The 70,512-nt window shown below is 33.7% G+C and overlaps 8 protein-coding genes across 10 annotated transcripts; 6 read left to right on the top strand and 2 right to left on the bottom strand.

Annotated features, from left to right (window-relative positions):
* The first annotated feature begins 17,261 nt into the window (after positions 1 to 17,261).
* On the top strand, positions 17,262 to 20,683 carry LOC118053399 (E3 ubiquitin-protein ligase RDUF2). Of its 2 annotated transcripts, none has more exons than XM_073410027.1 (2): positions 17,262 to 18,688; positions 19,348 to 20,683. In XM_073410027.1, the coding sequence occupies exon 1, from the start codon at positions 17,402 to 17,404 to the stop codon at positions 18,335 to 18,337; it is 936 nt and encodes a 311-aa protein (XP_073266128.1). In that variant the 5' UTR covers positions 17,262 to 17,401; the 3' UTR covers positions 18,338 to 18,688; positions 19,348 to 20,683. The 2 variants fall into 2 exon arrangements, with proteins under 2 accessions (XP_073266128.1, XP_034920541.1); XM_035064650.2 differs by lacking the exon at positions 19,348 to 20,683 and adding an exon at positions 18,909 to 18,963.
* A 2,263-nt stretch (positions 20,684 to 22,946) lies between these two features.
* Positions 22,947 to 23,922, top strand: LOC118053402 (uncharacterized). Its single transcript, XM_035064653.2, has 2 exons — positions 22,947 to 23,343; positions 23,612 to 23,922. The coding sequence occupies exons 1-2, from the start codon at positions 23,069 to 23,071 to the stop codon at positions 23,748 to 23,750; spliced, it is 414 nt and encodes a 137-aa protein (XP_034920544.1). The 5' UTR covers positions 22,947 to 23,068; the 3' UTR covers positions 23,751 to 23,922.
* Positions 23,923 to 29,416: 5,494 nt separating this feature from the next.
* Positions 29,417 to 31,699, top strand: LOC118053397 (aspartic proteinase PCS1). Its single transcript, XM_035064644.2, has one exon. It carries the CDS (start codon positions 30,135 to 30,137, stop codon positions 31,494 to 31,496), a length of 1,362 nt encoding a protein of 453 aa, XP_034920535.1. The 5' UTR covers positions 29,417 to 30,134; the 3' UTR covers positions 31,497 to 31,699.
* A 5,719-nt stretch (positions 31,700 to 37,418) lies between these two features.
* On the top strand, positions 37,419 to 40,278 carry LOC118053396 (laccase-17). Its single transcript, XM_035064643.2, has 6 exons — positions 37,419 to 37,617; positions 37,751 to 37,902; positions 38,011 to 38,255; positions 38,410 to 38,538; positions 38,652 to 39,623; positions 39,834 to 40,278. The coding sequence occupies exons 1-6, from the start codon at positions 37,507 to 37,509 to the stop codon at positions 39,962 to 39,964; spliced, it is 1,740 nt and encodes a 579-aa protein (XP_034920534.1). The 5' UTR covers positions 37,419 to 37,506; the 3' UTR covers positions 39,965 to 40,278.
* Positions 40,279 to 45,081: 4,803 nt separating this feature from the next.
* On the top strand, positions 45,082 to 49,061 carry LOC118053394 (probable protein S-acyltransferase 16). Of its 2 annotated transcripts, XM_035064642.2 has the most exons (8): positions 45,082 to 45,310; positions 45,402 to 45,553; positions 46,533 to 46,625; positions 46,708 to 46,809; positions 47,047 to 47,124; positions 47,296 to 47,394; positions 47,485 to 47,580; positions 48,474 to 49,061. In XM_035064642.2, the coding sequence occupies exons 2-8, from the start codon at positions 45,407 to 45,409 to the stop codon at positions 48,582 to 48,584; spliced, it is 726 nt and encodes a 241-aa protein (XP_034920533.1). In that variant the 5' UTR covers positions 45,082 to 45,310; positions 45,402 to 45,406; the 3' UTR covers positions 48,585 to 49,061. The 2 variants fall into 2 exon arrangements, with proteins under 2 accessions (XP_034920533.1, XP_034920532.1); XM_035064641.2 differs by having other exon boundaries at positions 45,082 to 45,553.
* A 3,190-nt stretch (positions 49,062 to 52,251) lies between these two features.
* On the top strand, positions 52,252 to 54,364 carry LOC118053393 (protein FAR-RED-ELONGATED HYPOCOTYL 1-LIKE). Its single transcript, XM_035064640.2, has 3 exons — positions 52,252 to 52,412; positions 53,201 to 53,874; positions 54,011 to 54,364. Exons 1-3 carry the CDS (start codon positions 52,375 to 52,377, stop codon positions 54,082 to 54,084), a joined length of 786 nt encoding a protein of 261 aa, XP_034920531.1. The 5' UTR covers positions 52,252 to 52,374; the 3' UTR covers positions 54,085 to 54,364.
* Positions 54,365 to 55,916: 1,552 nt separating this feature from the next.
* LOC118053392 (vestitone reductase) lies at positions 55,917 to 57,603 on the bottom strand. The gene is made up of 4 exons (XM_035064639.2): positions 57,392 to 57,603; positions 56,639 to 57,166; positions 56,369 to 56,564; positions 55,917 to 56,274 (listed from the first exon to the last, which is right to left on the bottom strand). The coding sequence occupies exons 1-4, from the start codon at positions 57,510 to 57,512 to the stop codon at positions 56,133 to 56,135; spliced, it is 987 nt and encodes a 328-aa protein (XP_034920530.1). The 5' UTR covers positions 57,513 to 57,603; the 3' UTR covers positions 55,917 to 56,132.
* Positions 57,604 to 65,279: 7,676 nt separating this feature from the next.
* On the bottom strand, positions 65,280 to 68,373 carry LOC118053390 (laccase-2). Its single transcript, XM_035064638.2, has 6 exons — positions 68,144 to 68,373; positions 67,890 to 68,041; positions 67,507 to 67,751; positions 67,274 to 67,402; positions 65,826 to 66,788; positions 65,280 to 65,699 (listed from the first exon to the last, which is right to left on the bottom strand). Exons 1-6 carry the CDS (start codon positions 68,264 to 68,266, stop codon positions 65,569 to 65,571), a joined length of 1,743 nt encoding a protein of 580 aa, XP_034920529.1. The 5' UTR covers positions 68,267 to 68,373; the 3' UTR covers positions 65,280 to 65,568.
* Between the last annotated feature and the right edge of the window lie 2,139 nt (positions 68,374 to 70,512).

Raw genomic sequence — 70,512 nt, 5'->3', positions numbered from 1 at the left:
TTTAAGAAGCCATTCTTTCATTTCTCTCCTTTTCAGTTTGGTGAAGGATTATGGGTTCAGAATGAATCTTGAAATATTGATCTTGCATTTTGAAAACAAAAATTATTTTGATGTGAGTCTAAAACAATTTGCTTTTGAAATCTTGCAACTCCTTGGTTATTTTCTTTCTTGGAAAAGAGATTATTTGCTCTTGTGTTTGGCAATGATATCTTCGGTGAAAATACATCATGAGATGACCTTTTTTCAAAGTGAAGGGCTCGAGAAAAAAAAGCTCAAGGTTTTGTTTGAGAAAAATTTGTCTCTTTTTGAACACTCATTTTTATCAGCATGAATAATAATGAATAGCTTATTCTTGAGGTCATGAATCTTATGAAAAATATATTCTTTGCATTTTGAGAGCATTGTTTATTGTTCTAGGTTGCTTGCTTGCTTGATTAGAAAGGATTTCTACAGGTACGTAACGTAGGCTGTGGTTTTTGGCTATGAAAGAAATGGATTCATAAGGCTCAAAGAGTGTTTCAGGGTTTCAAAGACTGAAGATCACGATCAATAGTTTGACTTTTGGCGTCATTCATATTTTCTTTTGCCGCTCTTCTTTGATTTGCCCCTCTTTTTTCTTTTTCATTGCTTTGCTAGAGCATACTCACTTTATCTTGGTTATCACTTTTTCTTGTGATTTGGGCATGCCCCCTAGCATTTGAGTTTCTTGGGCTCTTTCGCCTTTTGGCTTTCTCACGGCTTTATCATCTTTCTTGATCATTGAAATTTCACTTGCCCCCAATGTGGGGTGTGATCCTAGTCGGGATATATTTTATGAAAGAAAAATTATTCAGGCTCAAAAAGGGATCACAAGGGATATACTTATTTCAGAACGTGAAAGGAATAACAAAGATGGCCTTTCCTCATTTCAAGCGCAAGCAACTATGATCAATAAACTTTGACCTCATCTAGTGTGATGGTTTAGTCTTTGCAAAGATGCATTTCATGAGTTATGAGCAACAAGTTCACTACATACCATTATTCATACACTTAAAAACACATGTTTCAAAAGTCATGGGGTAAGGGTGTTTATTCATTTCTTTTTTCTTTCTTCTTTTTAGAGTTTGGTCACTTTTATGAAGGAGTTGCTTGATTCAATTGTCATTCTACAAGTAGAATGTCAAAAATATCATTTTTGAATAAACATCAAATTATTTTTTGAAATCAAAATGCCAGATCAATTTTTTTCAAAACTCCAATAGGGAAACTGATTTGTGTTAAAAGAGATGAATTGCGTCTATGAGATCGCACAAGGCTTCAAAGATGTGTTTGTGAATCTTTATAAGAAAACTCTCTCAGAAAAAAAATGAATAATGATAATCGTAAACATGATTGAATGACAAACTCATTATTTCATTGAAACTTTGGAAAATAAGTTCAACAAGAAAGAACTTATGACAACATCTCGGGCTATGAATACTGGCATGATAACATATAAAGGGGCTAAACATTTAGCAATCATTGATTGGAATTTCTGGAATATTTCAATCATTCATTCTCCTCGACAAGGGCATCTTTTCAACAGTCAATTGAAATCAAATGTAGATCATTCTCAACCTAATATCACCATAGCTTTATCTTCAAAATAATTGGTTGCTGGGAGTCGGTGTGAAGCAATTAGCTATAGGAACTGTCGATACACGACGTCGGGCGACGGCTACGCTCATTTTTGTTTATTTAACAAAAAAGATTTGTTTAATTGGGGGAAATGAAAATTTTATAGGAATCGCCATCTAGTAATTTGAGGGAACTAGAAATCCCAAATTAGACACTGGTCCCAGAGATTCGGGTACTGGGTTAGTTATGATTAAGGGAAGGTAGACACCACCCTTAAAACATCCTTTCAAAAGAAAGGTTACCCTTACTTGTGTGTTTTTTATTTGATTTAAATGCTATTATATTTTGAGCTTATTTGCAATTTTTTTTTTTTTTTAAAATAGTTAACGTCGGTCCCTAAAAATAGGAGACACGTTAAAAAATAACATCAGTCCCTAAAAATAGGAGACTTGTCTAAAATATTGACGTTTAACCCTAAAAAGGAGATTTACGTCTAAGTTACCAAAAAAAACAATGGACATAATCCATATTGGTATTTAAACTTTTGACATCGGTCCTTTTATGAAAAAGAGATGTGTCGACAAACAGTATTTATTTATAAAATTATTTTTATATCGTTGAGAAATGGGTATCCCATATTTGAGATTTGGGCTTTGGACCCACGAACGATAACATGATAGGATGGGTGTTGGACCCGCGTTGTTATTCCTTTCTTTTTTATTTTATTTTTTTGTTTGTTTTACAACATACAAGAAAATTTATACACAAAATAAAAAAAATGTTAGAAATCTAAAAAAAATAACCTAAGTGACACAGTATAGGTAAAATACTGAAATACCCTCGGATCTATCGAAAATTTATGAAAATGCCACTGGCGGCGCGTGTGGCTCACGCGCGGCTACTGTTGGTTGCGGCGAGCTTTTCAGGCGAGATTTCTGGCCAACCGATGGTCGGTTCTGGTAGATCTGAGGTTGAGGATTCTATTGGTGGTGGTCTCGACGTCCGTTGATGGCTTACGAGGGAGAATCGATGACTTGAAGGTTCGGTGGCCGACGAAGATCGCGGCCTTTTTCCGGCCAGATGAGGCGGCGAAAATTATGAAAACCATCGGGGTTTTGCTTTAAACGAGGGTAGCTACCTTTCTGTGGTGGTGCAGAGGCTTGAGATGGCCGGAAAGTGGAGATCGAATGAGAGAGGGAGTCGCCGGCGAGAGGAGAGAGATGTTCTGAGATTTCCTACGGTGTGAACGCGTATACGGTGTACCGGTGCCTCGGAACACTGTGCGCCGTTAGATCTCGGATGAAACGATCGGATGGCTGTGATTGGCTAGATCTGCTGTTGATCGGACGGTCTGGATGAACTGAGCTTTGATCTGATGTGTCGCGGTGCACCGAAAGCTCGGTGCACCGGATGACGTGGCGCAACGGGATTAAATCCTGGAATATTTTAACGGCTGAGATGTGTTGGGATATATTTGGTATTTTTCAAATTGTTTTTTTTAAAAGACAATATCCTACTCTCCCGAAGAAAAACTAAAAAAAAATGTTAATAGTATCAATCGATTCTTTCTTTTTTTTCTTTTCTTCCTCCCCCCTCTCCTTTGCCTTCTCCTCTCGTGGCTATTTATAGCCAGGGGACAACTCATTAAATTCTGAAGAAATAATGCACCGTCGGCAACTAACTTATCTACCATAATTTTGTCGGCAACTAACTTATCTACCATACTTTTGTTTTATTATATATAATAATAAATATTTACATGGGTAAAACTAAAAATTCAAATCAATATTAAAAAAATCCTGTTTCAACCGCAAAAAAAAAAATGGAATACCAAAAAAAAAACATTTGATGGGTATCGACCCGATGAACCGGGTTTTGGTCGAAAATGACGGTTTTGACCCGAGACAGCCCGAAACTTATTTTTTACCCTGGTCGACATGGTTTGACCCGTATTGACCCGGTGAACTTGGTTTTGGTCAGAAATGACGGTTTTGACCCGAAACAGCCCGAAACTCATTTTTTACCCTGGTCGACATGGTTTGACCTGCGATTGACTCGAGAAAAATATATCTTTGAATTTTAAACTTTTTTTTAATTTTTTTTTGGATTTTTATGAATAATAATAGAAATAAAATAATATTCAAGAAAATCTTTGTGAATCCAAAATTGGGTTACAACAGTTGCCCCCTCTTTACAATACTTACGGTGCAAAGGCATTGGAAAATTCATTTTCTTTTGACTTTGCATAGTAAGTTTTGTAAAGAAAAACAATGATGGTGGTATTGAAAAAATATACAGATTCTCAGTTGGTCTATTCTTCTAGGCGACCTGCCCAAGTGAAAAACATGAAAGTGTTTTCAACAATGGTTTAGTGAAATACATGAAAGTGATTTCAACAATGGTTTTGTGAACTGACCCGTCTGTGAAATACATGAAAGTGATTTCAATAATTTTTTTTTACTACCACGATGATAAAATGCGAGTAAACTCGCAAGTGGTCTAATTGTTCCAGGCGACCTGCCCGATGATAAAATGCGAAGAAACTCGCAAGTGGTCTAATTGTTCTAGGCGACCTGCCCGATGATAAAATGCGAAGAACTCGCAAGTGGTCTAATTGTTCCAGGCGACCTGCCCAATGATAAAATGCGAGGAACCTCGCAAGTGGTCTAATTTTTCCAGGTGACCTGCCCGATGATAAAATGCGAGGAAACTCGCAAGTGGTCTAATTGTTCCAGGCGACCTGCCCGATAAATGAAAAAAATGCGAGAAAACTCGCAAGTGGTCTAATTGTTCCAGGCGACCTGCCCGATAAATGAAAAAAAATGCGAGGAAACTCGCAAGTGGTCTAATTGTTCCAGGCGACCTGCCCGATAAATGAAAAAAATGCGAGAAAACTCGCAAGTGGTCTAATTGTTCCAGGCGACCTGCCCGATAAATGAAAAAAAATGCGAGAAAACTCGCAAGTGGTCTAATTGTTCCAGGCGACCTGCCCGATGATAAAATGCGATGAAAGTCGCAAGTGGTCTAATTGTTCCAGGCGACCTGCCCGATGATAAAATGCGAGGAAACTCGCAAGTGGTCAAATTGTTCCAGGCGACCTGCCCGATAAATGAAAAAAATGCGAGAAAACTCGCAAGTGGTCTAATTGTTCCAGGCGACCTGCCCGATAAATGAAAAAAATGCGAGAAAACTCGCAAGTGGTCTAATTGTTCCAGGCGACCTGCTCGATAAAAAAAAATGCGAGGAAACTCGCAAGTGGTCTAATTGTTCCAGGCGACCTGCCCGATGATAAAATGCGATGAAAGTCGCAAGTGGTCTAATTGTTCCAGGCGACCTGCCCGATGATAAAATGCGATGAAAGTCGCAAGTGGTCTAATTGTTCCAGGCGACCTGCCCGATGGTGAAATACTTGAAAGTGATTTCAGCAGTAAGCTTCAGAGTTGATGAAAATTTATAAAGGAAGTCATACCTGTACGACTGAGATCTGATTTGCAAATCAATCCCAAAAATGATGAAAGCTTCTTCAGAAAGTCTTATATGTACGGCTGAGACCTGATTTGCAAATCGATCCCAAAGATGATGAAAGCTTCTCAAGAAAGTCCTATATGTACGGTTGGGATTTGATTTGTAAATGGATTAGGAAAGCTTCTCAAGAAAGTCTTGTATGTACGGTTGGAATTTGATTTGTAAATGGATCCCAAAAGATGAGGAAAGCTTCCCAAGGAAGTCTTGTATCTACGGCTAAGATCTGATCTTCTATTGAAAATGATGGCAGGAGCAAATTCCCTATAAATCACGCAATATTGGGCAAAAGACATCATCCACTTCTCACATTTTCAATACTCTCAAAGTTCTTAACTTTTGAAGTTTTAACCATGTCTTCCTCTTCTTCCAATGCTAATCCAAACCTTGTTCCTGCGGCAGAGCCTGTAGTTTGTAGTACTACCTTTGAAGTGAATGGTCGTCCAGTTACAATAGTGGATACTATAATGGACGATGAAGATACCGCTGTAGCCGTGGCTAGAGACATGATCCTTCCTCGTGATGAAATAATGCTGGCAGCCAGGACCGATATTGAAGCAGTGAATCAGTCACTTGCTCTTAGTATCAGAGCTACTTCGTCTTTGGTGAACGTTGTAGAGCGTCTTCATGCCAGAAGACTTGAGTTGAATACTCAAATTCCTGAGCTCCATAATCAGATTGAGAATTTAAGGAAAAGGCTCCATGATGAGAGACGTCACAGAAACAACTTGGAGAGGAGAAACGAAGAGCTCAATGCACGTGTTGACTTTTGGAGGGACTATGTTAACACACGACACCTCGAGTTCGAGGAACAGATGGAACGCATAATTAACCAGTTTGAGGAATTTTGAGTAATGATGGATCATCAGCGAGCTGAAAATATCCCTAATCATCCTCGCAGTGTTTAACGTTTGTACTTGTAAACCATTATGCCCATGAATAAAAATCCATCTTCCTTGTCTTCATTCATGAATTTTGCTTTTATGGAATTGCCATAGTTGATGTGATTTAAAAGAACTTCATTTCTCGTTGGATCCCGTGAGGATTTTGTTTCGTGAGATATCTGCAAAACAAATATGCGATGCTTGTGAAGTGAGATGATATGCAATGCATCTTACCTGTTTTTGAAATATAGATCCCCGTTCATCTTGTTTGAGGGTTTTGACTTTGAGTGAGCTCTTTTGATTTACGCGTGCTTCAAGTCTACTCAAGCTGACCCATGTTGTCCATTTTCTAAGATAAGCATTGTTTGAGTTTCCCAACAGTCACTGCACGTTTCTCCATTGGTAACTTCACTGAGAGAATCAGCTTCTCTATGGCCCGACACTGTCCTGGGATTTCGTCTGCATTTCTCTTACTGAAGATGTATCAGTTATCTTGTTGTCTAACTGATCATATTGTGAGAGTCAACAATCTCCTTTCATGGACATTGCAAATCATACAATCTCAGTCCTCATGCTGGAAGAAGTCCACAGTTTTATCATGTGTATTTTCCACTAGGGAAGCAAATTTCTTTGCTGTTAAGGATCTGGTAACTGCTTCTCTGCCCCCTGGGAGAATTAACTGCCTCATTTTATTTCCTCCTTTGCTCTTGTTGTCATTAGAATCTCTGATTTTCTAATGGTGCCTCATAATGTGTTATATGCTCATTTTTCTTACAAAGAAAACCTTTTTCCAAAAATGATTTTTCAAAAGATCTGTTTTGTTCTCGAAAACTGAAACTCTCAATGTCTGTTTATAACAATGTTCAGGCAATTCTGGGGCTTTATGTCAAATCTCTTGGTAAAAGTAATCTAAGATGAAGGTAAGTGATGAGATGACCTTCTGCTTTGGTTTTCAAAGTGTTCAAGCAATTGCTTGAAGGTATTTTGAGAGAAAAGAAACAATTTGCATCTTTAGAAACACTCTTTTTAACAGCATGAATAATAATGAGTAATTATTTGCTATGCTATGACTCTTTGTGGAAAAGTCTCTTACATTTTGAGAACGCCGTTTATTGATCTAGGTCGCTTACTTGATTAGAAAGGACTTCAAAGGCACGTAATGTAGTTTATGGCTCAAGGTTATAAAAGAAAGAGTATTCCATAAGCTCAAAAAAGTGTTTAAGGGCTTATAAACTATAGATCACTATTATCTTGTCTTGGCATTTTCTTTTGCTACCTTGACAACAAAAATGATGATGAATATTCCAAATGAGGAACTTTTGTTTTTTTTTGTTATTCCTATATTTGTTAGGAATTCTCTCAATTGTTTGGAATTTAATTGAATTCTTTGTTGTCATACTTTCTTTATAAGCTCACATGCCTTCAAGACAATTTCCTTAATCATATTTCTCTTTTTGCCCCCTAGTGTAGGGTGTGATCTTAGTTAAGGTTCTCATGAAAGAAAAGGCTTTAAATAGACTCAGCTCAAATTGGGACTGCAAAGGATAATTTTAAAGAAAGTGAAAGGAATATCAAAGATGGCCTTTCCTCATTTCAAGTAAGATCAGTTAAAACCAATAAACTTTGTCCATATCCAACGTAATGCTTTGGATTTGTAAGATACCATGTTTTGCGAGTCCATGACAAACTAAGATACCATTATTCATGCTGATAAAATGTGGATCCAAGACATAATTTGGGTGATAGTTGTTCCAATTGCATGTTTTTTTGACTTGTTTGGTCATCTCTTTCAAGGGAATTGCTCTGAACATTATTCCAAACAAATCATTGATTTATTTCATTGAAATCACAAACAAAATCAGTTCTTTTAAAACCTCATTTAAGAAGAATGGATTCTCCTAGTAAAAAAAGTTTGAAAGATCAAATTGTTGAGCAATTGAGATCATGCATGAGCTTTTTGGTGAGGTATATGCAAAGGGAATTTCCTGGCCAAAACTTCATTGATTTGATTGGATGAAACACATCATACATAATACTTTTTCACAGAATCAGAGTTTGCAGGCCTAGATAAATCATCTCCATCCATCCTAGGCAACAACAGAGCCCCTCCGGAGAATGCTTTCTTCACTACATATGGGCCTTCACCCACTTTGTGAAGTAATCAATGGCTACTAAGATAAATTGATGCCTATTGCTGGCTTTTGGGTTGATTGACCCAATCACATCTATTCCCCACATTGCAAATGGCCATGATGATGTCATATTAAACAGAGGAGATGGAGGTGCATTTATCTTATCACTGTACACTTGACATTTATGGCATTTTTTGACATAATCGATGTAATCTTTCTCCATGGTCATCCAGAAATACCCAGATCATTGCATTTGTCTAGCCATCATATGCCCCCTTGCATGAGTTGCACAAATTCCTTCATGAATTTCTTGCAATGCTACCTTAGCTAGACATCTTAGTACAATGCCATTGAATGATCTTTTACATAGAATTTCTCCATCAAGGTAAAATTCCATGGCTAGCCTTCTCAAGGTCTTCGTATCTGCTTTAGATGCCCTCAAGGGAAATTCTCCCTGTTCTTATCGCTTGTTCTATTCTCTCAGCGATAGTTACAGCATCATAGAAATGCTGAGCTGAACTACCCACCAGGTGTTCAAAGTATGGAGATTTAAAAGTGTTAGAAAATAGAGTGACCATTTCTTTTTCTAACAAAGAGGGTTGCACATGAGATGCTTTTTCACGCCATCTCAAAGCATATTCTCTTACAGTCTCTTTGTTGCCCTTCTCCATGACTAACAAGCTTGACCTGTCCGGGGCTACCTCCATGTTGAATTTATACTGCTCCACAAAGGCTTTTACCAAATATTTCCACTTTCTGATCTTAGTATTATCCAGCCTTGTATACCAACTTAATATCGATCCAGAAAGACTGTCTTGAAAGAAATGGATGAGAAGTTTCTCATCATTCACTACTTCTGCCATCTTATTGCAGTAAGATTTAAGATGAGTGATTGGGCATTCAGTTCCAGTATACTTGATGAATTCTGGTACCCTAAATTCTTTGGGTACAACTACATTTGGAACTAAACACATTTCTGCAGCATAAACAAGATCATATAAGTCTGCCCCTTCGACTGCCTTCAATCTTGCTTCTAGAGCGGTCAATTTATCATAATCGACATTTTCGGAGAATTTCATCCTTTGTGGGTCATCAGTTGCCAGGTTTACAGTAACTGGCACTTGTGCTGGTGGAACATTGGCAGTGAACTGTTGTTCAAATGAAGAAGGATTTGCCCCTAAATTTTGAGGCGAGAATACAAAGGGAGCTGCTGGCATAGATACAGATGGAGTTGCAACTACCGGCTGAGTAGAGGTATCTTCACCAGACTTGGATACTAGGGCCTGCTCGAGTAGACTTGTAAGTCGTGCTATATCGTTTTTCATGCTCTCTAACTCTCTTTGATAATGAGCCTCTAGGTAGGTCCTTTCTTCGTTCTCCATTATCTTCCTTCGTAGTCGAGTGTAATGAATTTTACAGCCTTTTGGGGGACCTATATTTCACCCTAAATGAATGCAAGTAAACTAAATGAAATGCACAAATGGATGCAAAAAGTCATATGGTGTATGCATGATTGTTATTGGTTTCAAAATTGTTTTTTTAAATTATGACGAGGAACAGACCAGATTAGATTCTCTTAAAAAAAGTTCTCACTGAGGACTCCAAACCTACAGGGACTTGAACCGATTTAGGGGAGAAATTTGATGCCATGTTCTGATGGCAAACAATCCCCTTCATCATGTTGGTTCAAATCTGATCTGGTCAAAAATTCCTTAATAGTAATGTTTTTCTTTTATCTCACACTTCCTATGAGGATCCGTGGAGATTTAATAAGAATATGAAATGTATATGAACATGTATGTTAATGTATTGATATTTGTTTGTGTCCTAAAAGGTATATCCTAATTGATAGGATCTAGCTCATAAGGTTTGGCTTAGTTTATTCTATCCCTAAAGATATTTTTTGGTTCCTAGATTGCCCGAATTACCCATGGGGTAGTTGGCCTCTTAACCTTATACAACATGAGTATGGGAAGAAAATTCCACAATACCCGTTGCATAGGGTGAGTTACAATCCAAGCGAAAGTTCAAATGAGCATCAGTGGATATAAGTCACACTTGCCACCTGAATCTTTCTTTTCTAATCTTAAAAAGGACGAGCTCGGGTCCAGAGCTTTTATGGGTTCACTGTGAAGTGTGTGAATACACAAATAAATAACATGCATGCATGTGTAATTAAAAAATGAAATGATTTACAATTGATATTGCATAAAATAAATAGTGCAAATAAAATGAATACTCAAAAAATAAATAGCAATAAAAAAAAAAATGAAAAGCACACACAAGCAGTTGGTTCAACCCTAGTCCCCAGTGGAGTCGCCATTCTGTCGATACACGACGTCAGGCGACGGCTCCGCTCATTTTTGTTTATTTAACAAAAAAGATTTGTTTAATTGGGGGAAATGAAAATTTTATTGGAGTCGCCATCTAGTAATTTGAGGGAACTAGAAATCCCAAATTAGACACTGGTCCCAGAGATTCGGGTACTGGGTTAGTTATGATTAAGGGAAGGTAGACACCACCCTTAAAACATCCTTTCAAAAGAAAGGTTACCCTTACTTGTGTGTTTTTTATTTGATTTAAATGCTATTATATTTTGAGCTTATTTGCAATTTTGTTTTTTTTTTTTAATAGTTAACGTCGGTCCCTAAAAATAGGAGACACGTTAAAAAATAACATCAGTCCCTAAAAATAGGAGACTTGTCTAAAATATTGACGTTTAACCCTAAAAAGAAGATTTACGTCTAAGTTACCAAAAAAAACTATGGACATAATCCATATTGGTATTTAAACTTTTGACATCGGTCCTTTTATGAAAAAGAGACGTGTCAACGAACAGTATTTATTTATAAAATTATTTTTATATCGTTGAGAAATGGGTATCCCATATTTGAGATTTGGGCTTTGGACCCACGAACGATAACATGATAGGACGGGTGTTGGACCCGCGTTGTTATTCCTTTCTTTTTTATTTTATTTTTTTGTTTGTTTTACAACATACAAGAAAATTTATACACAAAATAAAAAAAAAATGTTAGAAATCTAAAAACAATTACCTAAGTGACACAGTATAGGTAAAATACTGAAATACCCTCGGATCTATCGAAAATTTACGAAAATGCCACTGGCAGCGCGTGTGGCTCACGCGCGGCTACTGTTGGTTGCGGCGAGCTTTTCAGGCGAGATTTCTGGCCAACCGATGGTCGGTTCTGGTAGATCTGAGGTCGAGGATTCTATTGGTGGTGGTCTCGACGTCCGTTGATGGCTTACGAGGGAGAATCGATGACTTGAAGGTTCGGTGGCCGACGAAGATCACGGCCTTTTTCCGGCCAGATGAGGCGGCGAAAATTATGAAAACCATCGGGGTTTTGCTTTAAACGAGGGTAGCTACCTTTCTGTGGTGGTGCAGAGGCTTGAGATGGCCGGAAAGTGGAGATCGAATGAGAGAGGGAGTCGCCGGCGAGAGGAGAGAGATGTTCTGAGATTTCCTACGGTGTGAACGCGTATACGGTGTACCGGTGCCTCGGAACACTGTGCGCCGTTAGATCTCGGATGAAACGATCGGATGGCTGTGATTGGCTAGATCTGCTGTTGATCGGACGGTCTGGATGAACTGAGCTTTGATCTGATGTGTCGCGGTGCACCGAAAGCTCGGTGCACCGGATGACGTGGCGCAACGGGATTAAATCCTGGAATATTTTAACGGCTGAGATGTGTTGGGATATATTTGGTATTTTTCAAATTGTTTTTTTTAAAAGACAATATCCTACTCTCCCGAAGAAAAACTAAAAAAAATGTTAATAGTATCAATCGATTCTTTCTTTTTTTTCTTTTCTTCCTCCCCCCTCTCCTTTGCCTTCTCCTCTCGTGGCTATTTATAGCCAGGGGACAACTCATTAAATTCTGAAGAAATAATGCACCGTCGGCAACTAACTTATCTACCATAATTTTTGTCGGCAACTAACTTATCTACCATACTTTTGTTTTATTATATATAATAATAAATATTTACATGGGTAAAACTAAAAATTCAAATCAATATTAGAAAAATCTTGTTTCAACCGCAAAAAAAAAAAATGGAATACCAAAAAAAAACATTTGATGGGTATCGACCCGATGAACCGGGTTTTGGTCGAAAATGACGGTTTTGACCCGAGACAGCCCGAAACTTATTTTTTACCCTGGTCGACATGGTTTGACCCGTATTGACCCGGTGAACTTGGTTTTGGTCAGAAATGACGGTTTTGACCCGAAACAGCCCGAAACTCATTTTTTACCCTGGTCGACATGGTTTGACCTGCGATTGACTCGAGAAAAATATATCTTTGAATTTTAAACTTTTTTTTAATTTTTTTTGGATTTTTATGAATAATAATAGAAATAAAATAATATTCAAGAAAATCTTTGTGGACCCAAAATTGGGTTACAACAGGAACGATAAGTGTCTTGGCAATCACCTTCAGTGAAATCGTTCTTCTTAGTCGGGTTAGCAATCTTACCTAACCTAATGGCTTGTTCAATCCTCTCAGCTATAATAACCAAGTCAGTGAAATGTCGTGCAGAGCTTCTAACCAAGTATTCAAAGTACGGAGCTTTAAATGTATTGGAAAATAAACTGATCATCTCTTTTTCCAACATGGGAGGATTAACTTGTGCAGCTACCTCGCTCCATCTCCGGGCATATTCTCTTATGGACTCCTTGTTGTTCTTCTCCATAGCTTGCAAGCTTAACCGATCAGGGCCCACGTCTATATTGAACTTATATTGCCTCATGAAGGCATCAACTAAGTCCTTTCATTTTTTAACCTTGGTATTAGTCAACCACATATACCAAGTGAGGGCAGCGTCACTCAAGCTGTCTTGAAAAAAATGAATAAGTAGTTTCTCATCATCAACCACCTCAGCCATTTTGTTGCAATATGCTTTGAGATGAGTTATAGGGCATTGAGTTCCCGTATATTTGACAAATTCTGGCACTCTAAACTTTTTGGGAATGACAACGTTGGGCACCAAACACATATTGACAGCTTTCACCAGGTCACACAAATGGTTTCCCTCAACTGCCCTTATCCTCTTCTCTAGGGTAGTCCATTTTTCTAAATCCTCTTCTTTCACCATCTTGCCCTTTTGAGATTCTTTCTCGGTGGAATCAGTGGTAGATGAAATTCTTGAAGAGTATGCTGGCTGGAAATGCATAGCTTGTTGAAATTCAGATGACTCCCTATTTGCCCCCAGATTATGTGGATCAAAATGAGTTACATGCATATCTCCAGGCTGAGCTATAAGTGTTGCTTTTCCGAATTTATCTCTCAAGGCCTGCTCGAGTAGACTAGTAAGCCTTGCGACTTCTTCCTTAAGATTGTCCACCTCTTTTTGATGTTGGGCTTCCAACTGGGCTCTTTCTTCGTTTTCCATTTGTCTTTTTCTCGAACGAGTGTTATAAATGAGTTTCAATGGGAGACCTATATTTCAACCTGCTAAATGTAAATCATGCAATTATGCAAAAATGCTGAAGCAATTAAAAAAAATACATATGAAATGCGGACTTGCCCTTCACGGGATGACAACCTAATAGAAAGATCCTAATTATTCAGTGCATCAAGGGGTTGGTCATTATCTAGTCTCAAAGGGTCTCTCGCATGCTCAGTGATCGTCCATGAAAGGTCGATATGAGGCTTACAAGTAGTGTGAAGATAGAGGCCCTAAGTAATATCAGTTTGGCATATCAACCACTTCCAAGTAAACAATCAAGCGAGAGTTGGATGGTTTCACGAGTCTTACCCAGGCTAAAGCCATTGGGGTACCGTTACTTCCCCACTTATCCTAGGTTGTAAAGTGTGTGCTCCCAAAGTGATGCATGACAACATAAACAAGGATGCATGCTAAAGCAATAAATGCAGGAAAAAATAAACAAATAAACACAACAACAACAAAAAATAATAATAAAAAATAGCAATAATAAGACAAAAGACAAAGCTTAATCCTAAGTTCCCAGTGGAGTCGGCATTCTGTCGCACCCGACATCGCGGCGGCCCTAAAAAATATTAATTCTCTTGAATTAATTATGGAAAAAGAACAGATTCTGGCATCCGGTTCTTTTAGGAAAAAATGTCTTGTTTGAGGAGTCGTCACCTAGTATTATGGTCACTAGGAACCCTAACTGGTCAACAGAGATTCTATGGCTCGGGATTGGTTACGTAAAAGGAAAGATATTATCACCCCTTAAACGTTCTGCCTAAGGCAGACTGCATTGTTGGTTTTGTCTTAGATTTGCTAAATTTTTTATTGGTTTATGTTCTGACGATTTATTCACAATATTCCTGACTCTGGCGTCAATGAATATTCAACTACGGAAAATTCCAACTCTGGTGTTGGTAATTATTACGTAGTAAAAAAAAGAAATTAAATCTAGATTTTTTTTGTTTTTTATGTAGTAAAAAAATAATAATTAAATCAGTATTTTTATTCCTGACTCTGGCGTCAGTGAATAAATAAATAAATAAATTCATTTTTCATACCTGCACATATAAAATTAAAAAAAAAATATAACGAATAAAAATAATATAAACTTAGACCTGTATTTATTCCCGACTCTAGCGTCGGTGAATAAACCGGTAAATTTATATTATTTTTTTTCTATGAATACACATATTTTTTTTCATTTTTTATTTCTACTATTTTTATTTATTTATTTATTTTATTATCTATATATTTTTGGGTCGGGCCCAGTTCAGCCCAAAAGAGGCTGGACTGGGCCCAGCCAACCCGGCCACTGGCCCAAGCCAGTGGCCCGACAGAACTTAATTAATTCTGCATCTAAACTGCACGCGTGAAGCAATTTCACGCGTGCAGCAACTGTGCGAAGGTAATTAAATTACCTTCGCACAGTTCTTTCATTATGTTCAAATTCAAACGAGAATGAAGAGAAGAATGGGAATGGCTTACCTGCTTCTGGAAATCGTGAAGTGGCTTGCAGCACAGTGATTTCGTGCTCGTCTACGTATGGCTGTCCCCTTCTGTTTCCTTTTGCTTTGGTGATGATGAAGATCACGACTGACTTCTTGGGTTCTTTCTGTGCAGGGGGCGATTGAGAAGACAGTGATGATAACGTTGGTTTTCTGGGCTTCTACACTTGCGTTTTCTCTGTTTTGTTTTTGGCTGTGGTGTTTTCTTTCTCTCGGTATTGCTGGGTTTCTTCCCTCTGTCTCACTCTGTCTCTGCTGGGTTTATTCCCTCTCTTTCGGTTCTGGGTTGTTCTTCACTGGTTTTTTGCTCTGTTTCTTTTCGGTTTTTTTCTTTCTCTCCGTTTTTTGCTCCCGGTTTCAGTCCAAAAATCCCCCCCTGTTGGCTGCGACTCCTTCTCCTTTTATAAGGCCAAAATCGGTGGTAACGGCCAGCCTCCTAAATGCCCTGTAACCGGCCCTTTAAGTGCCTTCAATGCTGGAACTTAAGCGTTGGCTGGAAACCGATGAAACGGAGGAAGAAGACGGTGAACAGTTTTGTCCAAGAAACGGCTCCGTTTTCCCATCAAATGCTATTTATGATCTGGTCCTTGAAGTTTTGAAATTTTTGTAAATAAGCCCCTGGATAAACTTTAATTGGATCCTTGCATTTCCGCGTCATTTTCAAGCTGGTCCTTGGATTTTAATGTTTGCAATTTAGATCACAATTAAACCCCAAACTTTGATATTTCTTCAATTAAGTCCCCGGGTTTCATTAATTAAATTAATTTCAAGCCAATTAAGTCCAAAAACTTATCAATTCTCCAATTAAACCCTTGATTGGATTAATTAAATTAATTTTCAAGCTTAATTAAGTCTCAAAACTTATCAATTCTCCAATTAAACCTTTAATTGGATTAATTAATTTAATTCCAAGCTCAATTAAGTCTCAAAACTTATCAATTCTTCCATTAAGCCCTTGATTGGATTAATTCTAAAGTTTGATTAAACCCCAAAACTTCTAACCATGATGCCCTTAACCCAAATATTAATTCATTCTTCATTTATTTCATTTTACTTGTTTTCTCATCATCATTATTATTTTTTCATCAATTTTTTATCCTTTTCAATAAATAAAATAATAAAAAATAAAATGGTCAAAAATTAGGTTATGACAGTTTCCAATAATTATGGTCCCCAAGATTGAATGCATTTAAGAAGAGTAACCTTTCTAGCTCTCTTTTTCTATATTTTAATCTTTCATTCCCCTTTAATGATTTTTTTTTCATACCTTTATTTTCGCTTATATTTTATAATTTATATTTGTATAGGATCCTTTTGTTTATTAAGTCCATAAATAAAACTCAAATTTGTTTTCCTACTTCCTTCATTTTATTAACAAGTTTATGTATATAATATCAATATTGAATCATACAATGGACCAAGGAATGTGAATTTTTTTAAAAAACCTTTTCCTTATTAACATTAATGCAAATACAATATCTATCTAATTATTTCTTATTAAAGATTCTTTATATGATTTTCTCTCTCTCTGATTTTATATTTTTTGATATTTTACATAGAAATTTAATTTTTTTTTGATATTTGATAAGCTTAAATTTTAATAATAATTTTTTAAAAAATATATATATATATTTTTTAAAAAACATATGAATAAAAAAATAGAGTTTTGATTAGAGAGACATTTTTCACTCCTTATATCAAATCAATAGAATTTTTTTTAATTTTAATTTTAATTGCTTTTTTTTGCAAAAAAATATGTTTTTTTAAATTATAAGAAAAGAAAATCTAAATAAAAATATATTTTTTTTATAATTCAAATTATTGTCTTCCTTACTAGTATATTTTTTTATTACACAATTAAATAAAAAACTTAAAAAATTATTCTTAATTAAATATTTATTTTTTTATTTATCTTTTTTGTTTTCTACGTTGAAGATTAACTTGTTCTCTTAATTTTTTATTTATATTAACTGATTTATTAATTTATATATTTTTTAATTAGTTTTGTAAAAACAAATATTATATTTTTAATTAAAAACATATATAACATAAGAAAAATATATTTTATAACGCCGGGTTTTTTTTTTTTTTTTTTCTTTTCCGATGTAAAATAGCTTGGAATCTCATTGGCATCACAGAGGTGGGACCTAGCTGGTATGTCCGAAAGCGGATATGCAAGAATGAGGCACCTTCCTTCTACATCCGTTAAAAGCTTAAGCCGTTGACTGGACTGACTTCCATCTTTAAACCCTATCTTATCGCTTGTATTTTAGTCTTTCATTTCTATCAAATTCATTTAACAATGGCTTCATCAATCGAGTCCTCATTCTGGTGCTACAGATGCAACCGATCCATCCGGCTCCCCACCCAAGATTCAATTCTCTGCCCCGACTGCGGCGGCGGATTCATCGAAGAAATCGGCACCACCCGTCCCCACCACCGACTCACCGCCGCCCATCGCACCCGTCGCCGTACCGGCGGAGACCGCTCTCCCTTCAATCCAGTCATCATCCTCCGCGGTGCCACTACCGACTTAGCATCCGGGAACTTCGAGCTTTACTACGACGACGGTGCAGCGTCGGGTCTCAGGCCTTTGCCCACTAGCATATCGGAGCTCTTGATGGATTCTGGGTTTGAACGCCTCCTTGATCAGTTGACTCAAATGGAAATCAACGGCGTAGGTCGATTCGATCATCCACAAGCCTCTAAAGCAGCCATCGAATCGATGCCAGTAATAAAAATACTGAATTCTCACGTTTCTATGGAATCTCAATGCGCTGTTTGCAAAGAAGCTTTTGAAATTAATACCGAGGCCCGCGAAATGCCATGTAATCACATTTATCATTCTGATTGTATTTTACCCTGGTTATCAATCCGTAATTCGTGTCCAGTTTGTCGTCATGAGTTACCCACTGAAACTGGAAGTGGGAGTGGGAGAAATTCGCCGGAATCAGATGAGGAGACCGTTGGTTTAACGATATGGAGATTGCCCGGAGGTGGTTTTGCAGTTGGGAGGTTTTCTGGAGGAAGGAGAGCAGCAGAGAGGGAGCTACCGCTTGTGTTTACGGAGATGGATGGTGGATTTAATAATGCGGGTTTGCCTAGGATTATCTCATGGGCTCCTGCTGGGAGGAGATCAAGAGAGAGTGGAGGAGTGGGGCGTGCTTTTCGGAATTTCTTCTCGTTTTTCAGGAGGATTGGAAGGCGTTCAAGTAACCATTCTGGTCTAAGAGCATGAAGTAGGTCTAGTATGGTGTTGGATAGGTTCTCCATGAGGCGTGGTGGGATGCTGTAGAATGAGTCACTGAATTGTTATGTTTTGTCTTGGGAGTCTTTGTGTTTCTTATCTGATTACCAAAACCATTAATTGTTTGTTGCAGTCCTCCTTCCTCTTAAGAAAGGGAAAACATCTATTTGTTGTATGATGATTCAGATTACTGTAAATAACAAAACTTGAGGTTGGTTTAAATTATGTTGAAGAGAAGAATTTTGAGTTGGAGATCAATTTTCATTCACAAGGAAGAGGGAGAATAAGAAGACGAGGAAGAAAGCTGTGCATTTGGAGTGGGTCTTTGTAGAAGTTACTGAGGTACAAATCCTTGCGAACAACTGTTCCTCTGTCAATTTTAGGCCTTAAGAAGTGTTTGACTAGTGATCCTCTTACATAGTTTAATGCATAACCTTTTTTTCCGGTAATGTAATTTATTGATTGTAGTTTTGCTATGTTAAGCCTCTTCTTTATGGAAGATTTTTGGAGTTCTTTTTCTTCCTTTGTGCATAACATGGTACCTGACTCACTGTCTTTGCAGTATTTTGTTCCAGTTGCTTATGCCAAACTGTCAAAAGAAGTGGGTTTACTTTGCTTGGTTATGTCCCTTCCGAGTGTCTTGGACCATGTGGTTGGCTGTGTGAATTTTAATTTCTTTCCAGTGATTCATTCTTCAACAGAAACTTTAAGTTTCCATTACTGATTACTACGTAGTGGAACTAGTTGACCACATGAATCATATTCCTCTTTTAGAACAAGTTTTCATTAATCATTATTTTTGTTTATGATATTAGTGATAGATTGACAATGGTAGGACTTGAACCCTCTCTTTTTTTTGCGAGACTACCACTAAGCTGCAAGCTAATTAGTAATTTATTTGTTTTTATCTTTTATTGTTTGGCATGAATAATTCTCTATTGTCACAAAAAGAATTATGTTGGTGATTCCCCCCCCCCCTCAAAACCTCATATGATATGCAGAACTCAATTTGCTCTTGAGAGTTCATGGCAAGAGGTCAGCTTAAAAAGAATAGAAGGAAGAAAACAATTGGTGCTGTCTTGTGCTTGAAGATCTCAAGAAAAACACCGGGTTAAAATTGTCGTTCATCAGCACGTAGTTTATTTCTTGTATGTTCCATCCTTTATATTATGTTCATATCGAGTTGGTTGTCTTCTTTACTGATTCTTGTTACGACATCACATCAAATAAAAAACCTTATAGTTTAATGCCAGTGGTTAGCACTGATCTACACATGTTAGGTATATCGTATACAGTGAAAAGAAGTTGACAGGTTCTAATATGTTCCCTAGAAGCTCATTTTGGCAAAGGAAGGAGAATTATGATCTTCTTACACTAACCATCTCGTGTCTGGAAGTTTATTGCTAGGATGATGAATTAAGGTACATATCTTAGTGAGTACTTCCATGATATTTATGCCTTTGAATTTGGATTACTGCTGTTGGAGCTGTCATGATCTTCTTAACTGATATGCAAAACATGTACAAACAATAACGACAAGTATCTCTATTCCTCTCTTATGTTGTCCTATTTCTCGAGAATTTGGTTCATATACAATCATGATAAAAAAAATTTGATTCGAATACATATATGGGAGATGTAATTTTAAACAGGACTCTGGAGGAAAATGACCTAGAGAATTGCAGCTAATTCGGGACCTGATTTGGTTGAGCTTATTTCTTTTCTACTCTGCATTAAATGTTTAATTCCTTGAGGGGTCAAATGGTTGGGAGTCGAGCTTCGCATAGCACTTTGCTGAGAAGCTAGTCATGAATGTTATGTTGGAGAACTCTTACTCCCAAGACAAACTAGTAGCATTTTTTGCTATCCTTTCGCATACTTTTAGCGAAGGAACGGTGTTGGAAAAATGGCAGAATCAGCGCCTCCTTTCGCACGCCCAGCGACACGTTGTCTTTCTAGGCCTTTTCTGGCTTACTGGTTGGTCAAGGAGGTGCGTGGCCTCTGCTGTGGTGTAGGAGACTTCTTCTTCCTGTTTCTGCCGGCGGTGTATGTCACCTTCACAAAGCTGAGAGATACGACGCCTGGAATTTTTAGGCAGCTTGCAAATTTCGGATTTTCTTTTGTGTTTTCTTGTCTCTTTTTGTTATTTGATTAGGATTTTCTTTGCAAAAATGTCTTTTCCTCGGTCTTGAGGTGTAGCCCCCCTCTTTTTATCCCAGATCCTTAAAAAAACTAAACTCGAAAAGTAATATTAATTAATTATATTGTTTTCTTCTCGACCATGTATTCTCAATTAATTAATTTTCTATTTTTAATGTGTATGATCTTTTTTATTAATTTTTTAATTTTGTTTGATCCTCCCAGTTATTCTTCTCTCTCTTTTGCATAATCTCCAATTATTATTATTTTAGTCCCTATTCATGATAAAAATTAAATTAAATATCAAAAACTAAATTAGACCAAAGATACAATTTTTGAAAACACAGAAAAATCAGGGTTAAAAAATGGATTATGATTGTCATCCTCTCTTTGCAATACTTATAATATAGTCATTAGAAGATTTATTTTTTTGACAACATGTCACCATATAACTATATAACATAATTATTTTTATTGTTGAATGTTTGTCCAACCTCCAAATCAAGGTTTCCTGAAAAATACCTATAACTAAATGTCCAATCACGAAAAACAACAATTGTAAAGCCAAAAGCATGTCCAAACTCAAGAACAATAAGTATTATTTCATCATCGACATCATCATCGACATCTACTATAACATTTGGGTTTCACATCTTATCATCTTTATTATCACTAAACTCAAATAGTTATATCTATATTGATTAGCGAATAAATTGTCAAATATAGTATCATCACTCCTTTATAGCAAATCATTCGACAATAAACTCATTTTCTCTTTCTAATTAACCTTGAAAGATCGATAAATTAAGATGCATTTATATCTATTTGACCAAAAACTTAAAACACACAAAGAATTTGGTCGATTACTAACATACACCACCATCATGTTTAATCCACTTTGAATAAAAGAATCCATCATTATCTTGAAATTGTCGTCACATATAATTGGTACAAGATAATACTATTGTTCTTCACATGACACCTTTATGTTATATAAATTTTAATATCATTATAATTTTACCCATATCCATGACATTTAGTTTTTTTTTCATTTTTATATATAATATGCCTAAATTACCATTTAACAACATATTGCTCTTGTCATTGTAGGTATCGTTACTACTTATATCAGGAACAATAATATCACAATATTGACATAACATAAAAATATTACAATAAATTCTATATATATAAAAAGAAACGAATATGATTTTGGTCAATTGGATATAATTTTAACTAAATTGAATTAAATTAACCCCGATTGTCAAAATTCATAGCAAATCAAAACAAATTTTCAAAATTTAATGCCACACATATTTCACCAAAATTCAACATGATTTATGATATCATACCTAATTGATATTTCCATGCTCAATTGCATGAAATCATCAAAATGGTTAAATGAAACATGTAATTCATCAAAATAAATGTAAATAATTTAAAGAAAATATTAAATTCAACAACTTATCCATAGTTAAATGGAACATGTAATTCATCAAAATTCTACCTCATTTATGCTCTATTGCATGAAATCCTCAAGTGTAATTGATAGCATTTGTAGTTGATTACAACCAATTCACACAAAATCCATTATTTAGCAACTTATACAAAAATTCATCGCAATATATGATTCATTGAAATGCTTAATTCTTAATTGATGTTATTTTCATGTTCAACTACATTAAATCAATCCTAATTGATGGCATTTATAGCCAATTTATCATTAATTAAAAAAAGACCCTAAATTCAACCTCAACCTCAAACAATAATTTTATTTAAACTAAACCAAACACAAATTAAATAAAAAACTCATATAATTAATAACATTGTAGTATGTTTACTTTACTTTTAGAACTAGAAAGTGCTAGAGTGGTGGCAACAACGATAGTTTTTGGTAGTTTTTGAAGAGAAAAACATTATAAAGGGCTTGGAGATTATGATGGTTCGAGTTATGGATGTTTTTAAGAAAGGAAAAACAAGTGATTTATGGGTTTTTTTAGAGAGAGAGGCTCTTGGCATTGTTTTTAAAGAGAAGTGGCTGCTGTTTGTTTGTGTTCTTTGATCTAAGCATGGATTTAAATTTCAGCGAAATGTTATGTTTTCAAAGCATGGCATATTAAGTTGTTTTTTTGAAACACGACATAATAGTTATTGTGTTTAAGAATAAAAACATTTACTAAATATCACTATTTTGCTCAAATTATACTACTACTTCACAAAAACTCTTATAAACTATATTATTCTGCCAAAATTTATATTTAACCATGCTATTTTTATTTTTATTTTTAAATCCAAAATCAGACGGCATAAACTCGGCTTACACAGGTAGCCTCTCAAGTTAAGTCGTTGGGCCAACCTTATCCATTTAACCTCAAGAATCTAGATTTCTGTCCGACGTAGCCTTATCCAAGTCGTCATAACCAAATCCATTCAAACTGGCCGATATAAACACACACAAAATCCACTTGCGTTCAAATTTTTACATCCAGCGATAGAAACACTGGTCCCTTTCTATAAATCTCCAGCCAGGAAAGCTAGCAATATTTCCTTCTGCGGTGGAAAATCAACTGCTGAAGTTTAACGATGGCAACTTCAACTCCTATTCAGACTTCTCTTTCAAGATTTTCACCACAAAGATGGCCAGTTTCAGGCCCAGGCTCTTCAGCTGCGATGCCTGCTGGTTCCAAGTTTCTGTCATGGAATATCAGCCAGAAGAAGAGCAAGAATAAAAGGTCATTGACTGTGGTTGCAGCGGTGGGAGACGTATCAGCTGATGGCAACACTTACCTAATTGCCGGTGCCGCTGCTGTAGCTCTACTCGGAACTGCTTTTCCCATACTCTTCTCTCGCAAGGACCTGTAATTACATCTCCCCCCCCTCCCTCTCTCTAAATATTGAACTTGCGTGCAATTCTTTTTTGTAATTCAGGCTCTGGATTCATTTTAGATGTTATTAAATAGTCGTCATTTCAAGGCTAAATTCAAAAGTTAACAGAAGTTAAGCCTAAACATGTTTCCCCCCTAAATTGCATTAAACTAGGAAACCTTGGATTTGTCTATAGGGTTTGTTGGCTTTGTTGGTCTTCGCACCACTTACTGATTTTTAACTACCTTAAGCCTATCGTAGGTGTCCTGAGTGCGACGGAGCAGGATTCATTCGGAAGTCAGGAGCAGCCTTGAGAGCTAATGCAGCACGGAAGGACCAGGCCCAGATTGTCTGCCCTCGTTGCAATGGTCTTGGCAAGCTCAACCAAATTGATAAATAAACCTCGTCTTGTACAATTATCGCTCTATAGTTTCCCTACTTTCATTTTTATTAATCCCATGCGATTATGCGAAGGTTGATGTTTATATATAGCCGAGAAACACTGCAACTATTGGTTCCATTTTGTCTGGTTTTCTTTCCCTTAATGAATAACATCTTGGTTACTATGGTCTTATGGGTGAATAATACTATATAGCATAAAGGAGACAATGTAACCCCCTCTCTGGAAGCCTGAATCTGAAGTAAGGCAGGACAGGTGATGAGATGTTGCTGGCCTTTCACAGGGGTCCATTTTCCCTCCTCACTGGTCGTAGGAGTGCTCTATCTGTCAGAAGAATGAGAGCAGTCGCTTCTGTTTTCTTGGATCAATTGGTCAATTGTATTGAAGCAGTAACTCATGTGACGATGCTGTCAATTAAGTGTCCCTGTTTTCAAATGGCTTTTTTTTTTTTATTTGCCAGAAGAGCTGATTTTTCCAATGAACATGTAACATGTATGGTGACCTAGTCTATCACTTGGAGCGAGAATAATTTTTTCCAGTGGGGATTTAGATGTTGGATTTCTTGAAATATATCGAGGCAAGGGAAACAATAAATTTAAAATATTTTAAGAGACTTAATGATCCTATTAAATAAGATTTAGAATTGTTTTAGGATTTTATACAAAAATTATCTGAAGTTCAGGTATTGTTTTTGGCTTTGAATATTTGCTTTAAATGTTAGGTTATTGCAAACCATAAATTATCTAATTATCCGATTTATAACAGTAATTTACACAAATTATTAGTTAAAAATCTCTTAAATTCTTTTAGAAAAGAGAGATTGCTATTCTTTATAATGTTAATTTTTTTTTTTGATGTTTATGTACTATACTCACCTTCACATCACATTCTCTCATAGAAAATAAAAGGCATGGCATTCATTTAAAGAAAAATCTAAAAACTCTATAAATAAATAATATCATTTTACTCCTTAAATAATATTATATATATTATTTTTGGTTAATTTTAAAAATTTATTCAATCAAGTTTTTTACTTGATTGTTTTTAGGTCTAGAATTATAATCTTCTATATAAATCATACTCTAGTCCTCAATTTCTAAAACTTATTTATAATAAAATCACACTTAATTTATTATCTCATTTTAATTTCTGACCAATAATTTTTATGTATGCGACGCATTAGGTTCTCTAATAAGTTGTTCCAAATATAAATCATAATCCTAAATAAAATAGAATTGAATAAATTAACTTATTATCTAGCAACTTGTCATAATCCTCCAAATATTAAAAAAGTCACAAGTTGTTTGATTTATCCATTTCTTGGTGTAATTTAGATATTATAGCATGTATTGTGTTTATTATGTCAAATCATGTTTGTTCTCAACACCATTGTTATTGATTATTTGAATAAGATTTGAAACTTTTTCAAATCTCATTCTACTTTACGTAAGGATTTACAATTAATATTATTTAAAAACAAATGAAACTTTTTTTTTCTAATTCATCTAGGGTGATGAATCCTCTCTTAATTATTCAAATAACTTTATATAATTCATGTTATACACAATATTTGCTCATTTGTTATCCCTGATTAGGACAACATGTAACAAGATCAAAACAAAATGCTCTCTCTATAAAATAATTTAGTGATCTCAAGTTTAAAGATTACTTATACAACTATCACGTGAGCATTTTCATAGACATATGATATTTTTATATGAAATCCTCATTGTTACTTCAATATACATGTCATGTGACAAACATCTACATATTAGTTATAAGTATCTCTCCTACCTTGAGAACAATTGCTTTAGGAAACAATATAAAATGTAGTAGCCTTAACAACTCTAATTAATGTTTATTCTTAATAGAGCACTATGAACATTTAGGAACAATGCTTTGATGCAATGAGAATCTCATAATTATAATAATTTTATAATTTTTTTTTTGCAAAACATTTTTGTCTCAAAAACACTATCTATCCTCTAGATTTATTAATTAAATTCTTGATGAATATTAAAAATAAATATATTTTATTAATATTAAAAATATCTACATAAATAAAATTAATAATACATATAAATTATAGAACATATACAGAGACATGCGCGGAGACACGTAGATATCATAGAGAAGGTAGATTGACACTTAAATATGTGCAGAAAGGCAATAGACATGGCTCCTGGCTTGACTCCTCTTTCCGTTTGGTTCTTGAGAGGGACCCATATGGCGGGCACAACCAGTCAACTTCAGTTTACATGAGACGTCAAGGTTCAAAAGTCAATTCTTCACTGAGTATCCCAATCATCTCCGATCAAAGTTTCGGCAATGAAGGGCCAAGCTCAATGCTGCCTGTGAAGTCATCTTCATCCTCACATTCGAAGTTATCTATCAATGAATTGGCATCATCACATCAAAGAAGTTCTTTAGCCCAATCAGTCATCAATGGTAGAAAAACTTATCATCTCTGAGCTTTCTTTTTTTCTCAATATTAATGTTATAAACAAAATCATTAGCCTTCTATAAAATGGTCATTTCTCCCAATCAATCCAGAAAAGTCCTCGAGGACTACATGCCATATAACATGAAAATATTAAAATAAACAAAAAATTCATTTTTTTTTTTAATGATGGAGGTTGATTTGATTTGCAGTTGAAGGTTTTAATGCTCTATAAACTACTGGATTAACCATTTAATTTTTGTTCGTAATCGTCTAAAACAAGGCCATAGAAGAGTTGTGGCACTATGAAACTAACACCGATATGTTCCGATCAAGAGATGACAGAGCTGGCTTGTTTCTTTTCCTTTAAAAGAAAAAATCAACCTGGAACTCATGCTAGCTGATGGTTATTTTCTAGATTCTTTTGTTCTCTAAAACTTGCTTTATTTTATATTTTTATTGTGTAGAAATAAATAAAAATTATTTTAAAAAATAATATAAATCATATCTTGAAGTCTCACTTAAAAATTTAAGGTTTTTGGTTGAAATGATTCTTTGATATGATATTAAAGCCTTATAAATCAATTAGTCATAAATTTCTAAATCTCACTATCTTTATTCTATTTGATAAAAACTAAGTACAATATAATATAGATATGTGCAAGTTTTCAAACCCAAAAAAATTTTGCTTGACGGAGTATATTAGAGAATAATATAAATCATATCTTGGAATCTTATCTAATCATTTAAGATTTTAAATAAGATATTTTTTTAACATGTTATTAAAATATTGATAACCAAACAGCAATAAGTTCAAACGCACTCATTTTGAAATGGATTTTTTTATTGCTTGGCCTTATGCCTTCAAAGAAGGAGGGAGGTTCAGACTTAGCCTCGTAATACTCTCACTACTTGGTGTCATCTGCTGCTACACAGTCTGGGATATTATTGAAAAATTGCTAAGAAAGCTCTCCTGGATTAAAAACTTGCCCTGATATTGGACAAATTGCTTTAGGAGTTACTGGGCGCTTAGTAATGTCAGCAAGTGAAATCATAATATATGTGATACGTCAACAATTAATAAATTTAAGCACGCACAGAAGTTAATTTAATGCATTTAGTTGTTGTATTTGCTACATTAAAACCAGATTTATCGTTGTTTCATAGAACAGACAGTTGGATTTGGGGCAATGCAGATGGTATTATACAACGAATTGTTGCTGTATTAAGTTCATCTCACTTCTCTATTACTATTAGTTTCAGTATCTTTTTTCCGAGAAGTAAATGGACAATAGCTTCAATCCGTATGCTTCGTGTGTGGAGTACGTGATCATGCATGATGAGTGATAGCTTGTCATCATCGTTCCCAAACACGCACATGAATTTTGCTGCAATACATCTGGATTGTCATCAAATCTTTTCCATCACGGCAACTCTCATTGTTCTTCCAACGGTCTGGATTCGAGACCTTACCTTGCGGTCATACCTTTCAGGCTCTCGTTTTTCCTTTCCCTCTTTGTTGCTATACTATTTTTGCTTTTTTTTTTTTTTATTATTAATTTTACCATTTAATATTTGGTTAATTTTGAATTGATTATTATAATTTATATTTGTTTTTGTTTGTTTTTAATACAATTATTATAGTCTCAAACAAACATTTAAATATTTGATTGATACTTGATTTTGAAAGTATATATTTTTATTATTATATCATTAAATTAAAAATAATTTATAAATTGTTAAACCTAGTGAAATTTATGGTCCAAATCACGAGTTTAATGAATTAAACTATAAAATCTGAGTTAATCTAATATATTATTATTTTAATTTTAAAAAAAACAAATATCATTGTGATATTTTTTTAATTAAATTAAATTTTTTATTAATTATTCGAGTTGTTTTTTAACTTTTTAAATTGATAAAGTCATCTCAAGTCAGTACACATACTTGAGTACACACCTAATTTAAATTTTAAGCTAGAAAAAAAATTAAGTTAGGAATTTTTAAAATTCATCTGATGAGTTCACTTTGATAACAACATCCTCACTTTAAAAATCTTTTTAGAAAAAAAAAGTACGGCCATTACCTAAAGACCCCGACAGCAAAATGCATGGGAAACATCACCTCCTAGTTAAGGACCCAAAAATGCACGATTAAATGTTTTGCTGTTAGACAATTCAGCATTTGCATGTGCTCCCACCTGGCTGTTATGTGCTAAACGAGGCTACCTGTTTCATCTTGTGAAAGCGGTTCTTGTTCCTGTGCAAGGTAGTGAACGCAGCTGCTAGTATAGTAACCCCACGTACCTGCAGACAAGTTTATTAATTTTGTTTAATGTTCTAATTAATGTTAAAAAAATTAATTTAACTAAATTAAAATAAATCAATATTAATTATATGAATATATATTTTGTACGTAGCATTTAATATCATACATTTTTTAAAAAATATACATATATGTCATGAATATGTTTCATTTTGATAAATTAAAAAAAAAACATGCATCACCTAAAAATCTAATTAAAAGAAAGCAAGAATCAATTGTGAAATTGTGCTCGAGCAATCTATGTTAATTGACAACTAATTTTAATCAATAAATCCATATCTATTAATTAAAAAATATCATTATTAATATATGTCAAAGAATGTTGAAGAATCACGATCATTTTCTTAAGGACGACATCTTTTGTTATATCATCTTAGAATGATTAATTATCAATTATCAAACCTTTATTATCTTAAGAAAGATAAATTAATAGTTATTATTTACAACAATAATTATATTTCATACTGATTTAAAAAGAAATAAAAATCATGGAAGATAATTATTTTTTCCATGCCCTTGAACACCTAACATCTAAACCATGCCCTCCCCTCAAACAGAGATTCCATTATTTTGGCGAATCTGGGAGCAACGTACGTTGTTGTTGTTGTTGTTGTTATCTACAGAAGTGATTGGAGCCATGCTTTGAGCACGAGGGTGCCATTGTTTTATCTTTTCTCAATAATTATTCAGGATGGTGAGGTGGAGAAAAAACAACTCTTTATTCATAATATACGGTGGCCGGTACAGTGTCGATATCAACTGGTCTTGAAAAACTAAAAAGTGCTACTAGAGTATTTAATTCACCACAGAACAGAAACCATTATTTAATGTATTTGTTTTTAAAAATATAAATATAAAGAATGAAGGGGGAGATGGTAAAACCGTGAGATGAATGGGATGAAGAGAGAAAAGATTTGAAGAAATAATCAATGAATGCTGCGGTCCAGTGGCCGGCAGTCATGAATAACGTGAAGTGCGAGAGAAGTTGTGATTGGAAGAAAAGAGCATTTACCAACTCACCATGCAGCAAGTCTTTTGAAGAGGAAAAAAGAAAAAGCTTAGGGCAAGAAGGGAACGTCGCCGTTTCCATTAACTGGGCTTGGTTTCACCATGCAGCCCAATTACTGGTTAAGTTCACCTTCATCAGTGAAAGAAAGACCTAATTGTGTAGGAGTCAAGTGGACTTGAAGCTGTAATTCTCTCAGAACGACAAAGAAATCCACAGGTGGACCGGGTCCCTTTCATTTCTCACAAAAAGGGATGTCTTCAGCCTTCAATCAATCAATAATAATAGATTGCTCTGAAAGCACATGCATTTGCTTCTGCTTGAAACAAATTGATATAAGCTAAGCTAATTTACTGGATTTGCAAGAAACCATAGCATTGCTCCACCCTCTCAGCTTGTCTCTACAGACATCAACCTCCCAAAAAATAAAAAAATCCAAAATAGAAAGAGAAGTTTCTTAAGTCAGAGTTGGGTAATCCAAGCACGCGCGGTTGCAGATTTTCTTCACCAGCAGTGTCTAGTACTAGATCTCTGTCCACAGAAACGCTTCTCTGCTCAGTCTCGTCTCTCATTTCTAACAAAGATCTTTAACTCTCACTTAACCTAACTTGTAATGTTTCATTCCATCATGGAAAGCATTTTCATTCCCTGCACTTCTTACACAAACCCAAATCTCAAATCCCTTTTTCTTCTCTCTCACACTGTCTTAACACTTCTCTTGATTGTGGAATCTCAACACTGCTTGTCTTCTTCACCAAAAATGCTGATCCTGCCACTCAAAACCCAAGTTATCCCTTCCGGGTCAGTACCCAGATCACCAAACAAGCTTCCTTTCCACCACAATGTGAGTCTTACCGTCTCTCTCACAGTTGGCACTCCACCACAAAATGTCTCCATGGTTATAGACACCGGAAGTGAACTCTCCTGGCTGCACTGCAACAAAACACTATCCTACCCAACTACATTCGACCCGACCCGATCCACATCTTACCAAACCATCCCTTGTTCTTCACCCACCTGCACCAACCGGACCCAGGACTTCCCTATACCAGCTTCATGTGACTCCAATAATCTCTGCCACGCCACCCTTTCTTATGCTGACGCTTCTTCCTCCGATGGAAATCTCGCGTCCGATGTTTTCCACGTTGGGAGCTCCGATATTTCCGGTTTGGTCTTCGGGTGCATGGATTCGGTTTTCAGTTCTAACTCTGATGAGGATTCTAAGAGTACCGGTTTAATGGGCATGAACCGTGGGTCGCTCTCTTTTGTTTCCCAATTGGGTTTCCCGAAATTCTCTTATTGCATTTCAGGAACCGATTTTTCGGGACTTTTACTTCTCGGCGAGTCCAATTTGACGTGGTCGGTGCCATTAAACTACACCCCCTTAATCCAAATATCAACACCATTGCCTTACTTTGATCGGGTTGCCTACACGGTACAGCTTGAAGGCATTAAAGTTTTAGATAAGTTGCTTCCTATACCGAAATCAACTTTCGAACCGGATCATACAGGTGCAGGTCAAACCATGGTTGACTCGGGAACCCAGTTCACGTTCTTACTCGGACCTGCTTACAATGCTTTGAGAACCGCGTTTCTGAACCAAACCAGCGGTGTTTTAAGGGTTTTAGAGGATCCAGATTTTGTATTTCAAGGGGCTATGGATTTATGCTACCTGGTCCCGCTAAGTCAACGTGTTTTACCACTGTTGCCAACGGTAACTTTAGTGTTTCGGGGAGCCGAAATGACAGTATCGGGTGATAGGGTATTATATCGGGTTCCGGGTGAATTGAGGGGAAATGACTCGGTGCATTGCTTGTCATTTGGGAACTCTGATTTGTTGGGTGTGGAGGCATATGTGATTGGTCATCATCACCAACAAAACGTGTGGATGGAATTTGATCTTGAGAAATCAAGGATTGGATTGGCTCAGGTACGGTGTGATTTGGCTGGCCAGAGATTTGGCTTGGCCCTGTAGGGTCCGCATAATTCATTTCCCCCATGAGAGATTTCTTCTTCTTTTTTTTTTATTTTTTTTATTTCTTTTAAAGATCATTAGGAGTACGTGTGTGAAGATTCTATTCTAAATGTTGGATCTTGGTAGGGAGGCATTAGTTTTCTGTGAAGGAGCAACTGTCCATTTTGTGGTCCATGCTCGGAATTTTTTTTAATTAATATGGATGAATGAGATAGTTGTATGTATTTTAATTAAATTTATAAATTTTAAAATTAATAATTATACAAGTTTTTAATATTTTTTAAAATTTATAAGATTTGAATTGATAATTTTTAAAGAACAAAAAAAAAAAAAAATAGAACTTAATCAATTAAACTACATCCTTTATGTTTGAATCTTATAATCAAGGGATAGCAAGTCACTTCCTTATATGACAATAATTGATCCAAATGGAATCATGAGAAGTATGGTTTAACTAGTCAGGTTTTAAATTTATTTTCTAAAGGTTACAAATTCAAGTTCCACAAATCTCATGACCATTAAAGATTTATATAGTCATTAATTTCAAGGATTGTGAGATTACTCAAAGTATACGCAAGCTGACCGTATATCCATATTAATAAAAAATATATATATTGATTAGAACGGTTTTTTTTATTATTATTTCTATATGAGGTCAAGGTCCTAGGAAGGAGAGATGGGAGCATATATATATATATATATATATGTATGTATGTATTAAATTCCCTTTTCTTCTTCTTCGTCGATCAAATATTTGAAGTTTGTCTATAATAAGAGATTTTCTTAAATTACATATTCATATAAATAGCAGCCCTCTTATATGTACCGGGGACAGAGAGGAGTGATTTTTTGCCATCTTCTACACAGCCAGTTGTGAAAAGCTGGAGTTGTGTACAATCAAATGCTCAGGCACATTCCATGTTCAACCAATATTGTTTTTTCTTTAAAATCTTTTTATATCCTTATTTAGTGTTACGAAATAAAAAGTGGAAGTACTTTTGATGCATGTATCTTGGATTCTAAGTTTCATTTTCTAGAAATTACTCTTCAATTTTTTTCATATTTATCTACTATTAAAAGAATTGATTAATAAAAAATATTTTCTAATTAAAAAAACATTTAACTTAATTTTTTAAAAGTATTTTTCTTTTATTTAAAAGCTAAGTTGAACATTAGTAATACAGTAAAATCACTGCCTTCTTTTAGTTTCTTTAGCAATTATAATTATGTTTAATTTTAGTTTCCAAAAATTAAAACTATGTTTAATTTATGCTTAATTTTAGTAGGGAGATATTTTTTCGTCATTATTCAATATAACGAGCTTTTTTAAGCTTCAAGATGAGAAATTCTCATTTGAACTGTTATTGTATTTTTTAATGCATTGACTCATCAATTTCCTTCTTCACAATCAAGAATTTTTGTTATTGTTAACTTTATCATGCATATGTGTTTTTAACTTCCTATTTTATAAGTGATTAAAATCCCTTATTTGTTGTCACAATTATAAGATGAATCAAGCTTCAAGTTGCTAATTTAAGGTACAAGAGTTGTACTTGAAACTTGACTTAAGGACACATGAAGTAGGAAAAAGAATGCCAAGTTTTATAGGTTTAAAAGAACCAAAATGTATTGCTGGAAGTGATTAGTGAAAACTTAAATTCACCATGGTGATGATATTTAAAGCTATTATTTCAGCATCGAGAACGATATTTACATTCTCATTTAGACTTATAATCTTATATTTTAGCATAAAATACTTTTCTACAGGATGGCTAATCAAACAATGATATTTGTAATAATTTAAATTGTCCACTTGGTTTGCTTTTTTAGGACGTTTCAACTCTGGTAACTCAATGAGATTTGCTTTGAGCAAATTATTTAGCATTCTAGATATGTTTGAGTCGAAGAACATATTCAATTCTTATCACTCTTTCAGGGATGACTTCTTTCTTTCACCTTTTAAAAAAGTGGTCGGTGTTGCCTAATCATTCATTTTAACTCTAGTTGGTACCTTTATGACAATAGAGTTAATTACTAAATACTATTTTCCCTCAACTTTTAAAGCTCTCTTTTTAAATCTACGATCTTTAGGTTTAGTTCTCTTAGGCGTAATGATGAGTTTTCAATTACAACAATGTTGAGTTACATATTGTGTACTTGAATAGCTAATTCTTTAAAAGACTTTGGTTTAATGCCTTATGAAATTTAGCATAGTCTCCAATGCATCCCTTAAACACACATATATAGCATAAAATTTTTGGTAAGTCGATCCTTATACTTAAGGCTAAAGTTTCTTCATCGATTATTGTTGTTGATGACAGGCTCCTTTGTCCATTGACGTGCTTGGTGAGTTCAATCATGCAAACCACGTGATGAGTGTTATAGAAACAGTTAAGAAACTCGCATTGTAATTGCTCCTAACTATCAGTTGAGATAGACTTCAAGTTAGTGTACCAGTCAAATGCATTACCTTTAAAGGATTAGACAAACTATTTTACCATGAGATCACCATCAGTTCCAGTATTGTTGCAAGTCTTCACAAAGTGAGCCATATGTTTCCTTAGATTCCCCTTTATCATTGAATTACTGAAACTTTAGTGGTTGATAGCTTAGAGGCATCTTTGACAGGTTGATCTTTTAGGTGTATTGCTTCGTATAAAAATATGAAGGTTAAACTAAACTTTCTACTTGGTTCATGATATCTTTATTGATAAGTTCTTTCAGTTGATTCGTGGTGAAGATGCCATCGATACTACTACAAATATTCCTTGTAGCATTGATTGTAAAATCCTCAATGACATCTAAAGTTTTAATAATTTAATGACAGCTTTGGTAGATGAAGTTTGGCTCTCATTTTGAGTTTATTTATCAACTTTCTTATCTTGTGGTCTTTTGCTATGAATGGAGTCGAAAGCCCCTCGATGAGTTTTTTCAAGTTATCCACTTGATCCTCTAAAGATATAGTCTTGGTCATCATCATTAATATGATGCCATAACCCTAAGCCTTATTTGGTGATTGATATAGAGAAGTCTTTATAGGTGAATTGCCAATGTAGCTACCTTGAGTGCTGAAGAAAAGTCTATATGTTCCATTTGACTCTTGTGGTGGAGTTACTTATAGTTTCAGTTTTAGAGTAACAAGATTTCTTTCTTTTTTTGCATTCGACATCAGCTTAAGAATTGTCTTAGTTTGCACATACAACTTAATGATGGATTTTGTTTTTGATGACAGGGTTAAAAAATATTTAATAGTATATTGGCGACTTAAATCAGCAACCTTGTTGCTTTTGAAAATGACAATAGTTATCATGTTTTTTTTAGTTGCCATTAATAGGAGCCTGTTTGTTTACACGGATACGGCTGCATTTTAATTACAACACAGTTTGCAGCCGTTTGATAATGAAAAAAAGTAATATATTGTTCATGGGTCCCACTTGTTTTTTGTGTTGGAAACGTAGTTAAAGAAAAGCAAGGATTCCTTGCTTTTCTTGCACTGTTCATGTTAATTGCACTGTTCAATGAACCATGCAATTAACATATTGAACAGTGTACATATATGAATAGTGCAAGAGAATTGCACTGTTCACTTAAAAAATAGTGAACAGTGTGCAATTCACTTGCACTACGTGAACTCTTTTTTTAAAAAAAAAAAACTAGTTTAGAGTGAATTTTATACCTGATAATATTTTATCTAATTTTATTACATGCTAAAAAAATTATAGAAACTGTAGTTTTTGTTCGGATGTACTTCATACGTAATGGAATTGTAGATAGTTTCATGGAATAATAAAAAATATTTTATATAAAGTATGTTTTATTTCATGATGTAATAGCAATAGTTATATCCACAATATTTAAATTAAAAATCATCAATATTAATATATATTTTTTAAAATTATTTTATAAAATCAATTTTAAAAGCATTCTTAACCGAACACATTAAACTACTTTTTCTTCAACCTCAATTCAATCACCGTTTTAACCAAACACCTATTTTTTCAAACCAACCTCAACTAAAAGTACTTTTTATAAAATAATTTTTTTTTAAACTACAACGGTTACCGTAATACCAAACACACTCTAAGTTGTTGACTCTTTCTTGAAGAGAAGAGATGAGAGATAGAGATACCCCCAGTAGAGTCACTAGAAAAATATTAACATAATTTTGAGCATCTAAAATTAAACAAGAACGCATGTATAAATATTTGATTTTATTAAATATATGACTTGGTACAATTTTTATTTAAAAATATATAAAACTTAATTTTTTTCCTAAGGTTTTTCTTTGGCTTTTGAAAATAAAATAAAAACTTAAAATATATGATTGATTAGGGTCTTCGATGGTGGGGAATTAAAAGAGGATTGAATGCTAATAAATTGCAACTCCACTTATAATTAATGTCCTCTTCCTTTTTTACAATAAGTAATTAGAGAAAGATATAATCAAACATGAAATGAGCTGTGTTGAAATATATGTGATGTGAAGCCTGCAGGCAACAACAAGCTAGCTGTGGGTCTTGAAGATCCACTTTCTAGGATGTGTGGAAGAATCGCATCCAGCAAGAGTAACATCAAAAGCTGTTAAGAATGGGAGAGCAATGTATCTACCACCGACAGCCAACAAGATGGTAAAGCACCTTCCTCCTTCCTCTTTCTTCCCTTGATTAGCAAGCATCAACGATAGGAGGTTGAGGCTACCTTCACCAATTAAGCAACGATGCACGGATAGCACACACACATATATATATATATATATATATATTATATATTGGAATTCTATTAAAAAAGAAAAGGCCCTTTCGAATGACAATTGTACCCTGTCGGTGCATTGAGCACGAAAAGAACTCCCTAGAGAAGTAATCTGTCTTTCATTGCTAGGAACCAAGGATGGCTCTTTTTATAGTAACTATATTAATTAATAATAATGATTCCATGTGAGTAATTAATATGCTTATATCTTGTATATATTGAAAGGACAAAAAGAACATGTTTACCGGTAGAACCAACACCTCAAATTATTAAAAATTAAACTTATCAACTATATACATTTCATGAACGGAATTTAGTGTCTGGATTATGAATGATTTAAATCAATAGATATTTATAGTGTCTTTTAATATTCTTACACACTATATAATAGTTATAGTTAATTTTTACTACAAAAAACAATAATAAAAAATCATTTTTATTTAAATAAACTACATTTGAGTGAAATTAAACCATTTCATTAGACACTCTAAATATCTTTTGACTATGATAATTAATAGTAGTGTCTTTTACGACAAGCGTTTGTAAATATATAATTTCTTAATTGTGTATTTAAATGTCTAATATAGCAGTGTTAGATTTTATAAGATATCTAACTATTTAGTTAAAAAAAAAAATCATAAATTTATAAATCCACAAGTTATTCCACTTTTTTTTCTTATAAAATTGTTATATTTTTCTTCGATTCAACAGTTGAATGAGCTTGGGATCATTATCATTATAAATGTAATAATTAATTACTTCAAGTTAATGTAGTAATCACAATTAAGATTAAGAATTGACGGGGGGGAAATGAGAAATGTGTCTATATGTTTTTGACGCACCACCTTAAGTTAACCCATCACGTCGGACCAAATCTTACCGGTTTATGCATTAGTCGCAGTCATTAGCATGTCCCAAGTGGCTGTTCAGGGATTTTCTACTAAGAAAAAACCGTTAAAGAATATTACTAGCACTTAACTATCTCGCTTAAATATCACTCTAAAGTTAAGCCTCACCAGCTGCCAGTCGGACCAGAACTGCAATTTGCAGCTGAAGGCAATGGCTTCCTGCAAGAAAAGCTTGATCTCAGCTAGCCACCTAATTAACAAACCTACCTTTTTCTTCACTGACTATATAAGCATCAGAACCAGCTCTTTCTCTGCATCGAATCATCAGCTTTCTCACACCAGTTTTTCTCCCTTCCTAGCTCTCCTATACCTCCATTAAAATCAAGAATCTCGCCAACTAGCTAGGGAACGCAATGGGTTCTGCCTTTTTGAGGATTTTAGTCACTGCGTTGTGTGCTCTTTGGGTTTTCTCAGAGCTGGTAGTTGCAAAGCATGCAGGCATCACTAGACATTACAAGTTTGACGTATGTATTGCGTACTCGATTGCTTTTACCATTTACTTGTTAATAATATTAGCATCTTAATTATATATCTGCCTTTCAATTGATGTTAGACTCAACATCCACGTTGTGTTTCTTTCTTTCTTTCTTTGTATAGATCAAGATGCAAAATGTGACGAGGTTGTGCCGGACAAAGAGCATCGTTACTGTCAATGGCCAGATCCCTGGGCCTCGAATCATAGCAAGGGAAGGGGACCGGCTCTTGATCAAGGTCGTTAACCATGTCCAGTACAATGTCACACTCCATTGGTAGGGAAGCCTAACCAAGCCTCCCATCACTGTTAGCTTTAGATATCTTGATTTTCTTTGATTGAAATATCTGATGATCGATGTTGTGTACATGAATTTGGAGAGCAGGCATGGAATCAGGCAACTAAGGAGCGGATGGGCAGATGGACCTGCCTACGTAACACAGTGCCCAATTCAAACGGGGCAGAGCTATGTATACAATTTCACAGTTACTGGACAGAGAGGGACATTGTTCTGGCATGCTCACATTTCATGGTTAAGAGCTACACTTTATGGGCCCATTGTCATCCTCCCTAAGAAAGGCGTTTCTTACCCTTTTCCGCAACCTCACAAAGAAGTCCCTATCATTTTTGGTAATTCATGACTGCATGTTTATGAGCACTACTAAATAAAGACGTACGGCCATATATATATATATATATATATATATATATATATATATATATTAGCCACATATTGTATTAATTAATTTATTTCTAATACTTGGTAAATTAACTGAAATTACAGGAGAATGGTGGAAAGCAGACACGGAGAAAATTATCAGCCAAGCCTCGCAAACAGGAGGAGCACCAAATATTTCTGATGCCTACACCATTAATGGTCATCCTGGACTTTTGTATAACTGTTCAGCCAAAGGTACTAATTTGTACCCATAATAGTAGCAGGATTGCAAGAGTATGGACGCCATAAATTAGTGCAGTAAATACTCTCGGGATTAGCTAAAAATCAAACCAATTTACTTCATGCAGATACATTCAAGCTCAAGGTGAAGCCAGGAAGAACCTATCTCCTTCGTTTAATCAACGCTGCACTTAACGACGAGCTCTTCTTCAGCATTGCAAACCACAGCCTCACTGTGGTTGAAGCTGACGCAGTTTACGTGAAACCCTTTAAAACCCACATTGTACTCATCACCCCGGGACAAACCACCAATGTTCTACTCATGGCCAAAGCTAAGGCCCCTAATTCCACCTTTCTTATGGCCGCTAGGCCATACGCCACCGGCCCAGGCTCCTTTGACAATACAACCACCGCCGGAATACTCGAATATGACCAGCACCCTTCTGCAACAAACTCCAAAAGCAAGAACAAGAAACTCCCTCTTCTTAAACCGTCACTTCCAGTGTTTAATGACACAACATTTGCCACAAAGTTTGTCACGAAAATCCGTAGCTTGGCCAATGCAAGATTCCCAGCGAAGGTCCCAAAGAAAGTTGACAGACGCTTCTTTTTCACAATAGGTCTAGGATTACTCCCTTGCTCACAAAACAAGACCTGCCAAGGACCTAATAACACCATGTTAGCAGCTTCTGTCAACAATGTGTCATTTGTGCAGCCAAATATAGCGCTCCTGCAGTCTCATTTCCTTAACCGATCAAAGGGTGTGTACACAACTGATTTCCCTACCAACCCACCTTTCAAATTCAACTATACAGGGACACCACCTAGCAATATCATGACTGCCAAAGGAACCAAGGTGGCGGTGCTTCCTTTCAATGCTAGCGTGGAGTTGGTGATGCAGGACACCAGCATTATTGGTGCAGAGAGTCACCCTCTTCACCTCCATGGCTTCAACTTCTTTGTGGTTGGTCAGGGTTTTGGCAACTTTGACACCAAGAAGGACCCTGTCAAGTTCAACCTTGTTGACCCTGCCGAGAGGAACACTGTTGGTGTGCCATCTGGCGGGTGGGTCGCCATACGGTTCCTTGCTGATAATCCAGGTGGGCTTTATAATTTATTATAAGATATATACTACACCTAATGCAAATCATAATATATATATAGCACAAAAGTTTCAAATCTGAAAGGATTATAATATAGAATATGAGTATTTACAAATTCTAAGTTATATGCAAAGTAGCGTCCATATCTCAATACTCAAATAATTTAAAAAAAATACATGTCTCACTTGTTGATTTTTGGATGAGCAGGAGTTTGGTTCATGCACTGCCATTTGGAAGTTCACACCAGCTGGGGCCTGAAGATGGCTTGGGTGGTCAATGACGGAAAACGGCCGGGCCAAAAGCTGCCACCTCCACCTTCTGATCTCCCCAAGTGTTAAAGTTCTTTTTTCTTTTCTCTTTCTTTTTGCCACCGTTTGTCCCGAGTACTTTTTTTTTCCCTTTTCTTTCGATTTTAGTAAGCTGTCTACCCATTCTTTTAATCTTTTTTTTTTTTCCTTCCTTGTTTAGTGTTCCTTCAGCTGGCCTTAAGGGTGGAATAGTACTCTTAGCTCATGATAATTTCTTTGAATTCCAATCTGTAACAACCCATAAAAAGAGATCGGTGGGTGGGATTTGGACTTTGTTTTTAGTAGCTAGCTAGGATTGTAAGACGGGCTATCGTTGTTGAATGAAAAAATTATAATTTCTTTTATTGGAAATTTCATTGCTAACTCGTTGCTTTACGTTGTACAACCTTAGCAGACAATGCGATGTCAGCTCATTTTCTTTCTTATACTCTGACCAACGTCTTTGCATGAAATATGTGGCAATGAAGACGTGGTTTAGCGGATGATCTAATTATAATATATTTATTATTAATAAATATTTATTTATATTAATTAATAAATCTTGAATAAATATAAACTCCATAAGATAAAAATATTTTATAAAAAAAAATAAAGTTATTATAAATAAAAATTATATTGTTTTAAAATATTATTTTCTAAATGTTTATGATCAGTATTCTATTAAGACTTGATATTAATTAAAGTTTTTGAAATTAATACATATTCTTTTTTTAATTAATATGTAGGTGATTGTCAGATAAAATATATGCTAAACTAACCCATATGAGAATTACATACAGATAGATCACCAACATGTTTATGGAAAGACTCGTGTGATAATTGTATAAGTGATTATTAAACTTAAGATTACTAAGTTATCTTTTATATAAAGAATGTTATACTTTAATTTTGACTACACATTGTCCTGATCAAGAGTGATATGTGAGCAAATATTGAATATAACACAAACTATATGAAAGTATTTGAGTAATAAATAGAGGGTTTCTTACCCTATGCAAATTAAAAAATATATATTCAATATGTTCTCAAATAATATTGATTGTGAAATATTTAGCTAAGATGGAATGAGATTTGAAAAGAATTTCAAATATCATTCAAAGAATGTTAATTATAGTGTTGAGAACAAAAATGACTCAATAAAATATACATGTTTCATGTTATAATATCTAAATTAGAACATTATCGATGAAGGGATATTAATTATATTAAAAAATTAGTCACCGAAATATTAATACAAACCACTTATGATTATTTTATTATTTAAGGGATCATGACAAGTTCCTAAATATTGTACTTGATCTTCAAATATAAATCAATTAATTATTGAATTGATAATAAATTTAATCATTTAATTTATTTATTCTATTTTATTCAGGATTATAATTTATATTTGAGTTCAATTTATTGTGGAACCTAATGGATCACATAGATAAGAACAATTAATTAGCAATTAAAATAGAATGATCAATTAAGTGTGACTTGATTGTAAATAAGTTTTAGAAATTAAGGACTAGACTTGATTGAATAAATTTTTAAAATTATCCTGAAATAATACATGTCATATTATTTAAGAAAAAATTGATATTTTATCATTTAAAGGGTTTTCAGATTTCTCTATAAATAAATGTTATGTCTTATTATTTTCTATGCACAAAAAAAAATTATGTTAGTTAAAGAAACACCAGAAATACAAAAAAAAAAAAAAAAAGAGTTAGAACTCGAAAGTAAAACAATTTATCTCTCTTAAAAGAGTTTGGAAGATTTATCACTAATAGTTTATATGTATTACTATTAAAGATCAAACACTTGGAAAATATGTAGTTTGCGACAACCTAACTTTAAAATAATTATTTAAAGCTAAAAAGAACATTCTAATTTTTAAGTAATTTCCGTATAAATTCTAAACAATTTTAGATTTGTTTTAATAAGATCCTTAAGACTCCCAAAAAAAAATTAAATTTATTATTTTCACTATCTATATATGTCTCTCAAAAAACCCAATAATATATGTCTATTTCTACCTTGTACACGAAATATTGAAACAGAAAAGAGGAAATCAAAATTTCCACAAGTTTTTATCTTTAATTTTAAGGTTCTTTTTATCCAAAACATGAAACTTCAAACAAATTTAGTACGTAACATAGATTTTCAAAACATACATTAAAACAAATATAACATGGTTGTTATTTTGTGTTATATGGTAAAAAAGTGTGCTGAAATTGAAAAATGGCATAAAGAAAAATCCTCATATTTAGTACTTTAAATTTTATTTTTATTTAATTCGATACTCCACCTTCACTTTTATCTATTTAGTTTAAATTTATGAAATCTATTTTTTATAAAAGTGATGATGAGACTACTTTCTTATCCCACACGAGTCATTATTAAAAAAAAATTGAAGAATACGGATTGAGAAAAAATAAAATAAATCAAGAAAATAAATTAGTATTTTGAAAAATTAAATTAAATTAAATTAAATACTATGAAAAAATACAATATTTTTAAAATAATTAAATATTATTTTTTAATATGAAGTTGTGATAAAAATAATATTTATTTAAATTTAAGATAATATTATTTTATTTATTTTAAAATTCAAAATTCAAAACAGTTTTTTTTTTAAATTAATAAAATTATCTTTACCATAATTTTTTTTAAGAAGTAACAGATGAGACATGAGTTTTGAAAGTTTTTTTAAATAAGTTTTTGATTTTGTTATTTTTTTTTCTATTTAAAATCTCTCACAATTACTTAAAAAACTCGAAATCCAAAATCACACGTACGGGATCATTATCACAGTCATCTTTGATTTCTTCACACAACCACCACTCTCCGCACTCAAGATGAGGTGTTTCAATCTACTAAAATTGAGGGGGCAATAAATTTGAAAAAAAAAAAAAAGAAAAAAAAAAGAAAAAGAAAAAAGATGATACTTGTAGAAACTCCATTGTCAGGTCGAAAGAGAGCGTAACAGATGCCATTAAAAAAAAAAAAAAAAAAAAAAAACTGTTCATATATATTTTTTAATATATTGAAATTGAATTATTCTTTTTATGATTTATTTCCTTAATAATCCAATATTTGATTTTCCATACTGCTATATTATCTTCCTCGTATACTTAAAAATTACCATTTAAATTGGTTTCTTTTGTAAATGTTTAAGATATCAAATAGTTGTTCAAACAGTATTACTTTAGTTTCTAACTAATAAGATTTTGATTAGAATGGAGTTTTCTTACGTTAGATAAGGGATTCAAAATCAAATTCACCAAAGTAATTTCTATCCTTTTCCTTACGATTAATTTATAAATTAACATCTATTTTTAACAAAATTAATTAATTCTTTTATAGCTCAGCCCCTCTCTCAATTCATATTCTTTTTTAATTTAAATTATCTTTTATTTTTTTAAAATAAAATAAATAAAAGAGAAGGAGTATGATGAGGAAATTTAATTAATTAAGAAGGATTTGTTTTTGAAGGAAATTAATTAATTAACAAAACATGAAAGGTAATGACTAAATCACTGCAGCTACATTTATAATGAAATAATATTTTTAATTTTTTTTAGTTTAACCCTTTAACAAACTAATATTTTTTTATTTAGTTTTTTTTTAATTTTTATGACTTAATATTAGATTATTATAAGAATTGTGCTTTGTATTTTTTTTTTAATTTTTTTTTCTATTAGGTTATATATTGGTTTCCTTGAATTTTTTTCTCGATTTTAATCTTCAATATTAAATTTGTTGCAAGTGGGATTTCATTTTGTTTTTAGATTTGGTTTCTATAAATTTATTTGATTTTATAACCTGGTAGATGAGTTTGACTTGAGTTTTTTTTTTTTTTTTTTTTTCTAATTGATTTGTTTTAATTCATCCTTCAATATTGTGGTGGTTAGAAATTGGGTTTTGAAAATTATTTTTTATTTATTTTTTTATGGGATTATCTCAATATCATGATTTGGGTTGCGAGTTTGGTAGGTTGACTTATATTTACTCTTTTTGTTTGTCATTTTTAAATGAATATATTATTTTCTCATTTCATCACAATCTTCTCTTTCTTTTTTATTTAGTTTTTTTTTTCAATATTAAGTTATTTGAAAATTGAGTTTTTTATTTTGTTTTTAATTTTTTTTTTGTGAAGTTATCCTGGTGTCGTGAATTTTTTTCTCAATTTTAACCATCAATATTGGATATATTAAAAATGAAGCTTCATAGTTTTTTTATTTGTTTTTTATGAAGTTATTCTAGTCTTATGACTTATGTCGAAAGTTTAACAGATTAGTTCAAGTTGAATAATTTTATTTTTTTTTATCTTTTTTTTAATAAAATTATTTTTTCTATTTTTATTATTTAATATTGAGCTGATTAGAAATTAAGTTTCATAAAATGTTTTTGACTTGTTTTCTATAAAATTATCCTGAACTCATAATCCAGGTTGCGGGTTTGGCATAGGTTGACTCAGGTAGTTTTTTTTTATTTTTTTATAAAAAATTTCTTTTAAATTTGTCTTTCATTATTGAGTTAATTAGTAGTTAGTCTTCAAAACTTATTTTTATTTGATTTCTATAGTATTATATAATGATTTCATGATTCCATATTGTAGATTTAATAGTCAACCTGAGTCAATTCAATATGTCACGGTTTTAATATTTTTTAAAAAATATAGTATTTAATATGTTGCCATATTAAAATTTTAAAATAAATATTATTCATATGTATTATATTTTAAGTTTATGATTAGATTTTTTATATTTAAAAAGTAATACTTGAACAATTTTTTTCACGTTAAAAAATAATAATTAAACTTATAGCACAACGCAGACCATTGATGTAGTAAAATCTAAACAGAAGGTGATCCATACAAATCAAGAGACTGGTAAATATGACATTATACAGATTAATTAATTAATTTAAATAAATCTTATGGTTTAAGTTATAATTAAGGAGATGTTTGAGAGTATGGATATAGTATTTTTTTTCAAAATATTTTTTATTTATAAAAATAATCTTTTTTTATAATAGTATAGAAATAATCTAACAATATATATAAAAAAATATTTTTAACAAAAAAAAATTAAAATTTTAACCCAAGAAAAAAACATGTTAACATACTTGCATAAGGTTTAAAAAGGAAAAGAAAGAAAAGGGCTTTGTGAACGCAAAACAGGCAGTGGCCATTTGAGTAGTAGAAGCAAAGAAACCAAACGGCAACATCTTAGAAATTAGAAGCAAGCTGTCACCAACCTCCTCAACTCTGTCCTATTTTAGTCATTCCCTTCCCTTCCCTTCCCAGAGACGCCGTCGTTTCAACGCCGGTGCCTTTGGTTTCCTTGCCTCCAAACGATGAAGCGACCCCTCAGCTTCTCCCTTCCGGTAACCGTCGTCGTTTTAGCCATACTTTACATTTACTTGTCCACGATCTTTGTTTTTATAGACCGTTGGTTCGGTCTCATGTCTTCCCCAGGCATCATGAACGCCGTCGTTTTCACAGCTCTTGCTCTCATGTCTGTTTTTAACTATGCCATCGCTATCTTGACGGATCCGGGACGGGTCCCTCCCTCTTTCATGCCCGATATCGAAGACTCTGATAACCCAGTCCACGAGATCAAACGCAAAGTAGAGTAACAAAGGACTTTCCCTTTTGGAATTTTCCATGCCATTGTTCTGTTTCTGTTAATTTCATTGATTTCTCTGTTAGTTAAGTTGTAAATGTAATAGTATATATATAAGGTGTGGACATTGCGTCAATGCTACAACTTTCTTTATTGCCAAACGGATTAGTAGCTTAAATGAATTTTGTCTGTTGCTATTCAACTGATTCTGATTGCTGCAATATTCCTACGTTGGACAAGTAAGTGTATATATGTCTAATTGAGTCCAGGTGTTAACACACACGTCTTGTTGACTATGTCTTGTTGTCTGGCTCCCAGAAGTTGATGTTTGGGAAGCTAATTGAGTTTGAAAATTTTGTGCGTTGAAATATTCGACTGTCCTTTTTTTCTTTTTGCGCTGCAAATTTACAATTTGCAATGTTGATTTTATGAGCTCAAAAGTTCGACTTCCTTTGTTTGAAGTCATTTACATTGTACCTGGATGCTTGATTTTGATACATCATCTGAGTTGATGGATGTTTCAGGGTCTGATTTCATTTTCTGGAAATAGAATGCCATCATGACTTTCCTAACTAGGGTTTTTGTCGCCTCATTCTCTTTGTGGTTGACTGATCTCTTCACATATCTAATTCAAATGCCTGTAAAAGAATAAGATACTTCTCTGTTCAAATGATTTTGAGGATGGATGAGTGGTGACCTAGTGGTTACGGCCTAACAACCTTCTGGGTTGCATGCCAGATGGCTTAAAGTTTAATAGTCACTGTTGCCGTGTGGTTAAATGCATGTTAAAATACATATAGAAACAAAAAGAATATTTTCAATTAGTTGTTTTCTTTATTTAGACGTGTGAACTGATCATTGTAACATACAAATGCACTTAAAACCTGAAATTGCAACATTTCTTGAAAGCAGGTGATTTTTTATATTAGTGAGAAGCTCGAGCCCTGGCTTCCCATATATGACACTTCGGTAGATGTTTGCAGGGAGGAGACTTGAGATTTTGCCAGAAGTGTTCTCACTTCAAGCCTCCACGTGCTCATCATTGCCGTGTTTGCAGAAGATGCGTGTTGCGAATGGTATGCATGATCTAAGTTTTCATTCATCACTTATCTCAAATGCCCTTGTTAATCTGTTAAAGTGCCACCTGTTGATTGTAAGGACCATCATTGCATTTGGATAAGTAATTGTGTGGGCCACGCAAACTATAAGGTCTTCTTCATCTTCATTGCGTATGCTGTAATAGCATGCATCTACTCCCTGGTATGTAACCGTTTATGTCCAACATCATTTGAGCATGTTCTCTTGAGAATTGTACTGTTTCTTTATCATTCTGTAACTTTAGCTTTTAATTGTTTGGTTGTCATTGTCCTTTTTTCATATGGCATTCCACCTTTCCCCTCTCAAGTTCTTACACTATTGAACTGCAGTTGGTGGATGACAACAGAGAAAGTCTACAAATTCATTTTCTTTATGATTCTCCTCATTTAAAATTTTCAGGTCTTGCTTGTTGGTAGTCTAACTGTTGACCCTCAAAAGGATGAGCTGCAAAGTGGTGACTCTTTCAGAACCATATATGTATGTCCACTTAAATTTCATTCTTTTCCTAACCATATATGAATGTATGTATGTCCCTGTAAATTTCATTATTTTCCAAATCATATATGTATGTATGTTTGTCCCTGTAAATCTCATTTTTTCTGCTAGTACATAATACATTAAACTCAGCGCATCTCTTTACTATTGCAGGTCATTTCTGGGCTGTTGCTAGTTCCGTTGAGTGCGGCACTTGGTGTTCTTTTGGGTTGGCATGTGTACCTCATTTTGCAAAACAAAACCACTATCGAGGTTATTGGAAATTAATAAATTATTGTTTCATAACCTTTCTAACACCCGATTTATTCCTAAATTTTTATGGTTTTTATGGTATCTTGACAGTACCATGAAGGGGTGAGAGCTATGTGGCTAGCAGAGAAAGGAGGGCATGTCTATAAGCACCCATATGATGTGGGCGCTTATGAAAATCTGACAACGGTGAGAACATTGTGCCCTTTTCTTTATTTTTTTTCTTGGCTCAAAATTTGTGATTGACATGAGGCATCCTAGGAAATTTTTACCATAGTTGGTTTTCATCTCCTCCATGCTGATACTTTCCCCCTATTGTCGTTTCTCCATAAATGACACTGATTTAATCTCTTGAGGAACATGAGAAGGCTTGAATGTATTTTATAGCTTTCAGGTTGCTGCTTCTGTGTAGATGCATCCTGCATCCCAACATGTTTACACAGTCATGATCATGTAGACAGCTAGCAGTGATCATTTGAGTTGATTTGGGTGTGATGTTTTAGTGTTCATCTTGGTTGAAGCACTCCACATTTATTCAAAGTGGATATAAATTCAAGTTGTTTCGTTTCTTGAGGAAAATTATTAGTTTCCACATACTCCACGTCCTTGAAACTTGGGACTTTCTATTGTGTTGAGTTGCGTACCACAGCACCTCTGTAGTCCATTCAACTTAAGCTAAATGGTTCAACCACATCAATTGCAAGACCTATTTGGTTCAACCACATCAGCTGCAAGTAGCTCATCGAATTGCAGAACCACTAAAGCTAGAAAAGTGACCCACTCTAGAGACAGGTTATGCTTAATTGCTCCATGTCCAGCTGTGGCAGCTGTCTGGACCAATTTGAGCTTCTTAGGTATGGTTTATGTTTGCACAACTTATGTTACCGTGTCAAGGCCCTGTGGCTTGGCTAAATTGGCCTGTTTAGACAATTCTGGTTAGCTACCGCCATGGGAGTGTGGTGGATGATTTGTTAAAGTAGTATAAATTTAGCTGACACGTAAGGATTAGGACAATTATATTCTGCGTGTCAATTCATGAACTGACTCAATTTTTTTTTTTTTTTTGGGGGGGGCTGCTTTAGGTCTTGGGTCCAAGTATCTTCTGCTGGGTGTGCCCAACATCAGGACATATTGGTTCAGGTCTCCGCTTCCGTACAGCCTATGATAGTATGACCGGTGCATCCGTGAGATAATCAAGTTACATTTTGTATCAGTGTAACTCCATTGGCAATTGCAGGGCTGGATGATTGACTGATTGTTGATATTGAGATGCTGTCGTTCAGCCCCCATTTATCTGCCCCAACTTGTAGACGTTTTATTTAGCGTGGCCCTTGAATTACCACCGCGCAACCATAGAACCAAGAGTCTAAGAAAGGCCGCTGTCTGCTATATTTGAGGAAGGCAATGTGATGTGAGTGGCCGGATCAAGATCGAATCAGTTTGGGAAGCAATTTGGTATAGCAAAGTGCAGTTCCTTGTCTTTTTTTTTGTCCTGTTCTTGTTTTGGGGAATTTCAGGATAATGTAGAGCTCACAGACGATTAATACATTATGTATAAACTAGGATTTCGAATCCTTGATCTCACCTACATGAACGCTTATAACTTAGAATTGTAAGATTTGTAACATCAAACAATAAATTAATGAAGCAATTTTGTGTTTTGGCCTTCATTATCATACCCGAATTGCATATCCTATTTCCCAGATATCTGTGATCAATGGCTGCATCAATTTATTATGAATTTTGCAAAAATATGAGACTAATCCAGTGTGCAAATGCGCTGTGTGTATATGTATAATAATAGGAGGGGGTTCTTTTCTAAATTTATAGATTCATCAATAATTTAGCACTTAAATGTTTCAATTATTTTGAATCAATATAATTAAATATTATTTTGTTAAATCAAGTATTAAATCAATATCAAAATTTATTGTTAATATCGTGAGGATCATATATCATGCCAACAAGTTTAATTTTAAATCAAGTTATAAAAAGATCAAATTAAAAAAAAAATGACTATAAAATTTAAAGGATTAACAAATAAAAAATAAAAATACATTGCCATTGCAATCAAGAGTTGATTGCATATTCCTCATATGTTGCATTTTTATTTTTTCCCCTAATATATCTTTACTTTCATATAGCCTCTCACATTCATGATTTCAAACAACATTTCCTGGTTCATCGAGCGTCGAATTATAATTGTTACTAAAAATAATAATCAAAATATCAGAAATTAAATTTAACACAAAAAAATTGACTTGTTAATTTGCTATTTTAGAGAGGACAAAAGCACAAAAACCAATGAGAGAGAGAAGAGAGAGGATAATAAATTAAAAAAGAATGGTCGCTGGATTGGAGCCTTGCCATCGTCATGTGCCACCTCGTAAGAAAGCTTCAATCGAGAAGATTTCAATGGTACCAAGGAATTCAACACTTATAACTTGGAGGAAGTCACACACGCCACCATAATACGATGACCTCCTTCACTTGTTATACATGATATCCACTTCTCCATTTCAGTCCGTGGTTTGACAAAGAAAGAGTTTGAGCATTTGTTTTAATTTCAAATTCAGTCCCTAAAGATTCAAATATTTCAAATCAATAAAATTGCATTTTATTTTATCAAATCTAGCATTAACCGAGTCTTGAAATTTTTTTCTTGGATCTCAAAATCAAGTCAAAAAAATAAATCATCAAGTTCAATCCCACTTAAACATTATGTGAAAGGCTCTAAATAAAAAAAAAAAAAGTTAAGTGATAAAAAACTGAAAAAGGGATTGAACATATAATTTCAGGACAACTAGAATAAATTATTAAGCCCAATCTCACATAAACTTAATATAGAAGATCAAATTAAAATATAAATCAAGTGATAAAAAAAATAAAAATAAAGAATTATTACAATCCTTGGTATTTTGTCTCTTGGTCTACAGTGAAACCAATAAAAATATATATATATATATATATTTTTTTTTTTTACTTTTGAGACCTTTATTTTTTTTGGAATATTGAGTGGGTAGATAATATTAATTTATAAAATTTTTTTGTGTATAGTGTTTTCATGTTTTTTTTTTTTTTAAAGGAGATTATAAGTAGGTTTTAGTAAACAAATATTAGGGCCTATGGTGAAACGAAGCTCGCGCCATCCTTCAATAGTCCTGTGTGATATGAAATGGTGTTGCGTCTGAGTCATTACCAAAAAAAGAAGAAGAAGAAGAAGAAGAAGAAAAAAGGGCCTATTAATTCACTACACATACTCACATTTCATTCTCGAAACAAAATTGTTTAACTAGTTAGGGAGGTAAAACTATTTTGTTCATAAGGTACACTTATTATTATCATATTAATTAGGTATAAATTAGATTTTTTTATATTTTATATGCACAATAAAATAACTTAAATAACCTTAAAGGCAAACAAAATTAAAATTAAAATTAAAGGACATTTAGTTTTTTAACGCTTTGGTTGCATAGTGAAAGGACTATATTACTTTTAAAAGCAAAAAAATAAAAATTGATACCCAGGAGCACTTTCATCGTTTTATTACAGTTTTTTTAGTTATAATCAATTTAAATAAGAAACAAGTGAGTCTTTTAATAAATATAAATATGATTAAAAAAATAAAAGTTACTAGCGCGTGCCATGTACTCGCCAATAAATGGGAGACGCCCACACTTTTTAGGTAATGTGTTTGGCTTTTTCTAATAGTCAAATGCCACCTTCTCTGATGGCATTGAAAGTGTCGTGCCATCCTCTTCTTTATGGTTAGGTGTGAGTGCACAATAGAGTAATAATTGAGCTACGATGAAACTTTTTTTTTTTCCTCCCTCTTTTTCTCTTTTCTCACCTTGAATTTCACGCCAGCCCTTCAAAAAATCAAATGTGTCCTATCAATTTGTATTAGTGTCAATTTTGATCTCTTTTTATTATTATTACTATTTGTTTTTATTTTAAGACTTTTTGAAGATTTGTTTCTTCAATTTTTTCCATCAAAATTTTATTTTACTTATTTATTTTATACAAATTGATCATTATTCTTCTAAGTTTTATTATTATTATTTTTTTAATCTTGGACGATTAGGAATTTTGCTTTGTGATTTTTATGTATATTTCTTCTATGAGATAATCTTGGTCTTATAATCTAAGTCACAGGTCTTGAAAATTACCCAGGTGTAACTTCGATCTTTTTTAAGGTTTTTTTTTAAATGATTTTTTTTAATCTTATCATTCAACATTAAGTTATCAGGCCCTAAGTTTCATAATTTTTTTTTTGTGTGGTTATTAAGTCATGAATGTAGGTTAACTTGAGGTTTTTTTATGATATATTTTTTTAAATTGATTTTTTTTTTTATTCTCACCTTTTATTATTCAGTTTGCTTGATAATAGATCTCTATTTTTTTTGATCAATTTTTTTTGTGTAGGATTATTCTAATTTCATGATCGAATCATGAATTTAACATGCTAACTTGAGTTATTTTTTTAATCTATTTTTTTAATTTTTTTTCAGTTCGTCCTTCAACGTTTTCTTTGCTTTTAATTAAGCTTCACATTTTTTTTAATGATATTATCTCATTTTTATTCAATTTTTACTTTGTTATTAAATAATATTGTTAAATTTTTTTAATAATATTTTAAAAGTATTTTTTAATAATATTGATAAGCGTTAATATTTTTTATTATTTATTATTTTATTTTTTATAATATTACATTAATTAAGTTTATTAAATTCACTCGAATTAACAAATTAATTAGTAATTTTGTTTTTTTAAAAAATTATATAATTAATTGAATATATTTTTATATTAAAAAAAATTTAACCCGTGTCACGAAGCAGAGCACGGTTACCTTTTTAGAGATGCCAGAGCTCCGGAACCTATTAGTTCGTGCAAGACACGCTCCATAGTGGCGCATCCAGTTGGATCACCACTATTAGTTATAATCTCATAGTCCCATCTCATTTCGTTGTCTCTCTGCCTGATATGGATGAAGATAGCGATGACCCATCTGAGATTAACAGGTTTGCTTCCTGAATTTTTGGTTCTCTTGCTTTTTAATCACTATTTCTCTTGGAAGAAAACTTGGATTTGGTAAAGGAAGCATGTTGAGACTTGGGGTTTGATTTTTATTGTTGCGTAAATCAGCTGAAATGTGCTAATTGTTTGAACATCAAAGGAATAGTTTTTAGTACTGTTTAAATTGAAGTAGTTAAGCTAGTATCTCAAACATTTCTTGCAGTTCTATACAAAATTACTAAAGATATAGAGTAAGGTGGCGCAATTGAATAGTATTTAATATTCCTTGCTATTTTTTTTTCCTGTTTTCTTCGGCTAAAAGAAATTCAGCGATTGTTTTGTATGATCCTGGACGAGAAAATGTATAAAACATGTAGATAACAAGGTTAGCGGCAGCTTGTTTTGGTTCAAGGCTAGGTTTCATTTTCTGTCTCCTTAGTTTGTAGCTTCTCTGTCAAAAATCCATTCATTTGCATTATTTGTTGGGACTTGAAAGCTTAAAGAATTTACATTATTGAACAGGATTGAAACTATGTCGATGTTTCTAATGAATAAATGAATCTAATGCTTTTACCTAGTCTCTGTAATAAGATGGAATTAGAGGAGAGAATTATGTTTTGAGCATCTTCTCGTATTTGTGGTTAGCAATAATGGAAACTTGTTCATCTCCTTAGTATGCATTTTTATCCAAATTGATGATCATGTACTTTTGCTTCTTGTCCATATTATCAGAAAAACAGCTTCTTACTTGTCGTATGGTGTTCGTTTTTTTTTTTTCCACTTTTGCTTTCAGCTTCCAGTTCAAAGAAGCACCCAACTCCAAATTGTTTTGCTTAAACAAGAAAAGGAAGTTGCAGGATGAGCAATTAGGCTTGCCCATTTCAAAGCATAAATGCTGGGATCATCGCTTACCTCTCAAAAATTCCACAATATGTGAAGAAAATCAAGAAGATAAAGACTTAATCACACACATAATCAAGGAAAATGCTGAAAGACGGGCTATTGATGAAGGATCAGATCCTGAATCACCTAAAGATAGCAATAGCTTTGTTGGAGATTCTGACTCTGCCATGTCTGTGTCTGGCGAAGCTAAATTGGAGATGGAGGTTTCAAAGATATGGTCATCCGACAGGCCCTCAACTTCATCATATAACTGGGGCAATAGTCTCAAGGATACGCAATATTCTCCAGACAATGCTGCAGCTCCAAGACATGCTGGAAAAGAGGAATTGGTGTTTGTGGAAGAAGAGGATGATCATTGCTGTCATTATGATGGACTGCAAGGATACCAGAATCTTGAAGAGCCCATCCTAGAAATTGAAAGCCCTTTAAATTACAGTTGCTCTGAGTTTGGGACCGACAACATTGAGCCATGTACAGATAAAGAAGTTGATGACATTCTCTATTCCAATGAGTTGAATCTAAATGGGCATGTCCTTTCATCTGAAGGATGGACCGTCAACCAAGGTAATTTAATTTGCCAGCATACCTGTGGTTTGCAAATTCATGGGTTCAAACCATGCCATCTTTTGAATGACAACATAATTTGAATAGTATTTACCTGCATTTGTATTTAACTTGATGTCATTTACTTTGATAGCAGAAGCTCAATCAGGCCCCAGAAAACCAACCATTGATCAAGAATTTGAGCAGTACTTTTCCATGCTTATGCTGTAACAGTGAACACTTGTATTTAGTACAACATATCTGTTGCTTGTGACTGATTAGAGTGCCAGTCAAAATGTGAAGTAGCTTTCCTTTTTCTGGCATGGGATAATTGTAAGTGGTTCAATTTAGATATAGCGATGCCCTTTTCCTTCCAATGTTTTGAGCCAGCTTAGTTTGCTTGCTGAACACAGCTGTTTACTGCTTCTCTATGGTTCTTGTATCATACAATTTGTAAACCTGTAATTATATTGACCGAGGTCAATCTTAACGGATCCTCATGTTGGTCGAATGGATTGAGAATTTGCGTGGAAACAACTCAACTTCTTAATGCAGTGCTTGATTCAGTTCAAAAAGAAGATCGTCGCACCAGCCGAGAATCGAGCCCCGGTCTGTTCTGTGGCAGGTTACTATTCTACCACTGGTGCTTAATGGGATCCCTTTCTGCGTAAATTACTTCTTGATATGGTGTGATTGAGGGATCCCAGGCTGCAGAAGCGTCATGGAAGGCTTTATGCAGTGCATGTCGAAATTAAAAATGTCATTTATACGTGCTTGCAAATGATGGTGGGCATTTGTTTATTTAAATTTTATTGAAGTATTCTTTAGATAACCAACGTTGCCTCACTAACAGGATCTTCCATAAAGCCTTCATTTTATTCCTTTTCAGTCTCTGGTTTCCACTATTTGACACTGAAAATTGTATTGGTGGTTTCACGGAGGCCGAAGAATCCACGTCAGTGATATTCTGTAAGTACGAATCCAGCTCTTGTTCAACTAGAACACACCGGAGAACATGTAGTTTTTTCATGGAGGCCTAGTATGAACCAGAGAGAACCTTTTTCCTTGCATCATTGAATTGCTCCATCAAACATGTCGTTAATCCCGTACTTAGTATTCGAAACCAGAATCCAGTAGTTGGGTCTAATGGCCAAGACTTTTAACTTCCTTCAGATATCTGCCAAGAAAACGAAATCAAACAACTTGTTTACATTTTCAAGACTAAAATTGGAATGTTGGGAGAAGGATAAGAATTACTCCCTCCAATGTTGGTATTGGGCGCTCAGGGTACTTGGCAGAAAGAAGATTATTCATCTCTTCGTTTGTTAGCTTGTCTGAAGAACAAATATACCTCCCTTTTGCTTAATTCAAGGTATTCAAAGAGGAAGATATATGATCTAACCGCATCATCAATGTTTAGATGTTTATCTTACAGAAAAAGTAGATTGGGATTAAGATAAATATTTTTTTTTTCAATTTAATTTTATGTTTTTTAACCAATTTAGAGATGTTTAAAGTTGGATCATTGATATTCTAAGAACACGAACGTTTTTCTTATGTATTCATGGGTCAAATGAGTTAAAATGTAATTTTGAATTCAAAAAAACTAGATGGATTATTAAATTACTTTTTTAGTGGCTGAAATCTATTTTGATAAACTACGCATCATCAACTTTTTTGTTTTGTAAAAGACCAAACACGTGAGCTCGGCCTAGCAGGCCTACTCACACTTTTTTTTTTTCAATTGGGACCAGACACTTGAATGTGGACCTTTTTTTTTATATTTTTTTTTGTTTTTTTTGTTTTTGAGTTTTAATGTAAATGCACTATAAAAATAACTCATGAATATTCCATTAAAATTAAATTTTTATTTTTTAAAATTCTTTTGACATGATTGTATCACATTGATTAGTTTTTTTTTTTCCAATCACATATAAAGTATTAAAATATTATTTTAATATTTTTTAAAACTTATTTTTAAGATCATGTTAGGTTTTTACCGTTGAAAAGCATGTTTTTGTTAAAACAATCAAGAAATACAATGCGATAACAAGGAGACTAAATTTAAATAGAAGATATACATTTTTCTTAAATATTTAGACCATTGAAACTCCTACAAATATTTATTTATGTTAGATAAAACTAATATTCCATAAGGTAGTTGAGATTCATTAAGATATTAAATCTTCATTATTACAACATTGAATAAAAACAGGTTTCGTACAATCGCCTCGCAGGAGCACATGGGCAAGTGGCTAGTTTGTCCTAGATTCATGGAACTAGAGAAGACCCTTTTCTTTGCAGCATTGAATGGCCCCGTCAAACATCTCTTCAAGCCCATACCTAAATTTGAAACCAGAATCCAGTAGTTTCTTCGAGGATAAACCAGGGTTTTTATGGCCTTCAACATCCTTCAAATATCTGCCGAAAAAGAAACATTAGCACGTACGTACTTTCGGATTTTAAGATCAAGTGAAGAAATTTGCAGGATTATTAATGGATAAGAATTACTCACTCTAATGTTGGTATTGAGTACTCAGGATACTTGGCAGAAAGAAATTCAGACATCTCTTCAATTGTTATAGTGTCTTTAGAACAAATATACCTCCCTTTTGCTTCAGGATATTCAAGGAGGAAAATATGTGCCCTAGCCACATCATCAATGTGTACCATGGGTGCGTTAATGAGTAACCCGTACTGTTCCCGATCACCTGAAACGATGTCTGTGAGGCCAACAGCTTTCAGAAGAACACCATAGAAGAAAAGCTCGGAAAAGAGAACCTACCGAGCACCATCGCCAAGGAAATGCGAACTGAAGAGGGCATGTTTGGACAGATGAAGGGGCCATGAATGTAGGCTGGGGTTAAAGTTACAAGGTCCAATCCATGTTCTTGTGCGAATTCAAGAGCTCTTTTCTCCGTTAAAGTTTTGGAAACAAAGTAAGGGCCTATGGGCAAGTTTGAGGCTCTGATATAATCAACATCGCTCCAGTAAGCTTCATCCATCGTCTCCACACCACTGCCATTAAAAGCTACCGCTGATGCACTAGAAGTCAACACAACTCGCTTCACTGTCTTTGAGTTCAAGCAAACCTTCAAGATTCCTAATGTTCCATCAGTTGCTCGCTGGATAACTACTTCCTCAGGTTCTCCATTTCCAAAATCTAGAGTCGGGGAAGCTACATGAAAGACACCAATACATCCTTTAATAGCCACTTCAAAGCCGCTGGGTTCACTTAAATCTGCATAGAAGATTTCTAGCCTCTCTGATCCTCCTGGTAGACTCGTCAGGAAGCCAACGTCCCTCTTGTGTTCTGGTCACATATACAACACGAAGTTAATATATTGAAAATCTTTAAATTATTATTTTATTTTATTACAAGCATGCAAAATCCTTCTATTTCTCATTGGATTAATTTTATGATATTGGGAATTTTTTCATAATGCTAATAGTTTTTTTTGCGTTAAGAAATTGCCGCGCGCTGTTCCCTATGTTTTTCATCAATCCTAACATAAGAGGAAATAAATAGAAAACTTACCTGGGTGAGGTCTAACAGTCGTGTTAACAGAGTAGCCTTGCTCCAGGAGCTTCATGATCAGCCACGAGGCTACGTACCCAGTCCCCCCTGTAACGCATACTCTGCCTTTCTCTCCTTCCATCTCTCTCTCTCTCTCTCTCTCTCTCTCTAAATTAAGATGAGTTCAGATAATCAAATAATATTATGGTGGTGGTGGTGAATCTGTTTTTTTTTTTTTTTTTTTTGGTGTGTGTGGTGAATCTTCTTCCATCTCTAGCTAGCTTATGTAGCCATTGAAAGAAACGTGTCAACCCTTCATTGTTATTTTCGAAAGCGGTGCAAGGAACCAAAAACTGTCATTTATTTGACTTTTCAAACAATCACTTGGATTTTTCTTTTCCGATCATTTTCCCTTCAAATTGCAGAAGCGGGGGCTCTGAGTCTCTGGTGCACGCCTCTGTTTGTTCGTTTTTATGTTTTAAAATGTTTTTAAAAAAATTAAATTTTTTTTATTTAATTTAAATTAATATATATTTAGTATTTTTAAATTATTTTTATATACTAATGTTAAAAATAATTTTTTAAAAATAAAAAAATATTATTAACATAAATTTTTAATACGCAAAAATTATTTAAAAAATAACAATAACTACACTACTAAATAATTAAATTTAGTTAATATTAACTCTATTTTTTTTCACGTGGATCCACTCCAAAATTAGGATGAACCTCAGTAAGTGAAAAGCAATTTAGAATTGCTTTTCATTGCTGTGTTCTGTATAAATTTAATTAACATTGCAAAACTTTCCTGGCCGCTCATCTTCCCCTCTGTTCCCAAATTACTGCCATTAACTTGAAGGTTTTCAGGAAAACTAGCTTCTTGACAAGTGGCGAGATTCAGCGTCACCAACAAAAACGATGGTTCCCCTTTCCTTGGATGATGGCCACACAATTGATGTCATGGCCGTGAATATGAGGGCGAACAATTTCATGCCAGGATTCCTCGTTTGTGAGAGAAGACTATTTGTCAAAAGTGACTGAATTTTTTTTTTTTAATAATAGTATTACTAAAATAACCTTTTAAAAAAAAACTTTTTGTGCAGGGGCTGTGTTGTAATTTTATTTTTACTTGAACATTAAAAATACTTGAATATTTTTAGGATCAAATTTTTTATTTTACCCCTCAAACTCGTTTGTTTTTTCATAATTTTTACATTTATTTGTATTACTTGGAATATCACTAACTTATGTTTTTATTCTAATTTTGGTTTTTACTTTAATTAATATCATTTTTATTATAATGTTTTTCAAATAATTAGATGGGACACTGAAATACTTTTTATTAATGTACAAAAATTATTCAATTCGTTATATAATCATAATTATAAAATAATAATGTTTTGTCATTATATGTGTGTGTATTTCCTTTTATATAATTTTACAATCAAATCTCATACAAAAAACATATTAATCAAATATAAAAAATTATTTTTTTTTCAATTATAATTTCAATTGTAGCTTTAACCAAACACATCAAATTTTAAAACGAACTTCACAAAAAATATTTTTTATTAAACTATATTTTTTAAATTATAACCACAAAAACAATCCCAATACTAAATAAACTCAAATAAACTCATAAATCACCCACACGATGCAGCGGGCCGGTTGATGAAATGGACAGGGAATTGTCTCAGTTTTTTATTAACAACAATTGAACTCTTTCGCCATCTTTTGCACATAGTTAACAACATAATTCTTCTAGAATTCTTCAAACCATTATACCTTGGACGAAGCCATCAAAGACGAAGCGTTCTGGTCAACTGAGTTGTTGCACTTGTCCAGCAATTCGGCTGTCATTATTCTGGATCAGGAATTTTATGGTGAGGAAAGAAGAATGAATTATTAGTCTTCTTAAATAATTTTAAATGTTTGGGTCTCTATCCACTATTTTAGTTACTAGAAATTATAATTGAGGTTCAAAGTAAACATAAAAGGAATAATTATATAGAGAGAGGATAATATCATTCTTAACGCATTATAATTAAAATAAGCTGTATTTTTAATTTGTCCGACTAAGTTATTATTATATTTTTCTAACTATTAGTTTATATATTGAATAAAGCAGGTGTGCCCAGGCAAGATGTACAATGGTTCCATGAATTAAGCCTAATTATTCTAAACCCAAGATATATTTTTTTGTATTTTTTTAATATTAAAAATACGTTATAAAATTATAATTCTTGATATTAAAAATAAATAAATAAATTTTTTTTGTATGTTTTTTAAAATTTAGATTAAACTCTAATAGATATTGTCGCACCCGACATCGAGACGACCATAAAAATTTATTAAATCTTTGAAAAGAACGGATTTTTGGCATCCTGTTTTTTAACGGGGATATTCTTTGTTTAAGGAGTCGCTACTTAGTATTACGGTTACTAGGAACCCTAACTGGTCAATAGATATTCTATGATTCGAGACTGGTTACGTAAAAGAAAAAATATTATCACCCCTTAAATGTCTTGCCTAAGGCGGGCTGCATTGCTGATCTTTGTCATTAATTGCTAACATTTTTGTTGGTTTATACTATGATTGTTTGCGTGTAATATTTCTGACTCTGACGCTAGTGAATATTCGACTACGGATATTTCTAACTCTGGCGTTGGTAAATATTACGTAGGTATCAAAATAAATAAATTTAAATCATCATTTTTTTTTATTCCTGACTCTGGCATTAGTGAATAAACAAATAAAAATCAATTTATTTTTTACGCATACACATTATTTTTATTTTTATGTAGCTATATAAAAATAAAATAAAATAAATTTACATTAGTATTTTTTATTCCTGACTCTGACGTCAGTGAATATATCAAATAAATTTATTTTATTTTATCTTATGTTATTTTTTTTTTGCACGCACATTTTTTAGTTTTTATATAACTAAATAAAATAAAATGAAATAAATTTGAATTGGTATTTTTATTCTGACTTTGGCTTCAATAAATAAATAAAAATAATAATAAATTCATATTTATATTTTTTTTACATACACAATTTTTTTTTTTTTTATTTTTTATTTTTGGGCTGGGCCCAGCTCAGCCCACATGGGCTGGGCTGGACCCAGCCAGCCCGGCCTGGGTCACTGGCCCAAGCCAGTGACCCGGATGTAAAAAAAAAAAACATGCACGCGTGAAACAATTTTACGCGTGCATCAATAGTGCGAAGGTAATTAAATTACCTTCGCACTGTTCAAATGTTATTTGAACACGAAAGAGCAAAATTTACGAAGAAGGCTGCAACGCTGGTGGAGTTCGATTACTTTCTGTTTCTGGAGATGGTGAAGAAGTTTGCAACACTGGTGTGGGTTCGACTGCCGATGGTTCGGTGATCAATTGTTTTCTTGCAAGGACGAAAACAGCGCTGATCCGTGACTCCCTTCTTCCTTTCTCTCCTTTTTTGTGTATATATTTTTCGGTTTATGCCCTGTTTTTCTCTGGTTTTTTACTCTGTCTTTTCTCTGTTTTGGGTTGATGTTTCTGTTCTTGACTCTGTATTTTTGGGTTGTGTTTTGTTTGCTTTGTTTTTCTGGTCTGATTTTTTCTGTTTTTCTGGGTTTTTTCTGCCTTTTGTAGACTTCCCAGCCACTTCCCTTAACCAGTCCTGTCTTTGCAGGACTGTTACCTTCCCCAACGAGATCGTGGGCGAGAGACGTGGTCCACGATGACTTCGTTGCAGATCTTCAGCCTGTGGAATCGGGATGGAGAAGACGAACACGACTGTTCCACCATCAACAGCGACGTCTCGGCAGCAATGGATTCCACCAGCAACGACGACGTTTCAAGTAGCAATGGATATTGTCATTTTGATCCCTGAACTTTGAAAATTCGGCAATTGAACCCCTAAGAAATTAAAATTTTCTTTTAATTTTGCCCCTTTTGGATTAAATTCAATTAAATCCCTAAATTGGTACACTGTTTACAAAACAGTCCTTATTCCTGGATTATTCAATTTGATCCTTAATTAATTCTTTTAATTTTGCCCTTTTGGATTAATTTCAATTAAGTCCCTAACTTATAACACCATTTACAAAACAATCCTTAATTTTTGGATTGTTCAATTTGACCTTTAACTTTTAATTCTTTCAAAATTGATCAATTAACTCTCAAATTACATCCATAAACTTTAAATTTTATTGTCTTAACTCTATTGTCAACTATATTTAATTTTTATTATTTGCTTAAAAATTGGGTTAGGATAGATATTTACAAACTTCCCATAAAATTTATACATGCAAAAATCATAAAAAAAAATTAGGTTATGATATAAGGAAGTAACAAAGGATTTGCAGTAATGGCTTGTGGCCTCGATTCCACAGTATTGACCAAAAAATCTATTACACTCCTGGTATTTTCATTTGAAAATGGCAAAATAGAAAATGATATATGCCTATGTTTGTGCATCTGCTTTTGGATTGAAATATAGCACAGCTAATTGTCATGGGTAGGGTCAAAAAGTGTGTGAACTACACAAAAACATGTTATTCTCTGCAAGTAATGTAAGTGAAATATCAATGGTAATCAAGTTATTCTTAACAGCACATGATGGGCTGTTTTACCTATTTAGCACAGTAGTTGTCATTCTCTTGAAGAATATATATATATATATATATATATATATATATATATATATATATATATATATATATATATATCCTAGGTTAGAGTAGTCAAAGGAAGAAAGGTCAAGTGAGCCTATCACATGTACTGCAAAACATTATAAAAATAATATTCATTGCCAGAAATATTCTCTGAAGACAGATGCATGAAAAAGCAAGCAAGAAATTTTCATAATGTATGCTGAAACAACCGAGGAATTAGTAAGCAAAACAGCAAAAGTAGGATGACATGACATGATCCACACAAAACAAGGTAAAGTCATAAAGTCCGAATCGAAAGTTTTAAACAAAACATTCGCAAATGAACACAGCAGAGCCATGTTTTATTAGAAAAAAGCGAAGACAGATGTCATTGGCGCTGTCATACAACAAAAGCATCTCATGGTTTGGAGTCAGGCATCATGCAACAAAGACAAGAAATAAGTTTCATGCGTTAAAGTGAAAAAGGAACTTGAAAGAGGATGTGAAAAAGGAGCTCGAGTCACTAATCTGTTCATGCCATGTTCATCATTCAATGTGTGGAAATTAAAAGGTGATCGCGATTTGCACAGGGTCTTATTTGGAAATAGCGTAAGGACCCCTGAAGAAGTTAATTTCAGGATTTAATGTCATCTACATCGCTCCAAAAACCCTCATCCATGATGTCCACACCACTCTCATGAAACTCTTTTGCTGACAGACTAGAAGTGTACACAAATCGCTTCACTGTCTTTGAATTCAAGCAAGCCCTCAAGATTCCTGATGCTCCATCAATTGTTCTCTTGGTTACTACTTCCTCAGGTTCTTTGTTTTCAAAGTCTACAGGGTTGCTAAATGAAAGCTATTTCTCTCTTGTGCTCTGTTCACATGACAAACTCTGTTCACATGACAAAATTCTGTCATGATCCTAAAAATTAATAAAATTTGAATGGCAGGATCTGGTGGTATAGAAAAGCTCAGAATTGAATCACTACGCCCCTTCTTAATTTTCACTCTAGAGAAATTCACTGAATAGCTAGGATTTAGACACTTTTTTTTTTTAACAGCTGCTGCTGGAGCTTCACATTTTGCAGGATCCACCAAGGGAGGGATGGGCAACGACTAACAAGTTTAGCAGCCGTGGTTTTGCTTAGACCCCGTTGATTTTTTTAAAGATTTCTGAAGTGGGCAGATCACAAATTTGCATGGATCAAATTGATGAAAGAAACCATGAAAATTAGCACAAAGCTCTGGTTTTGGGGCTGCTTCTTACGTTCGGATATTGATTGGTTTATATCTAAACTCTTCACCCCAAAATATGAATTCCTTGGCTCACGATGAGATGGGGAAATAATTACTCCATCAGACTTCAAACCCTAGGAGGCGGAGGGTTTTTGATCCGTAGACTATTTTTTCATGCGCATCAATTCCCCTCCGACGTGCATAACTCTTGCTTCTGGTACTGCATAAATGCTCTGTTGTTGCTTCCTTTTTTCTGCATATGAATGATCAACTAAACCTCTCCCGTCATCATCACCAGCCATAGTCCTCCTAGTACACAGTATCGGACAAGGAGCTTTATGCAGGTAACCAACCTTGCCTTCATGGAACAAGAAATTTTGTTTTCCTCTTATGCTGTACCATCTTATTTGCTTCTAGCACCATGTGGCCCATCCAAGCCTTCTCCAATTTCTTCCATTTTTTTACTTTCTTAATCAACTCAAATTAATGTCTCCCTAATTCTTTAAACAAAACACCAGGAGAAGGAGGTTATGTTTTATGGCTATCTGTATATCTTAATCTTGAACTTCAATTGTCAATAAAGCTAGGATGTGCATCTTCTCTCCTAGTGTATATGTCCTATTTAAGCCGTGCTTCAAGCTGATTGGTTGTGATAATGACTTTCTCAGATTAAAATGCAATAATAAAAAAAAACAGGCTGTTTCCAGATGTTTAATTTAAATCACCTTTTGATTTATTTATTTTTTAATTTTGTTTTTTAGAATTTGATTTTTTATATTAAATTTGATTTTTATTTTTTTATTATTATTTATTTTTTCTTGTTATTTTTTTTATAATTCAATTTTTTTTATTTATCAGATTTAGTTATTATTTTTTTATTGATATTTATTTTATTGGAAAGTATTTATGAAATTAATTTTTTTAATTTTTTAATTTTTTAATTTTTTTTATTTATCAAATTTTTCTCTCAATTTATTATTTTTTTATTTAAAATAATTTTATAAAATGAATTTTTTTTGCAATCTCATCTTTCTTCAACCTTTTCATTTATTAACTTTGATCTTTATTTAAAAAAAAAAAAAACTTGAAATAAATATTTAAATATTAATAATTTATTTTCTATCTTATTTTACATGATATAATTAAATATTAAAAAATATTTTTCAATTCAGTTTTATGACACTTCTAAGACTAAAAAAAATTATTTACTTTTCTAGAATTAATTTTTTATAAAAACCATAAAAAAAACTAATTGCATTTTTTTTAACTATAGCCTCTGTGTTTAATATTTTTATCGGTTAGTGTCACTATAAAAATTGACACATATCACATGCTCGCAACTTAGATTTTTAGTATTATTCCATCCCAGCTAAAACATGCTGGACATTAATTCTTCGTTTCCTGTTCATTAGGCTCATTTTAGTATTTCTAATGATTGCCTTTTTTTTCCCTCCATTTTGGTCCTCAGCATTTTTTTTTCTTCAATTGCATCATTTTATACATTGTTTTTGATGTTCCGGGGTTTGATTGTCTCTTATCTTCATGTGTTTTGTAGATCTAGAGATTTTTTGTCAAATTTTAAAACTTGAGTGGGGTCTCATTTAATGAGCTATGGTTTGAGATTGCTGTGGAAAGACAAAATTCAAAGAAATAGAACCAAATTGTAAAGTAATGGAAATATGCATGATCAATCTTAAAATTTTTGCAAAAAAACTTGAGCGGGGTTTTTCTTAATTTCTTTGACTGACCAATGGCAATTCAAGAATTTAAGCCTGTCAGGACTCAGCTTTAGTTAAAATTAAAGCAAAATAGTCATTATAAGAGGGAAAGTTTAATAGGTATATTTGGAAGTGTAATTTTAATTAGTTTTTTATTTATAAATGTATTAAAATAATATATATTTTTTTTAATTTTAAAAAATTATTTTTAGAATTAGCGCATTAAAATTTTTTAAAAACACTAAAAAAATTAATTTGAAATAAAAAATAAAAAAAATAAATTTTTTTAAAATAATTTTAAAACGCCAAAAAAAAAAAAACAGTGCAATAAATATTATTGATAAACGTGAATAATCCATTCGATGCTTACAACTGAGCTGCTCTTTCGAATCTCAGTTTTAATTTGACTCTCGACCACACCCACTAGCAACAAGTCACAAACAAACAAGGCAAACACCTTACTTTCTTTTCTTTTTCTCAATTTTACCAGCCTCGCCTTCTCCCCTATGCTAAAAAAAAAATCTCATAATTTTTAAGTTCCAAGGCATTAAAAACAAGAATTCACAAATGATGGTATGCCGACCAGTGATCAGCCACAATCAGCACTTTGGAAGATCTGACGGTGGTGGTGGTATTTTTTGATTCGGTTGGGGCCCATCCAAGACTACCCATGCCATTCGTAGCCCCCAGCTAGTGTGCACATCAAGATGGCAGTGCATGAACCACACCCCTGATCACAAGTTTACACAAAATCAATATTGTCGTCGATCAAGAATTTTAAAGATTCAAGTTAAGTAATTCTCAAAAAAATAAAATAAAATACAAGAATTATGCTACATTAATTAGCATAACGCACCTGGATTGTCCGCTAGGAAGCGAATAGCGATCCAGCCACCAGCCGGAACTCCCGCCGTGTTCCTTTCCATGGGGTCGACCAGATTAAAATTGGAAGGATCTTTGTTGGGATCGTAGTTGCCAAAACCTTGTCCAACCACAAAGAAATTAAAGCCATGCAGATGGAGTGGGTGACTTTCGGCACCGAGGATGCTTGTGCCCTGCATTACCAGCTCCACGCTCGTGTTGAATGTTAACACCACTGCTTTTGTGCCATTGCTGACCATAGTATTATTTGGTGGAGTCCCCGTATAATTGAATGGTGTTGTTGGGTTCTGAGGAAAATCGGAGGTGAAGACACCATTTGACTGTCCGAAGAAGTAGGATTGCAGAAGAGCTACAGAGGGTAATACAAATGAAACATTGTTAACCGAAGCAGCAAATTTCGTATTATTACTTGGTCCCTGACAGGTTGTATTTTTAGGGCACGGGTTAGTCCCAAGTCCCACAGTGAAGAAGAATTTCCTGTCCACTGTTTGTGGCACATTAGCTGGAAATTTAGCGTTGGCTAAGCTACGGAATTTCTTGGTGAAATTCGCAACAAAGCCAGTAGCATTGAATGGTGGCAGAGTTGGCTTGAGTGTAGGAAGCTTTTTCAAGTGATTGTTACTAGATGGATGCTTATAAACCAGGACACCAGCAGTGGTAGAGTTGTCAAAGGTCCCCACGCCTGAGAAATAAGGACCGGCAAACATGTAAAAGGTTGCATTAGGGAGATGTGGCTTGGTTTTGAGTAGAACATTTGTAGTTTGGCCTGGACTGATGAGGAGCGTGTCAGCCTCAAAAGGCTTGACATAAACAGCATCAGCTTCAACGACGGTGAGAGTGTGGTTCGCAATGCTGAAAAAGAGCTCGTCGTTGAGTGCAGCGTTGATTAGTCGGAGAAGGTAGGTTTTTCCCGGCTTTACCTTCAGTTTGTATGTATCTGCGCGAAGGCCACGTTGATAATTATTTTAGATATCTCAAAATTCAATTTCTTTGAAAATTCAGTTTTTATTTTGTTTTTAATAAAATCCCGATCACACCTTAAAAAAGAAAATGACATCCGTATTATGATTTACGTAGATTATGAATGCCGTTTCTAGCATGGTTGAATGCTACACTCCATCCAACAGATATCTTAATTTGCCCATTGACGATAGTATTGCAACTAATCCAGATTAAAGATAATAATTCTAATTATTAACTATATTCATTAATGTTAATTATGTTCTGTTTATTAGATTAAAAAAAAAGAAAACTATATGGTGCATGCGTAACATGCCCTTAATTCTGACCTTTCTCTTGCAACTTTACACTATTGCATGTTGTAGGTGGTAATATCAACCGCATTTCTCCCTTGCAAAATCTTAAAAAAAACCGGAAATGGCCGGCGCAGTCACTACTTATCATCATCAAGTGATATTTTACCTTTAGCAGAACAATTGTATAAAGGCCCTGGAAGGCCATTGATGGTGTACGCATCTGAAACATTTGGACCTGCCCCGGTCTGAAGAGCCTGGGCAATTACAGCTTCTGGGTCTACATTAAACCATTCTCCTGTAATCCCAAATTCATTAGAGATCTATTCTCTGTTGCATAGCTTAAAATTCAGGGAGAGAAAAAGAATAATACATTGATATGCTAATTAATTAATTAGTTACCAAAAAGAACGGGGATTTCCTTGTAGGGTTTCTTAAATGGGTAGGACTCGTTGAGCTTTGGTAGAATAATAATGGGTCCATAGAGTGATGATCTTAGCCATGAAATGTGAGCATGCCACAAGAGTGTTCCTCTCTGCCCAGTGATGGTGAAATTGTACGTATATGCCTGGCCAGTTTGTATGGGACATTGTGTTACGTAAGCTGGACCATCTGCCCATCCGCTTGTTAGCTGCCTTACTCCATGCCTGTTCCCTCATTCACAATAATCATATTAAAGATAATGCCTCGGCCGTAATTTCCAATACCTCGAAGCCACATAGATATATATAATGCAATAACTTATAAATTGATTGAACTGTATGGTAGACTATACATATTCATACCAGTGAATGGTAATATTTTCAGCAACATGATTGACCACCTTAACTAGAACTTGATCACCTTCCCTTGCTACCAGGCGAGGACCTGGGAACTTTCCATTTACTGTCACCAGGCTCCTTGTGTGGCATAATCTCGTAAAATTCTTGTGTGTGATCTTTTATTAATCATATCAGGAAAAATAAATGAAACAAATTAGAATAGGGGGAGAGAATTGGCCAAAAAAACTTTGAAACCGAAGTGTTAAAGATTTATGTACATTGAACGTGTACTGCCTTGTTATGGCCCCTGCAAAGTCCGGCACTAAAGAGAAAATGAAAAAACACAAGAGCTGCAGAGCTGCCATTGAAGGCAATACTGTAGGACGCGGAGAGTTGCCCATTTCGGACCTTTCTCTGCTTTCTCTTGAAATATGTCTCTCACACACTGTTTGGTACGGAAGAAATTGGAGGAGGAGGAAGCTAGCCAACGGGTGAAGAATGTATGGAGATACCAATTGACACGTATTATATAGATATAGAGAAAGAGATTAGGTGATGCGAGGGAAGGAAGATTAATTAAGGAGCTTCATTGATCACTTCAGGTGATAGTTGAGGTGGTCACACTTGTCTCCTATGCTTTGCTTTTCTTGGTTGAGCTGAATTTTAGAGTGTTCATAAAGTAAGATTTTTCATTAACTATCTATTTAAATCCTGATTACCAGAATAACCTTTCCTTATTGCATCGTTCTAATCACATGAAGTAGACTACTGCAACAACAAAATAAACCATTAATAAATTTAACAGAAAGAATTAACCTTATGCTCTCTCTCAACAAGGTTCATGCCAATCCATAGATCGATGAGCAGAGTCGATATAAATCACATATATTTGTGCGTTTTATTTATTATCCAATGCCTCCCAGAGAATATATGAGTGTATAGTTTTATTGTTCGAAAGATGATTTTATTAAAAAAAAAATTGTAACAAATAAAAAAATTATTTAGAAATACCCGCCAGACCAACTTTCTTGATGTGAGGTAATAACTGTTGTGATTTTGTTAAAGAGAAACACTGCAAACTTGATGAAGCCAACATGAGTATGTATTGCAGTACGTTACTCTCTCTCTATCACACACGCACGCACGCACACACACACAAAGCTTACCTTAATTTGAATATCTTTGTTCTTGTCAGAGTATGAGTGCATAGTTTTGAGAATTTTACATTTTCCTTGTAATTTTTTATCGTAACTTCCACTTAAATTCAAGTATGAAAACGACGAGAGTAGAAAGCCAACTCCTAACTTGAAACCAACACCCCTTGTTCAAATGTTTAATTAAAAGATTGTATTTATTGCATTTCGAAGTTGCATAAAGGAACTCGTTAAAACTCTCAACTCAATAAAGAATCCAAAAACATGGATAATGTCTTGTAAAAATCTTATAAATTGCATGATTATTGATGCGATCCTTAATTATTAGGCCTTTAGCTTGTTTTAGGTTAAATTCCGCGATCAAATCTCAATCTATAAATGGCTGCTTTTCCCCCAAGCATGGAAATTATATGATAAGTACTTTTCACTTATAATTAATGATATATTACAAAGGTGATTAATTGGATAGAAACAACTTCGTACAGCAATGTTCCTAGAGTAAACATGTGAGTTTTCTTAGTCACTTTACCTTTTCAATTAATTTACCATACACTGCCTTCCATTGACTTCCTTCCATTCACCATAATTCAAGCGTTTATGGTGAGACTGTAGCTTTCTAGAGCAGCTGGTTAGTTGAAACCCTTGCAGGTACGAGCTAGCCACTTAGTCACTTCTCTTCACTTGATATTCTTGGGCCTTTCTCTACCTGTTCCCTCTTCTTTTTTTCTGTTTCTTTTTCCCGGAGAGAATACTCTACCTATCCTGTCTTTGAAACTAAGGAATATTATATTCATCATATATAATGACACGATGATTTTCATGTACGCAATTAATGATATATATATATATATATATATATATATATATAATATATATATATATATATATATATAGAATTAGGTTCACGTCCAGCATTTCCTAGTCAATATTATATAACTCAATTATCAGCATCATTATCTTGGGTCACCTGTGAACCCTCGTGTTTGATCAATGAGTTCAAGATCTAGCTAAAAGCAGAAGACCACAACCAAAACCATCGATCCGTACTTGGAATGTTTTGTAGGTGAAGTTGCTTTCTGGCAACTCTCTGGAGGAGAAGGATGTGTGAACTGAATGGAAAATGATGTCTGCCCTAGCTAGCTAGCTCGCTCTAATTAGGATTGGGTTTTGAATGGCTGAATTGTTTAAGGGTTTAAGATGTCATTTCATTACTCTTCGCGACAAAAGCAATCATACAAATTCAGATGACCCAAACCTGAGTTTGGGGGATGCATGTCATTCAGTGGTCTATAAACACATCCTATGTCATCATGCTGTGGGTCTACATTATTTTTTTAATCAAATATTTAAATCATTTAATGATTTTTTAAAAAATAATAATTAATAGCTTGGATTATATTCCCAACTAACTAAATAAGTTGAATTTATTTGAATCATGTGAAGAAAAGAAAAAGAAAAAGAAAAAGAGACACAATGATATCATATGGGAAAAC

The sequence above is a fragment of the Populus alba genome, chromosome 6 (genome assembly GCF_005239225.2).
Source record: "Populus alba chromosome 6, ASM523922v2, whole genome shotgun sequence".
In the NCBI taxonomy this organism is placed as follows: domain Eukaryota; kingdom Viridiplantae; phylum Streptophyta; class Magnoliopsida; order Malpighiales; family Salicaceae; genus Populus; species Populus alba.
This window is presented reverse-complemented; position numbering and strand designations above follow the sequence as displayed.

Excerpts from the sequence above, each read along its gene's own strand:
- LOC118053399 (XM_073410027.1), top strand. The coding sequence starts at position 17,402 with ATGGCTTCATCAATCGAGTCCTCATTCTGGTGCTACAGATGCAACCGA.
- LOC118053402 (XM_035064653.2), top strand. The coding sequence starts at position 23,069 with ATGGCAACTTCAACTCCTATTCAGACTTCTCTTTCAAGATTTTCACCA. Across the intron at positions 23,344-23,611 it reads CTCTTCTCTCGCAAGGACCT|GTGTCCTGAGTGCGACGGAG; the intron begins GTAATTACATCT and ends AGCCTATCGTAG.
- LOC118053397 (XM_035064644.2), top strand. The coding sequence starts at position 30,135 with ATGTTTCATTCCATCATGGAAAGCATTTTCATTCCCTGCACTTCTTAC.
- LOC118053396 (XM_035064643.2), top strand. The coding sequence starts at position 37,507 with ATGGGTTCTGCCTTTTTGAGGATTTTAGTCACTGCGTTGTGTGCTCTT. Across the intron at positions 37,903-38,010 it reads TACAATGTCACACTCCATTG|GCATGGAATCAGGCAACTAA; the intron begins GTAGGGAAGCCT and ends TTTGGAGAGCAG. Across the intron at positions 38,256-38,409 it reads AGAAGTCCCTATCATTTTTG|GAGAATGGTGGAAAGCAGAC; the intron begins GTAATTCATGAC and ends CTGAAATTACAG.
- LOC118053394 (XM_035064641.2), top strand. The coding sequence starts at position 45,281 with ATGAAGCGACCCCTCAGCTTCTCCCTTCCGGTAACCGTCGTCGTTTTA. Across the intron at positions 46,626-46,707 it reads GAAGATGCGTGTTGCGAATG|GACCATCATTGCATTTGGAT; the intron begins GTATGCATGATC and ends GTTGATTGTAAG. Across the intron at positions 47,125-47,295 it reads ACTCTTTCAGAACCATATAT|GTCATTTCTGGGCTGTTGCT; the intron begins GTATGTCCACTT and ends TTACTATTGCAG.
- LOC118053393 (XM_035064640.2), top strand. The coding sequence starts at position 52,375 with ATGGATGAAGATAGCGATGACCCATCTGAGATTAACAG. Across the intron at positions 52,413-53,200 it reads GACCCATCTGAGATTAACAG|CTTCCAGTTCAAAGAAGCAC; the intron begins GTTTGCTTCCTG and ends TTTTGCTTTCAG. Across the intron at positions 53,875-54,010 it reads AGGATGGACCGTCAACCAAG|AAGCTCAATCAGGCCCCAGA; the intron begins GTAATTTAATTT and ends CTTTGATAGCAG.
- LOC118053392 (XM_035064639.2), bottom strand. The coding sequence starts at position 57,512 with ATGGAAGGAGAGAAAGGCAGAGTATGCGTTACAGGGGGGACTGGGTAC. Across the intron at positions 56,565-56,638 it reads TTCCTTGGCGATGGTGCTCG|GTGATCGGGAACAGTACGGG; the intron begins GTAGGTTCTCTT and ends ACATCGTTTCAG. Across the intron at positions 56,275-56,368 it reads TACTCAATACCAACATTAGA|ATATTTGAAGGATGTTGAAG; the intron begins GTGAGTAATTCT and ends CTTTTTCGGCAG.
- LOC118053390 (XM_035064638.2), bottom strand. The coding sequence starts at position 68,266 with ATGGGCAACTCTCCGCGTCCTACAGTATTGCCTTCAATGGCAGCTCTG. Across the intron at positions 66,789-67,273 it reads ATACAATTGTTCTGCTAAAG|ATACATACAAACTGAAGGTA; the intron begins GTAAAATATCAC and ends GCCTTCGCGCAG. Across the intron at positions 65,700-65,825 it reads CTTCCTAGCGGACAATCCAG|GGGTGTGGTTCATGCACTGC; the intron begins GTGCGTTATGCT and ends ACTTGTGATCAG.